Source organism: Pocillopora verrucosa, chromosome 7, assembly GCF_036669915.1.
Source record: "Pocillopora verrucosa isolate sample1 chromosome 7, ASM3666991v2, whole genome shotgun sequence".
Taxonomy (NCBI): domain Eukaryota; kingdom Metazoa; phylum Cnidaria; class Anthozoa; order Scleractinia; family Pocilloporidae; genus Pocillopora; species Pocillopora verrucosa.
The window spans coordinates 10,502,931-10,575,019 of NC_089318.1; the positions used below are offsets into that span (position 1 = coordinate 10,502,931).

At 38.5% G+C, this 72,089-nt stretch overlaps 4 protein-coding genes and 1 pseudogene across 8 annotated transcripts in view; all 5 read left to right on the forward strand.

Moving 5' to 3' along the window:
• The first annotated feature begins 4,257 nt into the window (after positions 1-4,257).
• LOC131770959 (uncharacterized) lies at positions 4,258-12,119 on the forward strand. Of its 4 annotated transcripts, none has more exons than XR_010718328.1 (7): positions 4,258-4,657; positions 5,216-5,342; positions 6,255-6,358; positions 6,701-6,796; positions 8,074-8,203; positions 8,676-8,805; positions 8,972-12,119. XR_010718328.1 is itself a non-coding variant. In XM_066170331.1 (7 exons), the coding sequence occupies exons 1-7, from the start codon at positions 4,430-4,432 to the stop codon at positions 9,170-9,172; spliced, it is 885 nt and encodes a 294-aa protein (XP_066026428.1). In that variant the 5' UTR covers positions 4,258-4,429; the 3' UTR covers positions 9,173-12,119. The 4 variants fall into 4 exon arrangements, 1 of the variants encoding a protein (XP_066026428.1); XR_010718327.1 differs by having other exon boundaries at positions 10,909-12,119; XM_066170331.1 differs by having other exon boundaries at positions 8,074-8,170; positions 8,672-8,809; positions 9,078-12,119.
• Positions 12,120-15,303: 3,184 nt separating this feature from the next.
• LOC131770960 (interferon alpha-inducible protein 27-like protein 2A) lies at positions 15,304-19,636 on the forward strand. Its single transcript, XM_066169425.1, has 2 exons — positions 15,304-15,461; positions 17,583-19,636. The coding sequence occupies exons 1-2, from the start codon at positions 15,395-15,397 to the stop codon at positions 17,888-17,890; spliced, it is 375 nt and encodes a 124-aa protein (XP_066025522.1). The 5' UTR covers positions 15,304-15,394; the 3' UTR covers positions 17,891-19,636.
• Positions 19,637-19,689: 53 nt separating this feature from the next.
• LOC131770989 (uncharacterized) lies at positions 19,690-26,012 on the forward strand (annotated as a pseudogene).
• A 5,779-nt stretch (positions 26,013-31,791) lies between these two features.
• LOC131770958 (tauropine dehydrogenase-like) lies at positions 31,792-41,491 on the forward strand. Its single transcript, XM_059086691.2, has 5 exons — positions 31,792-31,870; positions 36,619-36,691; positions 38,488-38,786; positions 39,109-39,633; positions 41,102-41,491. Exons 1-5 carry the CDS (start codon positions 31,814-31,816, stop codon positions 41,189-41,191), a joined length of 1,044 nt encoding a protein of 347 aa, XP_058942674.2. The 5' UTR covers positions 31,792-31,813; the 3' UTR covers positions 41,192-41,491.
• An 18,734-nt stretch (positions 41,492-60,225) lies between these two features.
• Positions 60,226-72,089, forward strand: part of LOC131770957 (uncharacterized) — a 13,257-nt gene continuing 1,393 nt past the window's right edge. Inside the window, exons 1-14 of one of the 2 annotated variants that reach the window (XM_059086690.2) lie at positions 60,226-61,612; positions 61,894-62,001; positions 63,025-63,168; positions 64,239-64,459; positions 64,787-64,913; positions 65,759-65,914; positions 66,319-66,414; positions 67,677-67,777; positions 68,249-68,378; positions 68,668-68,870; positions 69,487-69,574; positions 70,322-70,447; positions 71,062-71,219; positions 71,821-72,089. The exon at positions 71,821-72,089 is cut by the window's right edge and continues 1,393 nt beyond it. In XM_059086690.2, the coding sequence (XP_058942673.2) occupies positions 61,385-61,612; positions 61,894-62,001; positions 63,025-63,168; positions 64,239-64,459; positions 64,787-64,913; positions 65,759-65,914; positions 66,319-66,414; positions 67,677-67,777; positions 68,249-68,378; positions 68,668-68,870; positions 69,487-69,574; positions 70,322-70,447; positions 71,062-71,219; positions 71,821-71,965 (2,031 nt within the window). In that variant the 5' untranslated portion in view covers positions 60,226-61,384 and the 3' untranslated portion in view covers positions 71,966-72,089. Of the gene's footprint in view, positions 61,703-61,893; positions 62,002-63,024; positions 63,169-64,238; positions 64,460-64,786; positions 64,914-65,758; positions 65,915-66,318; positions 66,415-67,676; positions 67,778-68,248; positions 68,379-68,667; positions 68,871-69,486; positions 69,575-70,321; positions 70,448-71,061; positions 71,220-71,820 lie in introns of both variants that reach the window. The other variant, XM_059086689.2, reaches the window with a different exon arrangement.

The window sequence follows — 72,089 nt, forward strand, 5'->3', positions numbered from 1 at the left end:
AGTTGTTTTTTCATTCTTTGAATCACAGTGTAATGTAAGGTCAGCGTGAAACATACATTCTTCTCTTTCACCAGTTTGTTTCTCATTTAAATCATCTTCATTTGAAATTTATGGTTTGTAATTCTCTGAATTGTCTGGTCCAGTATCTATGCCTGGTTCATCACTTGCATCATCATCAACACATTCCAATGTGTTGACACTACTAAGCATACCATTTTCAGGTAAAGTCTGAAGTGACTGTGAATCTATTTTAACATTTTGATACAGAAAATTATTAGGTTTTCCTCTTTCATGAAAACCAGTAAGCCAATAGAGAGCATCATCAACTTTTTTTCTCACAATAAAATCTTTAGAATCATTTTTCTTTCCAGAAATAATGAAAACAGTTACTGGAAGGTCCTTGGGGAATCTAGGTAGTATGTCTGCAAACTGTTGTACATCCTGAGGTAGAGTAATGACATGCTCTTTACAAGCTTTCTGGCCACCCCTTGGTTTAGTATAGACATGCATAGCTGGGAATGCTCTTGCAATAAACACTTCTTGAAATTGAGTTAACCCTTGTAATTCTCTGGGAACAGGAGATGGTGTCATTGGATTTTCAATCGAAATTTTTTGGGGAATACTTTTGTCTCTTGAACATCTGGAACAAATATACTAATCTGGTTGCTTGGGTTTGTTTTCAAGGGCCATGCCTCATGACACACAGAACATTGGTAGATAGATAATTTTATACTTCTATGAAATTTTTGCATCATTTCAAGTGCCAGTGTTTGTTCATGAAGAGGCTCTTTACTACTTTGAAATGACAGGTCTTGACTGCAGGCTTAATCTGGTTCTTTATCAAAAACATTAAATGATGCTGAAGAACATTCACATCTGAAGAACTTTCACATCTGCATTTGCGTCTGATGTTTGTTTTTTATCTCTGACATCACATTCACTATTAAGACACTGTTTTCATGGACAGTTTTAAATTGAGAATGTGTAACTGCATTATCATATTGTATGGTGTGAAGTTCAAAGCATTCAAGTTTCTACTTGCATGTTATGACACACAGGGTAAGGCGTATTTTGTGTGACATTGTTAAAATGACTGTTACAGTCTTCAGAAATCTGTTCTCTTTCAAATGCTGATGACATTTTGCAATTGTCCTCATTGTAGGAATGTTCATTGGTAAGTTAAAATACTGTTAATAACCATCCATTTGGAAACGTTGCAATGACTTTATATCAGGAAACTCTTAATACAGTTTTACAAAGATCATCAAAATATTGGCACTTGTTGTCCTGATTGTGAAAAGCACAAGTGAAATGTTTATTGGAGCATCGAACCATAGCATTTAAACCATACCAATTACCGTCAACTTCAATATTGTCATAAATTATCAGTCCTCCCATCATTTCAGGAGGAAATGATTTGAAAACGAGATTTGAAAAGAGAAAATCATTTTAGTTAACTGCAGATTTCACTAATGGATCATTTGTTGATGATCCACAGTCAGTACATCTTAACTTTCCAGGTTTCAAATGCATCCTTCAAACATACAATGGCCAGGAAATCTTATCTATTCCAAACGTTTGTGATCCAGACTGTGTTACATACGTCAGAAATATTCTACAATAAGATTCAAATGGTATCTAAGTTGCAAAAAGACTCAATTCCATTGCATTCTATCGGCTTAAAGTGTTTTTCTCAAATAGTTGATTGAAAAATGCATTGCAATCTCTCTGCTGAAATGAAGTGCATTGTTCTATGGGGTACAGCCACACTTGTCACGAATCTCTGCAAGAAGTTCCTTATTTCCATTGCATTGACAGTAATGTGACAGAGCACTAAACAGTAACCCTGGAAATTAACTTCTAACAGTTAGTTTCGACAGAAAAGGAAGAAACAAGTGTGTAGAAATCTCCAAGAAACAATCAACTGCACAAGAATAAGTTCCAGGTTTGATAAAGGCAGAATTCATGAAATGCGATACAACCATACGCCTTTGCTTCATAATAAAAAATCTCACCTATTTCACCTCGAGTGACTCGTTATTGATATTATTTACGTTCGCATTTATTTTACTTTCATTGATTTCATCTAGTAACCTAACCTTTGCCATGAGAACAGTTTTCAGACCTGCCTGCGCCTGTTATTTAAACCATAGCTGACATGATGAGATTCCAGAATTTCACTGAAGTAAACTAGGGGAAACACAAAATTTCAAACTTCGTTCTCCTATCAGATGAAGAGAATCTGGAATTTCGCAAATTAAAATCTCAGAACATCTCTTTGCTTTAATTATATAATTTATGAAACACAAAATATTTAAAGTTAAAATGACTTGCAACTGCGTTGGGATTAATTACTGTTGCCTCATTGTATACGTAGCTAATGATACTAACTACACTGTGCAACACTGCAACTACTTTCATCATAAACACTTACCTGCAGAACTGACTGAAGATCTCAAGTCAGATTTTGTATCTATTAGAGAAGTATTACTTTTTAACCTCCAACCCCTTATTGCTGCGGATACTAACAGCAATTGTTAAGCATTCAAGTCGTCCAATTTTGACGCTGTTTTTCACTTTAAGAAGGTCGAAATTAAAATTCGACAGGTTAATAAGTCGCTCATGACAAATAGACTCTACAATATAAGTCCTAAAGTCGTTTTTAGTTCAGCTTCATATCCGATGCTAAAGGTGGGGGCGGGCCGGGGGAGGTGATGGGGCACTTGTACAGATTATTTTATTGCTCCGGTTTGAAGCACAAATGTCTTAAAAGTAATCGGGTCTATTTGATCCCCTGCACATCAACTACTAAATAAAAGTCTAATAATCAAAAAAGCTTTTGGTGAGAAATCAATACCGGCCAGAAATAGAGTGAAAAACGAAAATAAATCAGTCACTTTAGCTGCAGTACCCGTGGAGGGAACGTTTAGTCCTGCAATTTTTGATAAAATAACGTATTAAAAACCCTCAGTTTCATCCCTGGTCATGACCACAATGATTTCTCGACTATAACAATCGCAAGTCACTTACAGAATAGCATAATGAAAACCCTCTTTCGTTCTTTGCGTTATATAGATATCAAAGGTTGAATTTGAGACAACAAAACAGTAAACAACCAGTGATTTTGAACCATGTGTCATAACAAAAAAGTACCAACCCAACCGTGCTGAGTGACATAATGCTGCTACATTATACCCTAAACTGAGCTAATGCTGTGTGGTGCTGTAAGTTTCAGGCCATGTCCCACACACGAACCAAGATTGTGCTTCTCCTTTATAATCCCTTATGTATACAAGGTGATAGTAATCGTGTGCTTCGAGGCGAAGTTTCTCCATTCCTTTGAGGTAAACACCTGTCTTGTATTGACCGGCGTTATCTGGAAATTATTGGAAAAAATGAACAAACTTAAGAGCCGTGAGCTTCGTACCGTTCTCTGTTTTTGAAGCGCGTTGCTAAGTTTCAACAGATCAAGCAATTTTGTGCTGCAATAGTGACTGTTAACTTAGGATTTGAAGAAGCCGCGAAGAAAATTTTCAAATGATTGTCACATCATTCTAACTTAGAAGGATAGCAAAACAATGCAAAACGATATCATCTTGATAGTTCACTCTCTCCAAAGCCTGCTCACAGAAGTACTTTGTATCATAGGGAACAGTCCTAGGCCCAGTCTAGTTCTGTTCAGATCAATGCCCATTCACACAGCCGTCTATCACCCTGCCGCCCCCGTATGTACGCTTCTTCGTCGGTCATATGGGTGTTAAATTGGTCAAACATATGCAAGATATATAATAATCGTTAGAGCGGGTTAAGTTATAGCCGGCTGTTTTATTTATTGAAAATACAAGCTTTTCCTTGTAACTTGGCTTCCACCGCCTTGTCGTTTAGTGAAGTCAATGCACATGGAGTAAGTAGAAGCCAGATAGTGCGATCTATAGAATTGTACTGATTTTTTTTTCTTTCGATGGTCTTCGATCTATCTTTGAAAAAAATTATATCAAACAAATATATAGCAAGCTAAAACGATTTCATGCATTGAAGATTTCAAACAAGCGTCCATTTCTCCTTTTTTTCTTTCGCAAGGAAACGGCTACGCTTTGCCGAATCCCTATGATGATCTGTTTTCTTGGATGAATCTCTTTCTGTAAGTCCCCGTGACGTATTTCCTAGCGAGTCATGACATTACATACATGTTACAAGACATAGAACTCCTTTTCAGAAGAGCACCGCTATAAGTATAGTGCAGGCTCCATGCCAGAACAACATGGCGTCCAAAATGGCGGCACAACAAATCAATGACAACAGCAACGAGTCAGTGAGACCGCAGTGAGACTGAAAGTTTTTTGCGCCTTAGACGGTAGTCCTTCATGGCCGAAGTGCCAGTTCTTCATCCTCTCTGAAATTTAGTAGTGGAGCGATTTCCTTCGTTGAAATGCTTTCAAAGTATTCATCAAGACGAGTGACACGCTCAGAGATCATAGCACATACAGCTTTCTTTCTGAGCTTCATCGTCACCATAACAGCTCACGACTGTCACCGCAGGCTGGAAACCGTGTGGCAGTCAGATTTTGGATCATCTCCTGTCGTATCAAGCGCTCTTGTGGCGGACTTCAATGGCGATAATGTTAGAGATGTCCTTGCCACTTCCTTGGATGGTCAGGTATCAGTTGTTGATTGACGGTCAGGTCTTAACCTTGCTGGATGGCCAGTAACTCTACCCGGAAAACTCTTATTCGCTGCACCTCTACTGGTATCTAGAACGTTTTATGTGGTTTCTATGAAAGGAAGAGCAACAGTTTTGTCGTAATATATAGAGATTCATGTAATTCCCACTCTGCTAGAACACGAATACAAAGGGTCTGGGGCATTTATTTTGGTGTATACCTTCAGTGTTCATTCCTTTGTGTTTCTTACTTATCCCTGATACTACTGAAGAAATTTGTTGTCATCATGAGTAATGACTGATCTGAATTACATCCAGTGCCAAAATTTTCTGCTTTTACCCATGGTACACTCTTTTAAATTTCTATCCACATAGATTTTAACTGCCAGCTATTTTTGACAATGTAATATTGCTTCTAAAGTACTTCCCAAAATACACTGGCATACATTATGTTGAGCTTTTTAACCTAAATATGTTATCTCCATATCTAAATGAACAAGTTAGTTGTAAACGTAACTCTTTGTTTCTTGTGCCATTTTTTTTCCCTTCTCACAGCCAGTTGGCTGTATCAGAACAAGGATTATCATCAGAGGATCTTCAAAATTATTTGGGAAGTGCCATAATTGTGTTCAATCTTCACACAAAACAGCTTGTGTTCTCATCAATTTTGCATGTGTCCAGGGTAAGTAACTCTTTGTGTTTGTACAGTTTGTGACTGACTTATTATGAAAAATCACAGACTTTTACTTTACTTCTGAATAAGATTGCTATCAGCTATGGTGTTGAGGACTTGTGTTTCAATGGAAATGCATTAATTAGTTTTTGGCTGCAATGTACAGTATTTGGTGGCAAATCTACAGGAAAGATCAGACTGATTTAAAAAACTTTAAACTAGTTTTGGTTTTATATCCATCCAACTTCTTAACCTCTCAAGGAAATTTGTATCTTACCATATATACATGTAGCATTTCAGAAGGTTTAAAAGATTATGCCCCTGTTTCTGATTGGAGGAATTAATCATTTTGTTTCTTTCAATCTGCTTTTATGAGGCCATTATTATGTTTATTATCATCTAGTTTCAATCTTATTGAAAGGTACAATACAGTACATGTAGAACTCCACTAACTCAAACTTTAAAATCAAACATTCAAAGATTAACCATCTTTTTTATAATGTCACAATCTCTATATGGAGTGATGTTTCACTGTTGTTCTGGATGTTGATTTTCTGAATCCTTCTCTGATGTGTAAAGGTTTTACAATGTGTTTGTTTTGTGCTGGACGAAAAAGACTGATTGTTTTGTCATCATTAAGGCACAGCTTACAGCCATTACGTGTAGGAGAGCAATTTGCAGTTTTAGGCTGTCTTCTTAAAATTTGATGTGAACTCAAATTTTTGGAACTTTGCCAACATGGTGTTCTATGTACATTAAGAATTTACTTGAATAAATTCACTAGGCTGGAATATTCAAAATGAGTCATGTACAACAGAGTGAAGAATGCTAATAATGAACATAATTTAAGATTTTTTTTTGTTGTGCAGAAGCATAGTCAGTACCCTTCTTATGCTCTGCTCTCTGGTTCTGCCATTCCAGGAGGTGGGATTGTTGTGGGAACATCCTCAGGAACTGTTTACTTTATAAAAAGCTCCTTAAATGAACCTTTGTCCCTTAGTACCATGGACAGTGTACCTGGCCAAGTAAGTAAATATTTGAATCCCCTTAATCTATGATAAGTACATGTTGAGCTCCAGGCTGGAAACTTCTAGTTTAGTACAAAACCTTTTTGTGAAGTGTTTATTTTGTCTCTTGAATTGGAGACCTATCTTTTGCTGATATTTATTACTTCTGTGTAACTTGTACAAATGACTAGAATTTAAAATGAATTTTGAATTAAAATGTAAATGTCATGAGAATAATTGAAATGATCACCAATTATTAGAAGCCAGTCACTCTAAGGGGTTTTGATACTGATAGCTGCTGATTATATACATCTGGGCAATTGCAATACAGGTATCCTTATTTAAATATATTATTTTCAGGTCATTATATCAGGTGTGAATCAAGATGGCGTATTGGAAATTCTAGCAATAGACAACAGTGGCAATATTGCTTGCAAGGATCTTAATGGGAAAATGGTTTGTGCTGTTATCTTAATTTCCTCTCTGATAAAATGAAATGTCATTGATACGTTACATTCTACAGCAAACATTTATGTTCCCCCATAGAATTCTATTTTAGACCTTCATTTTGAAGCCTTTTGGAGATGCAGTAGACTATTTGAATCTCTGATGGGCCCTTTATTTTAGAGATTTGTTCCAACAAACAAATTGCCATAGATGGCTTTAGATATTTGAGTCTTGGAGTTGGTCCACTTACCTAGATCAAACCTTTTCCTTCTCAAGATCTGACATCAGCATGTTTGAAATTCTCTTGACTGATGATCCAACAGTCCCTTTTCAACACATGTTGATAGGTCATTGTTGTACAGTGTGTATCATGAAAATGTGCTTTGACTGATTAGTTTTTACTTCTCTGCCTACCTGACCATTTGCAAGTGCAAAGAATTTAGCAAAAACTTTAGTTTGGCTATAATTCTTACATGATGATGTTCCTAACAGTTTAACTCCCAAGATCTGATTGGTAATTTCCCCCTCTAGCTGCTACACATTTCCTTTAAAATTAGTAAAGAGAATATGGTGTTAGAATACAAAAAACAACTTCTATGTGATAAGTTTAAGTACTCGCATTAACTTTTTGCTAGATAGTGTATGGATATTATAGGGAGAAGTTACCTCTCAATCACTTCTGGGAGTTAAAGGGTTAATTCTCATTACGTGTTTACAGCATAGTGTTTAGGAATTATAATAAGAATTCACATACTGGTTATTTCTGAGCATGGAATGGTTAGAGCAGTGCAGCCAACTCCCCCTAAGAAAAGAGCAATCAGGAAGGATTCTAATTGTCCATCTTAGACAGGTGCCTTTGTTCCAGAGACTCCTAAGTCTCAGTAACACAGAAGGACATTGAGAGTCATTCATAAAGGAAAAAGTTGTCAAAGAATGAGAAGGGAACTCATTATCTCCTAGGGCTGATTCCTAATGACCATAAAAGGAGGTTTGACCTCCCTACAGAGGTTACCATAAAGAGAGAGTTGTCTGTATTTTTTTATTACATTTAAATTTCAGTGTTTAACCCTTTCTGCTCCCAGAAGTAATTGACATTTTACTTCTCCCAATAATATTAATACATCATCTAGCAAATAGCTACTGAGAATACTCAAACTTATCAAGTAGAAGTTGTTATCTTTGGTAACACCCAATTCTTCATAACTAATTTACAAGAAAATGTTACCAGCGAGAAGGGATAATTAACAATCAGATTTTTGGAGTTCAAGTGTTAACATTTCGTTTAGGTGTGGGAGGCCACAGTTTCCAGTTCAAGTGCTTCAGGAATCCGTGTTGCTGATGTGGATGGAGATGGTTTTATGGAAGCTGTTGTTGCTACGTTTGATCATAGTTAATCGATTAACTATGGTTTGATGGGTGAGTTGGACTGTAAAATTCACCCTCAATACAACAAGCTATTCATATGGTATTTATGATTGAGAAAAATACATCGCTATCAAATCTGTTCTATTACATGTAAATTTTGTTTTTTCCTCGGTGAGTCTTTGTGAAACGTGAAGATTACGATGCACTGGTACATGTAGGAAGAACTCACTTGATAGGAAAGTGCGACATATTAGAACCTCCGTCCCTTCACTAGGTCTGGATGAAAAATAGGTCTAAGAAATTGCACAATGAACAAATCAGAAGGGAAAAAAGATAAACAAAAACCTTTTTTGTGAAATTGTGATGTACCTCTGACGAACACCAGCTGGAAAAATAAACGGCTTTATTTCTTAAATTGGCTTGTGTCAATCGCATGCGAAATCATTATTTAGCATGTTTACAATAGGGACACGTAATTCAATTTATCAAGCTATAACTATAACACGTGATGTACTTAAAACAGGTATCTATGGGTTCTAGAAGGAGACAGTGGTAAGGTACTGGACGGATGGCCTGTCAAATTACCAAGTGAAGTACGAGCCACAGTTCTGGTTACTAAAATAGTTCCTGGAGAAAGTAGTGCCGCAGATATGGTAAGTAACCTTTTAATCGCGAAGATTTTGCCACATTACGAAGATCGTCTGCTACCCAAGTGAAGTGCGAGACACAGTTCTGGTCACTAAACTAGTTCCTGGAGAAAGTCATAGCTTCTCTCCGTGTCTAAAAACGTGTTTTTTATGTGAATTTCTATGAATAAAGGTAACCATGAAACATGGATTAGAGCCATGCATCTTAAGGAGAAGCAGGTCAAGTTGCCCCGTGTTATCACTATGTGACAAGTTGATCCACATCCTTCCTTAGCTAGTTCCCCTGGTTAATGGCCAGATGGCGATCATACGGGGTATTGATCGCTGCACAGAACTGATCAATGTTGGTAAGACTGAGCTGAGTCGTGTTTAGGAAATGCGCCCAATGCACCGACAGATAATGGAATTTCCGGCGTTTGAGTGGATACGAATTAACCGGAAATGAAATATTTCTGGACTGGGGCAATTGAGGTGCAGCATGGGTAGAATGGGGTGCTATAAAAGGGATGGTTATCACGTGGAGAAGCATTCTAGGCCGACACCTCGTCTTGCTCACTTTATTTTTTAGTACATGTTTGATTTACTAGTGACAGTTCGAGTTTCGCAGGGGTTTCTTAGCTTGTTTGCGTTTCCTGACACGCCATCTGTCAAATTGTACTATGTTCGACCTTTTCCGGGACTTCTTTTTAGCTTTTTTCTGATAATTGAAAGTGAAATTTCGGAACAAGCGAGCCGGCAAGTAGTAACAGAAGAACCAAAGAAAGGTTTGTAAACATACCAGGCGCCGTTATTTACGTTATTAAAACGTGGGCAGATACGAAAATCCTCAAAGGAAAAACAAAATAGACATTTCAAGTTTTAAAGATTTTCACGCTCAGTTAGATTGCAAGCTTACGTACGGTAATGAAAATCAAACACAGCTAACACTCGTATAGTATATAAAGTTCAGTGTTCAAATACAAAACTGAAAAAAAAGGAATGATGAAAAATATAATCAAACTGGCATAACTGTTAAAATTCATTCTAATCATGACGGTGTCTGCGCGAATATGATCATGCTGAAGTCCATCGCGGCTCGCTTATCATGGCGATCTCCGGTCATCACAGTAAAGCAAGCCTCAGAAACTACATCGGCCGCCCTTCGAGTAAAAAAATAAGAGCTTGCTCTGATATCCTTTCCGATTTATTGAATGGAAAGTCACATCAGTCACTGCAGCCGAGTTTTGCCGTGCTGTCATCCCGAGCGATCTTCATGTTCCGGTGAATTCGGCTGTCGTTCAGGTTGCATGCAAATTGGTTACAAAAATTTTGCTCTGGCAAAGAAAGTTTACGGACTTCATTTAAAAAACAACTTATCACACAAAACACAAGTTTGGAGAATTAAGCATACACGTGTACGACTGGAACTTAATTCGACGACTTGATACAAAAATTTCCTTTGAAACACATAGCAGTTTTGAGTATTGCAAAGTCGCTTGTAGTGAATATTTGAGGAGTTACAAACAGGTTACGGACGGCATTTAGTCTAAATTAATGAGAAGATTCAAAATGAAGACAAACATTTCATTTTACCAACACAAAATCGATCCTCACTGGGAAAAACTAAGCGCTATGTGACCCTCAGCCTTTGGCCTCGGGCTGTTCTCGAGACCAAGAATCACAATGTTTTCCCAATATAGCCCTTTCGCCCACTTAATAACAAACAGATGTACCTTGCATGTAGAGAGCTTTGAAAGCACTGTCTATGTTCGGTGAAAAGTTGTACTGATACAATAGCCCTACACCTCTATTATCTGCTAAAACTTTGGACAAAAAGATGTAAAACTCTTCACAACGGCCATTTGCAGACAATTGAAGCATCAAAATATTAATGATATTGGTTTCAATATATTTGTAAACTATATACTGGGAATTATATTAAAATCACCTGAACGTACCTCACCTCTTCACAACATTTCTACCCAAATGAATTACTTCGGTCCTTTATCACATCGAATACGAGGCGTTTCAAACTTGTTTTATTTTGTCCTAATAATTTCGCTGTTATTTTTGTAAACTAACCCGTTGCCACCTTGTTATGTTTTAAATCTCTTTCTTTTTCTGGGACAGTTTTAATGGCCACTTCAAAGATGACATAGCACAACTGAATGTCTTCTGTTGATTCTTCGTGCGGTTGGACACAAGTGAATGCAGATGTACTGCCAACGATGATGACGGGGAAAAAGCGTTCGCAGTAAATGAAAATAAAGACGACAGAGTACTTAAACTATGTGTTTAGTTTTGTACCAGCTGCGCCCCACGTTCTCGGTCTCGTTTTGAAACCAGAGTAACATTCAGTGCATAAATAACGATATTGTCTTTGTTACGAGACACTTTTTTGTTATCAATCCTACAGTTTTCATTTGCAATCTATTATTTCCTACGCAGATGCTGGGATAGCCAATAAACATACTGAACAAGTTATTTAATCGCTAAAAAATGCGACAATCACTTTAATTCTTACACGAGAGTTCTTTCACTGCAAGTCTCCCTTCAAAGTCTCTCTGATTATTCAGTATTGCTAGTACAGCCAATCTATCAAACAAAAACTAGTAACAAGAGAATATAAACCGTCCCTAAACAATAGAAAAGCAGTTTCTGGCTCCCTAAACAGTCCATTTTGTTTCTTTAGCTGAAAGCTTTATCGCATGATTCTCAAAACTTTTTAAATCCTTTTCTTGGATGAAAACAGAACACAGAACAGCTTTCCGGGCCCGTTAAATTACAGGGTTTTTTGAGAAATGGGCCACCGGTGTCAAATGTGGGTTGAGTTTGTCGCTGGTTTTCGTCCTTGCTCCAAGGGTTGTTCTCCAGGTCCTCAAGTTTTCCCTTCCTCCACAATATTCTATATTTCAATTCGACCTAGAAACCGAGGACAAGAATAGCCACCTTACGGAATGTCCACTGCCAATTGACAAATCGTCATTGGTTTAGCGTGGTCTGTATTCTTATCCAACATTTTTTATCACAGTAGTCAAAATGTTGTGGATTCACGAGGCGCTCACTCTTAAGCTATCGAGTTCAGCACCCGAAGCTACCCGCGCCTGTGTGCTATTATTCTGAAGAAGCTTGTTCGGCAAGGATGGCTGGATATTACCCTTGTTCTTTTTTTGTGCTTTTGTGGACCTTGATTTCGCCTCAGTCCTTAAAAACACGAAAAAAAACTCGGGGAATATTCAGCCATCTTGACCTTACCATTGATCAGTAATGCTGTGTAAAAGAGGTTGTAGTTATTCATCGTGGAAAATAACAATAAAAGCTAAATTTTTCGTTTGTCTCTATCCTGGCGTCATTTTCCTAACAATAGGAAGCGATTGGATGACAAAGGGCTAACGCTCTTCACGGTGGCCAATTCACGTTCTCAACTCAGTTGTTAACACTAAATTACCAGCCAACAGTGATTTGGTCACTCGTGTTTTCACGTGATTATTTCATTGTTTGGAATTCTTCTGGTATTTCTGTGATATTTTTTTTTGATCTGATCAAGTAACTACTTGGTTTGTGGTTTCAGGACATGTTATCGCCAAAATTATTGGGTGTTTATTTTGACATTATTCATTTTTTCGCCTTTGTCGCTTTTTCAATTTTTTGACAGAGCAAGTTTCTCTTTGTTTGGGTCATTCGTAGAAGTTCTTTACCGTAAATTTTATTCATTCGGCTCTATCGTTTAACTTGCACTGTGCCATCGTTTTCTTCATCGTTTTATGTTATCTTTAACCAGCCAGCATCTCGTACAACTTTTGTAAGTGTCTTTAGATGTCATTCATTTTGTTTCCTGTTTGTCGATTTCTTTACGGATTATTATAGGTAACTTGTTACTTGTTATTTTATTTTAGCCTGCTTCAAATGTTCATTTCGCTCCAATTGTTACCTTCCCTTCCATACTTCAGTTTGTTTCGTTTGTTGAAGAATGTTTAAGAGAGTGTGTTGGACAAGTACAAGTGATTTTGGCCTCAATAGGACTCTTACTCGAAAAGTTCTTGTGACTCGACCAAGTCGATCCTCCTTTTCTCGCACTGTTGCTACTGCGGCGTCGTTCATTAACGCGCTCTGGCTGAGCTGAATGGAAAAAGGCTGGCAAATCGAATAAAAAGGAAATCCCCCGTCTCTATTCTCCTCCCCTTTCCCCATCCTACCTCCAGGGTAATTTTTAGAACAAGTTTTGTTGTCTGTCACTCGCACAAGCCCGCGATCAGCACGGCAACGGCCTCGAATTTGGTTGTTCGTTCCCACTCTCTTTTCGTTTGAAAAAGTAGGTGCGTAAGAGGGGTATGTGACCATTGGAAAAAGATATGTCGACCCTCATACGTTTTTGAGAGAAAAGGCTCATTTCGTTGTGGAGAAATTTGAAATCGAAGGCTGCTGGGGAACTAAAGCCCCTCTATCGCTTAATCTCTCTAACATTATTTATTGAAAGAAATCTCAGTATTTAGAGAGAAATAATTCACGTCCTTGGCAGCGGGTTGAAAATAAAGAAGCTACAATTGGTACCGAACTTTGCGGCAGAAATTTATGCAAATTTCTTAAATGTTTCACAGAAAAACGCTAAAACGACGTAAAAAATGACTTTGCGTAAACGGAAATGGATGGTTAAAAGCCGCCGTGGAGCCCATTCTCAGAGTCCCATACCCAGTTCACTACCGCAACATTCTTACTTCACTATCTAGATCGATGAGGGCGCCTTCGCACTTAGCCTCGTCCTCGCGCCGTAATTTCGGCACCAGATCACTGAACCGCGTGAACATTGAATGTTTGCAGTGAATGTTCGAATTGGATATTCGCATTGAATGTTTGGATTGAATGTTTGAGTTGAATGTTTACACTGGATGTTGGAATGCTGGAGTTGCGTGTTTGCACCGAATGTTCGAATTGAATGTTTACATAACATAACTGTTCGATTTCTGCTAGAAAGCTGCAGCGCAAAAATTATTTGAGGATAAATTACAAACAACTAAGCAAATTTCCAGTACCAAAAATTTAGAGTGCTTGCAAGCACAACTTCTTCGACATTTAAGAGCTCTCGTTCGGCGTCCGCATGCAGCCTTGCCTCAGTTGTTTTGATGTCACCATTTAATCATTGTTTCACATCTTGTTGATTCGTAGCAAGGGCTTACTGTGGTTTGCGAAACGAAACGAAACGAAACGAAATTGAAATCCTAAATTTGTGGGATGAACTCAAAATTTGTAATTTTTGAAATGAAAATATGTAATTTGCGAAATGGAAAATCTGTAGTTTGCAAAATGGAAATCTGTGGTTGCAGAAAATTTATGGCTACCAGCCGGGAGGGTGAATTGATCACACTACCAGTGTGGATTACATACGTAATCTAACAAATGATAACAACCACGGAAAGTGCGTAAGGAAAATCTTCGTGGTGTACTTTGCGAATTATTCACTTGAACGTTTACGATGAAAAATTCGAATGCGTGACATAGCACTTTATTTGAATTGCAAGCATCACGCATTCATCCTCAGCAGGAAAACACAACAGTAATCTCATGCCATTGCCTTTTTCTACCACAAAAACCTTCAAAGATGGAATGAAATCAGAAAAAAAGGTGAGATTGGGGTTCCAATGTTAATAAAAGATAATATTATGTGGAATGAGTACCCAAATTGAATGTTCGCATGGAATGTTTGAATTGAATGTTTACATTGAATGTTCGACATGCATATTTACATTGAATGTCGGAATTGAATGTTTGAATCGAATGCAAGTTTGATTTATACATTTGAATACTCAAGGGGAAAGTTTCGATAAAGGATGTCAAGTTTAAATCAAACAACCGCTTAGTCGAGGATAACATTCAAATGTTACATGAAGGGTTTGAGGATTATCATCAAATGTTTAATCTAATTGACTGACTATTTGTATTTTGGGAGCGCATAATTAAATGTTTGAATCACAAGTTGAAAGTTAACAGCAAATATTGCACAGCACAAGTTAATGTTTGTATGTTTGAATTAACATTGATCAATTGAATTTTGGCGATGTTGGAACGCCATGTTTGTCTTTGCAAAGATCCTTTACAGGGGAAAGCGTACTCCGACATCCGTCAGAGGGAGGTCATCTCGGGTAGATTTCCGATTACGAAATCCGAGCTCGCCCGATGTTGTCTTCGTGATGAAGGCCCTATTTAGCATATTAGACCCGCAAAACAGAACAGAAACGAACACGTGCTTCGTTTTCGCTCATGACTTCGTATTAGCGTCAAGATATTTGTATTTTTTTCCGTTGCTTACCTATATTACAGACTCCAAAAAATTTTTGCGATGCCTCCTTTTCACGGATGGCCGATTACAACTACAACATAGTGACACCTCCACGAAACTTTACAGGACATGTCCGGAAATTTGATATGCGCGTGGCTTATTGTCTTGTCTGCTGGGTCACCAATCAACGCAGTCACGGAAAAATTTATCATGCAATCCAAGCGTGCCACGTCAACAGTCTAATATGCAAATTACAGCATTTTCGGTTTTTGCCGACGAGAAGGAAAGGGAAGTTATTCTTGTAATCGGGAAGGAATAAGAGGATCTTATCCATCACATATCATGAAAAACTCTACCAAGTGTTGTATTAACCGTATCATAACATGCTTGTCGCCAGTAAGGGCGGAAGGTAAGTTCAACCAATTGAAATTTGCCAAACTTTCGGTTTTGTATCCACCGCTGAGTTGGAACACGCCTCAGATTAAATGAGATTTCCCAAGCCTATTTGACATAAACGCTGTAACTAACTGCTTAAAATGCATGGTTAAAGTAAGATTTTAGCATTCGACTTCCCCACTGCTTTTCCTAAATTTGTTTGTTGCCTCAAAAGGGGAAAACATTTTCAGCGACTTTGTGCACCGTGCAACAGCTTCCAGTGTCATGTCTGCCCGTAACTCACTTTATCTCGATTACACTATTTCGTCGTTAACCGACGCTCCTGCATCTTAGAGAGTTGTTATGTGTAAATCTGCAAGAAAAGATTACATGTCGCCGATAATCGTGATGTATCGATAGTGTGGTTACCTTAACTCTAAACATTTCCGAATTTCTTAATGATTCCGATCCCGACTACTGACTATTGCTTGACTATTGGCCTTATAGAAACGTGATTTTTATTTCATTTTACAGTTGTGAATGACTTGCGTCCTTCAATATCAGCTGTTTAACTTTTACATAGTAAAGAAGGTTATTTCGAATATAATTAAGTCAACGGACATGTTTAGGCACGAAGTAGTTCAATTAATGGCGACCTTGAGCAGTCAGGACGGCAACGCCAAGGAAGACTTCGATTAAAAAATGAATTTCTGCCTTTAATTAGAATTTTGAAAATGGCTGCATGTGTTTACTGTCTCGTGCGGCGCCACACCTCAACTTCAGCATAACGTTTGAAAGAAGCGTTGAGTTCCAAATGGAAATTAAAATAATTTGCCGTCGCGGTTTCGGTTCGCAGAAGGCACAAATTGTGGTGATTTCACGTTGTTATTTTGCGTAGGACGGCTAAGAAATGTACAAAGTTTTAAAACGCATGTGTTGAGCCATTATTCTTCCAATAAGATCTTTTGTTTTTCCATGTCCTCGTTGCCGTCGCCGTCGTGGTTTTCTTAAGGTCCCTAATGGTTATGTTTGAACAACCACTGCAAATGCCGTGAAAGCGACACATGTTGCACCCAGTCCCTTTCGCAATAATGAGTTAAAGTAGGTGACATTACTAGTTAAAAAGTGCGCTCTTTGCTTCTTAAACCTCAGCTTTGAACAGCGGTTAAAGCTAATATGAGTGGAAATTGTGTCAGAATAATGGAAGCCATTCGCCGACGTAATATTTGTTTCATTGTTTAAAATACTGCGAGCGAAAGGCAGCCCGACTGTCTAGAGTGAAGCGTCACGAGAGCGAAATCTGGACAACCACTTCAACGTTTGCCGCTAGTAAGCGGAAACACTCGCTATACTTTTGAGATTCGAGTTTGTTCCTGTGGTGAAAAATCTACTCAAATTTTTCAAAATCCATAACATTATTGCGTGTTGATTGCGTTAAAAATATTGACGCGAAATCACTCTTGTGTTTCGTAAGTTTTTCTTCGTTTAGTGAGTTTGTAATGGTAGCGCGAAAAATTGTGAATCGTACATGATAAGCCATTAACCGCGATAAGTTTTTTTTGTTACTCGTGTCAATTTTCAATTTATAACCGATACAAAGGCCGCTAAAGTGAGACGGTAGGACCGTGAAATACTTTCGTCTTTCTCCTCAGAGAGATTGGGAAGATTGCAATTCCAGTGAAACAAAACAAAAAAACAAAACAAAAAAAGGCAAAGATCTTGAAGCAATACCAAAGAAATAATGTCATTTCAACTTTAGCACTTCAAATGTAAGCATTTCGTTTTTCATGTGGGATATCCAAAGACCCAGTTTTAGTTGGGCAATTTATTACAGCTGTTGCTTCGCAATAATTCATCTTGGTATGCTGAGACTTTTAATATTACCAGTAAGTACTTTTAACCCATAGAAGAGGTAAATTGTTTTATTTCTTATACCCCTTTAAGGAAACATCATTCTATTTAAATCACAGGACTCTCCCCTACTTAAAACCCCTGAGTCTAAATTTAATTTGAAATTGAAGGCCTTCCCTGTTTTTACTACATACAATTTCAACAATCTCGAACTTGACACAGAAACAGATTCTGCAAAATCTTGCACCCTTTTTCCCATAACCAGATGTGCCTTTCTGTTTAACAAACACCCTTTTTTTTTTAGATGATTCAAACAAAGGTGGATGGTGCTGGAAAGAGTACACCACTGCTGGCTTAGTAGGAGGTGTAGCAGCAGTAGTTGGAGCCCCTATTGTTCTTTCTGTCACAGGATTTACAGCTAAAGGTGTTGCTGCCGGTTCCATTGCCGCTGGCATCCAGTCTGCAGTGTACGGGGGAGCTGTGGCTTCAGGCAGCATATTTGCAGGACTTCAAAGTGCTGGTGCAGCCGGCATGGGAGCCAAGGCAACTATGGCTCTCTTTTCTTCGGGAGCTGCGGTGACCACCTATATCAAGAATAAGGTTGCTCCATGAGCAGAGGGATCAAAATGTTCTTCAGACCCCCCCCCCCCCCATGAGTAATTTGTACAATTGAATGACTTTCATGTATTAGGAACATTTGTAATTGATTGCACATAGCTATAGGTGCATAAAATTACATCAGTGTTTTTTAGGAAATCAAATACTGTGTACATAAGTATGTAATAATAACATGTTTCTTTTTTGGGCTGGTTTTTCTGCGGTCAGAAATATCTTAAAACATCAGCAGGGCTATTCAAAACCAAAATGTAATTTGAGGCATCACAATTTCAAAAAGTATGTAAAAGTAAACACATTCCATGCAGTCTGCTAAAGCTGAATGAAGGAAATTGAAGATATAATTCAGTTTTTCACAAACAGTTCTCCAGTTTCCTACTGTGTTATAGAGAGGACTCCTTGAGAATATATGTGGATGAAATACTTCACAGAGCAGATGTTTTCATAAAAAGGATGCCAATTTTCTTGATGAGGAGAGAAAATTAATAAAACAGTTTTTGAGCTAAGATAGACAGGGTTTGTTTTACTTAGTCTGAGGTTAATTTGGTGATCATTACATTGATTAACTTTTTTGTTTGCATACCATTAGTTTAAGTTCCAAGACAATAAAGTTAGGGTCCTTAAAAAAACTATTGAAAAAATAAATGCAAAAATGAGATGTGTCCACATATACAGTGGACTGGCACGATTCTTTCATTACAAAACCAAAAATTGAAACATGGCAATTATCCTACCAAGTAAGCTTGACCAAGAAGGGCTCCATTGCATGGTAAAAATTTTACACTAATGATTTGCAAATTAAGTTCACAAATCATCACAGTTTTCTTTCTTTTGACTTTCTCTTTCTGGTCCTGGCTTTGTCTTGTCATTTTTTCTCCTTTTGAATGTTTTACAATGAGAAGTTAACCCTTTCATCACAGAGTTGGGTTGAAATGGGGTTTGGTTGTTCAGCATGTAAAATACAGTTGTGTGCTTGGTTGCCAAGCCTTTTAACAGGAGTGAGGCTTAGGGTGACCATGTTATGTTACAAACCTTGCTGCTTTCCAAATGTAAATTGTCCTGTTATTATACTAACTAGATATTGGTCTCTATCACAACAAGCTCACTTTCAGCCTCACTCCAAATCAAAGGCTTTGCAACTAAGTACACGACTGTGAAGTGGCCCATTGAGCACCATGCCGAAAACAATAAGACGAACAAATTATGATTGATTTGGCAATCGGAGTCAAGTGGTTACACAATATTTGCCACACAAGATACGTCAACGTCGAACTGCATCAGCCTTCTGTTTCAATTTTTAGCAATCATCAAGTGTTACTTTTGAATAAAAAAAAATAGACTGCGAGAGGAATATCAATGTATCCAGTGATTGTGTGCGAGAATTGAGTAAAGAGGGAGAATTTAAGTCAGTTTTACGTGACATGCATGTATGAGTTTTCTGAGTGTACCGAATAGGGTGCGCCAAACAAGTCAACATTCCCACTGTATTTCTGTGACCCAGTTTACTCTATATATGGTCAACTCGACTATTTATATGATTAACTTTTTACTTCTTATTTGGTCAGTTAAACTTTTTATATGGTCAGCTCGACTTTTCATATGATAAACTTTTTACTTTTTGTATGGTCAGTCGAACTTTATTCATGGCTAACTCGACCTTAGATATGATTAACTTTTTACTTTTTATTTGGTCAGTTAAACTTTTTGTATGGTCAACTTGACTTTTCATATGATAAACTTTTTACTTTTTTAATGGTCAACTCGACTTTTTGTTTCGTCAACTTGTAACTTTTTACATGGTTAGCTTTGTGACCTCCATATTGCATAGCGCTTGCATCTCCTTGGTGTGTGCTATAGCTAAGCGGGCTCTCGAAGCCATCGAAAATCTTTAAAATAATGATATTAGAAATTTGGCAGCGTTGACGGTGTCATATTACGTCATACCACGCGCTCCCATCGGACCTGTGGGAAAAAACGTGGTATCGGACCCGCCATTTTGATTTCGCCCATGTTGTCATGTAGTAGCTGTTGCGTTATTGAATAAAGAGTTTAAATGGAAAAATTGTGACATGGATGTCGGAAGTGGGATAGATTTACACCAATAGAGGAATTCTCACCGCTAGAACAACCAAGAAAACCGGTACGTACGATTTTACAGTGTTTACTACAAAGTCCTGTCTTATCGTGCAATTTAGCCAAAAATGAGCGACTTGGTTGGGTTTGAAGTACCAAAAATGGACTGGACCCCTGGCCCAGATTTATTAACTAGATTCAAGAGATTCCGCCAAAAGTGTGAACTGCTACTTGATGGACCGTTAAAAGCTCGAGACGGCACTCAAAAATGCAAATATGTGCTGCTATGGTCAGGCGATTACGGAATAGACTTATTTAACACTTGGTCGCTAACCGAAGACCAACAAAAAGACCTGAAAGAATACTGGAAAAGATTCGAAGACCATGTTAAACCACAAGCAAACCATATCTTGAACAGATATTATCTACGAGGTCTGAAACAGAATAATCGTCCCCTAGCCACCTTCCTGACTGAAGCAAGGCTACTCATACAGAGCTCAGGTTACCCACCTGACTTACATGACGAACTCATGCGTGACACATTAGTTTTCGGCACCGATTCGGAAGAGGTCAGACGAAAATGCATTGCCCGCGGTAATGAATTAACCTTTGCAAGGGCAAAAGAAATTGCACGAACTGATGAGGCTACCCAGATGCAATTAAAAGCAATGAGTGACACTACAAACCCAAAGCAAGAAGAAGGGGAAGTCAATGCAATCAGCAGAGGAAACAAGCCCAGAAACCAGCCCCACCAAAGGTACACCAGTGGTAGAGGAAACAGACGACGTGACAACAACCTAAGACAGTGCTACAGATGTGGAGACACACCACACACCAAAGACCAGCAGTGCCCAGCCACTGGAGTAGAATGCTTCAACTGCAACAAACGCGGTCATTTTAGCAAAGTTTGCAAGTCTAAAACAAGGTCAGATGTGATGACCCTACAAAAAGAACAACCTGATGGTGTAACAAGTGAATGCACAAGCTACGACAAAGTCTTCCTGGGAACAATAGAAGCCCGAGACAGCCCCAGTACCTCAATGATCGCAAGCATTGAACAAAAAGAAAAACAACGCACCAAAGTCATGACTGAAATACAAGTCACGGTAGACCCCCATGATACACACCTGATACCTATTATCTGCAAGGTCGACACTGGTGCAGAAGTTAATGTCATCTCCAAAGACGACTATGACAGACTCAACCGCAGTCCCCAGCAGATACCCCTTGGCCCAACACACCACAGGATTACTGCGTATGGAGGCCACGCCATCAAGACCCTTGGAACCTGTCCACTATACGTCCATCAAAATGGCAGCATTAAAGAAGTCGTTTTCAATGTTACTGACGTACCAGGACCTACAATGCTTGGCTGTAAAACCTGCGAGGAACTTGAGCTGGTAAAATTTAATTGCAGCCTAGAAACCTCCAAAGAAGACAAAGAGACCCGCCTTAAAGAACACAGACCATGCAAACCGCACCAAAGGACCAGCAGATACCCTAGCCGTCTAGACACTGAAACATACCCCCCACTGGACAGGATAACCTTCTTCAACAACTTCGGAGACTGCTTTGAAGGCCTGGGAACCTTCAATATGAAACCTTATCACATCACCCTAGACTCCAATGCTGAACCTGTCATCCACGCACCACGTACCGTACCAGTACACCTTCGAGACATGTTTAGAAAGGAAATCAACACCATGGTAGAACTTGGAGTGCTCATACCCGTAAGCGAACCCACAGACTGGGTTAATAGCATCGTCCTCTCTGAAACAACCAACGGCAAAGGAGAAGTCACCAAAATCAGAGTCTGCCTCGATCCACGTGACCTAAATAAGGCAATAAAACGCGAACACTACTACACCAAAACAATTGATGAGGTAGTCACACAGCTTAGTGGTGCCAAATTCTTTAGTGTAGTTGATGCCAAAAAGGGCTACTGGCATGTACCATTAGACGAAGCCAGCTCCTACCTGACTACTTTCAACACCCCGTTCGGGAGATACCGTTTCACCCGGCTCCCCTTTGGCCTTATTGTATCACAAGATGTGTTCCAGAAACACTTAGATTCAGCACTGGAGGGCCTGAAAGGAGTCACCGGCATTGCAGACGATACATTCATATACGGAGCTACAGAGGAAGAGCACGATGCGAACATGGTAAACCTCATGATCAGATCCAGGGAAAGGGGAATCAAATTCAACAAAGACAAAGTACAGCTCAAATGTCAGGAAGTCAGCTTTTTCGGCCACAAATGGACCCAGGATGGAATCAAACCAGATGACAGTAAGATATCTGCAATCCAGAAGATGACCCCACCTGAGAACCGCAAAGACCTCCAAAGCTTCTTAGGCCTCGTAAACTACCTTACAAGATACTCAGGGCGATTGGCTAGCCTCACAGCACCACTGCGAGAACTTACCAAGAAGGACACCGCATATGTATGGGGACCTGAACACGACGACTCCTTCAACCAAGTCAAACAGGAAATCACATCAATGGGAGTCCTCAGATACTTTGACCCAAACATCGAGTCTGTCATTCAAACTGACGCTTCCCAGAAAGGAGTAGGCGCCGTCCTTTTGCAGCAGGGGCAACCTGTATGCTATGCCTCCAAAGCACTTACAGACACAGAAAAAAACTACAGCAACATTGAGAGAGAAACACTTGGTGTAGTATGGGGCCTAGAGAGATTTAACTACTACATTTTTGGGAAGCACTGTACAGTAAACACTGACCATAAACCTCTTGAGGCGATTTTCAAGAAGCGACTGTCCAGTTGCCCACCTAGATTACAGAGGTTCTTGATGAGAGCCCTGAAATACGACGTTACGGTCAACTACGTAAAAGGTCCTGATGTACCAATAGCCGACGCTCTCTCAAGAGTCAGCCCCCAGCCTACCCCTAGCAGCAGTCAACTTTCAGAGATATATGTCCACCACGTCACACAACATCTCCCTGCAACTCCAACAAAGCTACAACAGATCCGTGACGAAACAGGGAGGGATCCTGTATTGTCTCTGTTAAAAGAAATGGTCTTTGAAGGATGGCCACAGAAAAGAGAAGAGTGCCCCCAACTGCTACATGGCTATTGGAATTTCAGAGAAGAGCTGACCATCGAGGACGGCTTAGTACTAAAAGGAGACCGCATCGTGATACCTCCTACTCTCAGACCTGAAATCCTGAACATCATACACCAAGGCCACCTAGGGCAAGAGAAATGCCTTTTACGAGCACGTACATCCGTTTTCTGGCCTGGAATTACAAAGGAAATCATCAACCAAGTTAACCAGTGCGAACCCTGCCAGAAATACCAAAATAAAGCAAGGAAAGAGCCAATACTACAGCCAGAACCGCCACACCGACCATGGGAAAGACTCAGTTCGGACTTGTTCGAATTTAGAGGGCAGCAATACCTCCTGTTGACAGATCAATACAGCAGATTTCCTGTCATCAGGAGACTAACAAGCACCACGTCATCTGCAGTTATCAACCATCTGAAGAGCATCTTTGCAGAACACGGCATCCCTACGCAGTTGACGACCGACAACGGACCGCAGTACAGTTCGGCAGAATTCAAGCATTTTATGAACGTCTACGGGGTAGAACACATTACTAGCTCCCCCCTATACCCCCAATCCAACGGGTTTGCTGAGCGAATGGTCCAGACCGTGGAAAACATTCTCCAAAAGTGCGATGAAAATAAAGAGGACCCGTACCTTGCTCTCCTATCATACCGGGCCACTCCCTTGGATCACCAGCTGAAATCCCCAGCAGAACTGCTCACCAACAGAAAATTTAAAACTAGATTACCAGCATGCCATAGAGTCCTCCTCAACCACTCTCACCATGAGGTCATGAAAAGTAAGCTCATAGCCCGTCAGGAGAAACAAGCCCACTATTACAACCAGCATTCAGGACCACCCAAAAAGCCATTCGAAGCTGACCAACCCATCCGCACGTACAACCACCACTCACAAACCTGGGAACCTGGCATTATTGTAAAACCCGCCAAACAGCCAAGATCTTACATCATCAGATCCAGCAGTACAGGTACCACCTATCGAAGAACACGGGCCCAACTGAAACCAGACACAACTGCAGTGAGGGGAACACAATGCCAGCGGGTGGAAACCCCAGTATACCAAGGTTCTGAGATACCTCAGCAGACAACTAGTCTTGCCCCAGTCAGTCACACACAGACATCGCACAAAAACGGTGCAGCCCCCAGACCAGGATCTGGCGAAACAGTGCCACTGAACAACATCCCCCAGGGACCCTCAGACATAGCTGGAGGATATGTGACCAGATCTGGGAGGACTGTGACACCTGCACAAAGGCTGGATCTATAACAGTAGAGACACTAAAGAATAGACTTATAAGTATAAGCACAGGAGGGATATCCTTTCAACCAGTATTGTAATGTTCTGGAGATATGATAAGTTCCATTTTTTTTTTGTCGTTATTATTATTATTACATCGGTAGAAAGGGGGATGTCATATTACGTCATACCACGCGCTCCCATCGGACCTGTGGGAAAAAACGTGGTATCGGACCCGCCATTTTGATTTCGCCCATGTTGTCATGTAGTAGCTGTTGCGTTATTGAATAAAGAGTTTAAATGGAAAAATTGTGACAGACGGCTATCAACAGAGCTTCGACTTCCTCAGTCGCATCATCAAGCCCTTCGATTGCAACAGAGCTCTCACGCCGATTTCCAACTTTTAACGCTTGTGGGGCGACCGCAACTAGAAAACGAACTTCGACGGGTACTTTTACAAGTTTCATTTCCCGAGGAAACAAGAATAGTTATCCCAGTAAAACAATCTTCCAGAAAGACTTGTTGATAATTCCAAACCTTAATACAAAGAAAGTACTAAGTCACGTCAACAAAGTGAAGCTCGAAGAGACTAGGGCCTGATTATCTACCAGTTTCCTTTCAGTAAAGACTGGACATACCTAGACATCGAGAGTCAACCTCCAAGAGAGGATAATATGTTTGAATACCACAAGGTAACTTATTTTTGGCTCCTGCTCGATAAGACAAGTAACGAAGGGTAAAGTTCATGTACATTTATTCTAAGGCAAAAATTCAACAAGAACAAATAGATAGGATCTAGATTTTTAGCGGCTAACTAAGTCGTGCATTCTCTGGGAGGTGTTGATGAGACCTGCTTCATTTTTATTATTGTAACTCTATCATTTGTAGGCTTGTTATGAAACCTTACTAACTCCTTAACTAGCAAAGAGAGTTAGAATGGATGGTTAAAGAATAATGAAGCTCTCAGGTCAAGGGAGTGTGTACACCAGATGTCTGGAGCCCTTTGAAGAGGAAGATAGGGATGAAGATGACGAACAGCCTATCATACCATCCTTTAGTCAATGTGCTGGTGACCTCTCAGAGACCCCTGTTAATGCAAGTTCCTCGTCATTGCAGCATCAAAACAGTGAAGCTGAATCCACACCCCCAGGGAAACTACTTATCTTTGGAGATACAATGCTCTTCTCGTCAGAGATGGAGAACAATCAGTCGGTTAATAATTATGAAGCTGTAGTTAATGTTAATGAAATATCTCCACCACCTTCACCATCAAATAATGGTGAGGTGCCTTCTAAAGTCATAAGAATTCACAGGTCACTTGTGAGGGCTGATATGCTTAAGATTCTTTCGGATCCTTCCATTTTTCCGCATGCGACAATGATGAGATGCTTGACTTTTTGTCAGCATTTGACTGTAAGAGAAAAGTTACACACAGCAATTTAGTAGAAATCATGAGAGAGATTGCTCACAAGGAGATAGTGCAAAAACCCCAATATGTGAGTGACTGCTGGCAGCCAATTCTTGCTCACCTTAAGATTTGTTTCCCAGATGTAAAATCATTACATCAGTTGTATTCTTCCATCACACCAAGTAATGTCAAAGTTATTGGCCTACTTGAAGCTAGCCTGGCTACAGCAGCTGAGACAGAAACACTGGCCCACCTGAAGAGACTCATTAGGGGGTTAGACGAAGCTAAGCTTACCAAATTTTTAGATTTATAACTGCATATCCATAATCATGCCTATTACAAGCATCAAACACACTTTCAACTGCGGCATATCTAGAGTGTTCATTTTCAAGCACTCCAGCTGTATATAATTGAATAGGAAAAAATATTTTTTTTCAGAAGACAGTGGATGATTTTCCCGCTGGCTCTTAAATTCCTATAAGCACTTATTGATTATGGGGACGAATGTGTAATGTAATGCAAATAAATGCAACTCATTAAGTGGATCCAGTAGCTCACTGTCCTCCGAGCAAGAAAATGTTCTTTTCCTAACCTTAATCAGAGACAGGTTTAGGATTGATGCCACATCAGTGAAATCTTCATTGTTCCCAAAATCTGTGGTGAGTAACTGAATGGTCTCTGCAGCAGTTCACAATCGATCAGCTGCCTGATCAACATCCTAAAAGGACAAGTTATTGCATCTTTCTGCCTCTTCGAATGAGGGTACTGTCGAAAGCAGTATCTTTAAATTGTCAAAAAGTAAAAACAGCCCGTAATCGTTGTGTTCTCCGGAGGGAGCATAAGCAGCTATCTTTGTTAGTGATCGGGCACAATACATTCCGGAACGATTCGAAATCGACCATAAAAAGTAAAAAGTTGACCATATAAGAAGTCGAGTTGGCCACATAAAAAACTCGAGTTAACCATATAAAAAGTAAAAAGTTGACCGTATGAAACGTCGAATTTACCATATAAAAAGTAAACTGGATCACAGAAATGCAGAGGGAATATTGACTGGTTTGGCGCCCCATACATATCTTACTTGACATGTTCGTTATCTTCGATTTCCGAGATGATCACCATGTTGTGACGTCACGTGGTTATCAAATCTGATAACTATCCCGGACTGATCACGAACAAATTAAGAGGGTAATCAGGACTCAACCGAAACTTGCCTTATTTTCAGTACTACTTAAGTCCTGTTCATATTTTTTCGTATTCACTTTGAGGACTACAATAGATTAACACGAAGAACGTGAAAACGTTGACACAAAGTAAGTAAATTAATTTATCCTACTGAGACATTAGTGGTGGCAAAATTTCTGGAACATAACTTTGAACATAACTCATTGATGGGTGGTTGGAATTTATTTTCAACAATTATTTCGTGCAGAGCAGCGCTAGAGAGAGTTTCTTCACTGTCGCACTAGCTCTGCTTCCATGTCCACCTCTGTCTATCAGTAGGCAAAAATTTCCATTTATTTCTAATTGCACTGAGCATATCATAGTTTGTAGTGAAACTGTACTTTACTTTAACAAGGTTAACAACTTATTGATTCGTTAGGAATTTTCCACTATAAGGTTTGCGAGGTCTTTAACTTTTGCAATATCTGCCTTATACCAGGACATAAAATATTGGCTCAGTTGCGATTTTTATTTCATGGTTGCTCCATCTTATGGCGTCAGTTTTGTCTTCACCTATTTAAGTTTTGTGATGCTGTTTAACTTGAGTTCTTTGGCTCTATAACTGTATGATAGTAAGAACTTAAACTGCCTGGGGATGATATTCCACGGTGCTTTTCCCACTGTATTGAATCTTTTTTCCCACGCAGCTTTTCAAGGCTTTATTCATAGAATCGAACTTAATTATTTCTAATCCAGCTTCTTTCCTGTCTCCGATTCACGTATTCTTCTAAAATATTTTATGTGGTTTATTGTTCTATGTAAAATCCAATGAGGTGTTATCGACCCTTTTGGTGAAATTTTCAGGTATTGATAAAACTGAAGCATTGTCTGTTAGTTTATACAACCCTTAGCGTCTTGGCAATGCCGATTTTCTCAAGCAGAGTCAATTTCCTCCTTTCCCGGGAGTAATTTATTTTTTCCATGTCTTTTAGTGTCTTATCAAAACGAAGACTTTCACATTTGCTTCTATCGTTGGGGAAGTGGTTGTCTGAAGCACAAACAGAATTTTCTAGCCAGCGAATGGATGGAAAACATATATTTTCCAATGGAATCTATCGTGTGTATTGGACAATCTCCGAGGCAGATTGTAAAAACAATGCTTTATCTTTGCGGGATCTTACCACCACTTGTCATGCGCTTTGTCATGTGCTACGACAGTGTGGTAAAACATCATGCGCACTGATACTCGGAGCTCAGAAAATTATGGCGGCCAAACAATCGACATAACGCGACCAATCTCAGGAAATTTAAGTATTTTAGATAGCTGTTAGAGTAGAAAACTAAATTTCTGTTTTACGGCAGGTTAAAGCCATATTTCAGTGTGATATTGAATATCTCACGGGCATTTATAATTAAAAAATAGCTAGCTATTAATGTCGAATAAGTTTTTATTTTCAGTATTGTGTGTGCGTTTTTTTCTTCTGTTTAAAAGAAGTGGCTCGAGATGATTGAAATTTTTGATGGGAATGAATTTTGCAATTCTCAACTCAAGCAAAAGAACATTATTGATATAAACGACACTTTTAAATGTCCTACCTTTTGACTTTTGGTTGATGGGTAGATCAATCTTCTAAGGGTTTTGGAATACGAAGAAAACATATTGATATTTCATTCATTTGGAATGGTGAAGTTTTCATTTGGCTAAGGGTAGCATATTTTCACGCCTTTGTATTTTGCGGTGTTCTTAAATTATGAGAAAATCTATTTTTCCTGATCGAGAATACTTCACAAACTCCACCAAAAATTTAAACCCACAAAATTTCATGCCATAAAGTATTTAAAAGTAGGTAGTCTGATATCGATAGCGAAATGGTGCAAGATTGAACATCGCATTTTTCAATCATATTCAACGAGCACCATCAAATTCAAGGAAGTAACTTCTTCAAAACCAAAAAGTGTGATCACAATCAACCTAAAAAATGTAACCAACTTGAACAAATGGTAAAAACTTGATCGGATTTAACATTTTGCGACCATAATCAAGTAGCAAATCTAATCAAATTACACCTTTTGCTGTTCATTACCAGAAAATATACTTTCATTTATGCCAAAAGTTATATCAATAACGTAAATAAGTTTTTCATTAACTCTAGAATACATTTCATTAGTGTTGATCGAATTTCAATTAGGATATTTGAATATGTATCGATATTCAATAACGTTAACTGACAAACAAATGCGCGCTCAGACATTTTGAGCGGGAACTTTATAGTCATTTACATCAAAATATACTTCAATAACACCAACCAACAAACAATTGCATTTATTGACAAGCATTCATAAAGAATAGAAAATTCATTTGCGCAATTATCATAAACATTTACAATCTATATACTAAAACACACTTGTGATTTCAAATCAGACTCGGGCTGCGCGCTCGTTCAGTTTTGAAATCACTCATATGATTTCATACCTAATAATATACATGAAAAAATTACGCGCGTTTGATTGGCTGAAATCGAATGCATTTTTCATGTAATAATGTACATGAAAAAATAACGCGTGTCTGATTGGCTGAAAAATTGCAGTCACCCTGCGGACTCGTGCAATTTTGTTGTCTTTGAAAAATTTACTCGTGCTTATTAACACCAAAGCTCACTCGAAATCATGTCATTATCTATACAAATTGTACTCCACTCGGTTCAATTATTATTATTTATCACTAAGAGGGAGATTTTATTCTACCAATTTTCAATACGTGGAAGACACGAGGATAAAAGCTGTTGGATGACTTTTGTTTTCAATCCTGAACACATGACTTTTTTGAGTTTTAAAACTTTCAAATTTTCCCATTTTAAAGAACTTTTTTATTTTTTCTAATTAATGAAAAAAAAAATTAACTCTATTTCAGCATATAATGTGGTATGTTGCTTGCATCGATAAGATCACGGCATTGGGGTAAAACAAATATTTACAGTAAATATCTGGTACAAATAAGATCATAGCATCGTCCTAAAAAGATATTTGCAGTATGTTGCTCATACCAGTGAGATCACGACATTGTCTTAAAACAATATTTGCTGTATGTGGCTTGCACCAAAAAGACAGTGCTGTCACGCTAAAACATTTCAAGATCATCGTTTCCAATGGTTACTATGTTGAGAGTTTCTTTGGTTTGCAGTTGAGACATTAAACATGAATATTTGAAATTTTTAGAGAGAGTTACTGCCCGCAATTATCCTTCGAGTGGACAATATAATAAGTACAGGATTTTTTTCCTATAACACAGCAATTATCTTTGTCACTTCTTGGCGCTTTTATCTTCAACGGTCAAACATGTTCAATATTCACATTCATGAATTATTTCAGAAGATCCAAATAGAGCTCTCCCGAAAGGTACATTTTTAAATCATTCGGCAAAAAGTGAAGTTTTCACCGGACAATATACGAGCAGGCTCTGTGAGTAGGAATTATGACGCATATCGTGGCAAAATCCTGCAAAGTGACAATGGTGATTTCAGCGCGGGCTTCTTGGTAACAAGCTTCTAAGGCTCGTCACGCACTCGTTCTAGTCCCACAAACGTTCATGGGAAATGATTGCATGACGAGGCTAGGAACGCCTCAAGGACAAGTTGTTTGCAAGAGAAGATATCAATGAAGAAGGATCAAACATAGGCAAAGCCACATGAATAAATATGGAATATGTCAACCAGGCGACAGAATTGACATTTGACAAGTAAACGACTTTAAACCACGCAAATTTTCTCCCTCAATCCTAAAGCCTTCTTTAAACGATCAAACATTTCCGTCCAACATTGGATTTTTCGTGCAAACATTTCGGTGGGCAAACGAGCGAACAACGTTTGATCAAACACCTGATATAGTGAGCTTTTAATGTGACACATAATGGTTTTGTGTGTCACAACTGAACATTTGCGTCGAAGTCACACATTGACCATCTACAGGTTGAAAATTCCTTGAAGAAAACTGGGGTCGGTATCAAGCTAAGAGACTAACCAACCCACGAAAACCAAAGGTTGAGGCTGGATGGTTAAAAGTAGTTCTTTTTCGGTCATTTTAAACACATGGTATCTGGTCTCTCCTAAATGTAATGCTCCATGAACTTCGCTTAATCGTTGCATGTTTTGGTAAATGATAAAAAGACGCTAACCTATAGAACAACCTCATCCTTTGGCGTTTTTCGATTGAGCAGACGCAGGCGCACGGAAAGCGGGCAGACCGAGTTATACGCGGAAGAGGAGGAGAGGTAAAGTTTTTTCCCCGCTCGTCCTCTTATGTGTGATTTACCCTTCCGGAGCGCTCACCTCGCTCAAGCGTCCGCTTGCTTGAAAATATCCAAAAAATAGCGGCAGTTTTCCACGCTAAACGGACACTGCCTGGAACGTCCACGAAGGCACAATTTGCCACTTAGAATTGGTTATTCCCCAATTCCCTACGTCTCGTGTTTCTCCCTACACTTCTTTCGTGCTCTAGCCGCTTCCTACGTGCTTTACAACAGAACAGAGAACAGTTACGGCTTCTCTATTTGTTAAATTTCATTCAAACTGAGATTTACTCTGAGAAGTACAGTCGTTCGTGTCTCTGATTGGTCGAACGATTTTTAACTCCTATTGAATTACTTTAAGTCGTTCATCACCAATCTCTGGAATGTATCGGTCAGTAAGGAAAAATCTCAGTATGTATGAAATAAAAACATCATACCATGGAAAGTGCTTCAAAGATTTTTATTCACTTGTTTCACTCACTCGTTCGCTGCGCTCGCTCCTTGGTTTTTACGTTGCATCGCAACTCTCGAACAAAATTCGATATCTCTCGTGTCTGCACGGTAGGACAGACGCAACTTCCGGATAAATTCCAAGTATTTTACCGGAAGTGAGATAACCGTCAATCAGGTTTAGGTTGGATTGCATCATTTGAAGTCAAGAAATTATGGCGGACGAAAGAGAGAACGATACAAACGACAGAAAGAAGCAAATCTCAGGACGTGTAAGTGATTCGAATAGCTTTAAGACGAGAAAACTGCCGGTAAATTTCTGGTGAACAGTCACTTAAAGCTATTTTCGGAGAGATATTGAAGGTCTCACGGGCATTAGGAAATTTCCAAAGTCAGTTCTATTTTCCGGACTCTGTATTTCTGTTTTCTGCCCAAAAAAATTTAAATTTGCAGCTCGAGATGACCAGGATTTACGTTAGGAACTAGTTCTTGCGATTTCTGCACAAGCAACCGAACATTTCGAGATCAAAGGAAATTTCATAATTGAATTATTAATACCAATTTCAGTTCACGTAATGGGGAAGTTTTCATTTGATGAAGGGCAGCATATTGTCATATCTTTCTATTCTGAGGAGTTCTCTTATTATTATTTTGGTTACAATCCACAAGTAAAGTTATCAGCTAGAAGTTGGCTCTATAAGGGACTTACCTAATTGTCAATCATGAAAAATGACAAAAATAGCGGACAATCAGACTTGCCATTACATCATGACATTGTCTTGATCTTCCTATTCAGTTTTCAATATGGGACTAGAACAGTATGTGCACATAAACTTAAACAATAAAATTAGAGATGAATCAAACCAATTTTGATTGACAACCTAAAAGTTGTCAAGGCATTGCAGACAATTATAAGGTCATTGTGATAGATACCTCAATCATCACTACCAGATCTCCATGAAAGATGTAAGAAATGAAATGAATTGCAGAAACATCATGTTTATTGATAACTGTAACCAATGAAATTGAAAGATATATATTTCATTTAAGTATATTTTAGCATACAGTGTAATTTTACAGTAAACTTGATTATTAATTCATGATGTTCCTCTCCTAGCTTTTTGTGCTGAAAGCATTTAAACATTCAGTGAGAAATTTTTAGGCATGATATGACTGTCAATTTGTTCATTTATTCATTTGTTTATTTGTTGCTTGATAATCGGACTTGGCTAAGTATTGAGACCAATGTTGTTTATGGAAGCCATAATGGTGCAAAATTCAACAAATTAAATTGCTGCCAACATCAACATCTACTATTAAGGTCATGGATTAAATTTTTCCAACTTCAACAGCTAATATCACTATCAACACTCTTAACACACTAAATCCAACAACCAAAGTAACTCAAAATCAGCACAAATTCTCCTAGTCTGCAGCCCTTACAAATCACATCAAATCCAACACGGTATAAAACTTCAAGTTCAACAACAAAACACATTCAACAATTTGGGTATGAGCGACTGGAAATGGTCAAGAGATCTTGGGAACAAAACAAGTTATTACGTTTGTACAATATACAACATCTATGAGAGTGAAGCAGAGGAGAGGGGCATTTTGATGCACATGTTCTCTAAATTTTAGTTTGATGCGATAAACCACTGGTATACGCTGGCGTCAGTTTTCCTCTCTAGAATCGCGAAAGAAAAGAAGTAGGAAAATATGTCGGAAAACAGCAATGGATCGAGTATTTAAGACAACTTTTCTTGTCATTTTTCTCTCTGTAACTTAGATGGAAGCGGCAAAGTCTTAAAATTGTTGTGTTGTGTGTGGAAGGAAGTTATTTTTAAAAAGCAAAAGATTGTACAAACGACTTTGAGTCTTGTCTTGCAATTGTTTGGGCAATTGATGTAGATGATGTTATTTGTGAAGGATGCAAGAGGCCTGTCGAAGAGCACTAATAAATTAGATGGTATCCTTTTATTGTGTCCTTGCTGTCTCAAGTTATCATTGATCTTTTGAAGTACTCACTTTCCTGTGAGATCCAATTGTACAGCTATTGCAATGTACTTCAATTTGAGTGAAAAATTAAAGTTTACAAAAGATTGTTTTGTTTCACAAGTTTTTTTTTTGACATGATTCACAACTGGCGGGGCTGGTTACCAAAACCAAAAAAGTCAATTTTGAGTAAAGAAAAGTAAGACAATGTTAGTAGTAGAGATACTGTAACCTTAGATCAAAGAGCTTGTAAGAAATGGATGAATATTTGTGGATTTTAATGGAGTAAGGAAAAGTCTTTTCAATCATTAGTCTCAGAAATATCATCAGATATGATCAATGATGTGGAGAAATTGTGAATTAAAACAAGTACTAGTTTGGGCTTCCAGTCTGTATGAATAGTTAAATAAATCAATTTTTCCCCAATAAAAATCATATTCACTTATCATTTCAACTGCACAACAAAATCTTATACTCTCTTTCCTTATCTTTTATCTCTCTTATATTCTTTTCCAATAAAATTAGGACAAAAGTTTCAAAAACTTTATTTGTAATTTGACAGTTGCGAATAAGATTTAGACACAAGTTGCATATAGCATAAGCTAGTTGAGGCAAATTGCAAGGAGAGAACAAAAGATTGATCAGAAGATCCTCGCAGCTAAGAACACTACTGAAACTAGTAGTTGTAAGTAGGACCTGAAAAAAATTTCAGGCCCGTACGGGATTTGAACCCATGACCTCTGCGATACCGGTGCAGCGCTCTACCAATTGAGCTAACAAGCCAACTGGGAGCTGGTCAATGAATTGGGTACAAATAAACATCCGAGTGAATGAAGATTTAGATATATGAAAATTCACATATTTGCACTGCGGTGGAAAGATGAAATTAGAAGATCCTCGCAGCTAAGAACATTCACTCGGATGTTTATTTGTACCCAATTCATTGACCAGCTCCCAGTTGGCTTGTTAGCTCAATTGGTAGCTCAATTGGTAGATTGATTGGTCATGGGTTCAAATCCCGTACGGGCCTGAAATTTTTTTCAGGTCCTACTTACAACTACTAGTTTCAGTAGTGTTCTTAGCTGCGAGGATCTTCTAATTTCATCTTTCCACCGCAGTGCAAATATGTGAATTTTCATATATCTAAATCTTCATTCACTCGGATGTTTATTTGTACCCAATTCATTGACCAGCTCCCAGTTGGCTTGTTAGCTCAATTGGTAGAGCGCTGCACCGGTATCGCAGAGGTCATGGGTTCAAATCCCGTACGGGCCTGAAATTTTTTTCAGGTCCTACTTACAACTACTAGTTTCAGTAGTGTTCTTAGCTGCGAGGATCTTCTAATTTCATCTTTCCACCGCAGTGCAAATATGTGAATTTTCATATATCTAAATCTTCAAAAGATTGATCATTTATACCAGTAGTAAGCTTCTGGTACTAATTATATTCTCTTGAATACCAGCTAGGCTCAGTAAATGTCACACCTATCCATTCTGTCATTAGTACCAACTATATATAGTGGGGTCACACCACATCTCCCTAAACAGCAGAGCAAATAAAAGTTAGTTACTATCATCAGTCTCAATTAAGAAATAAAATTTGAAGGATCATGACATTTCTGGCAAAGTGAAATGCAAATCAAACTGGTTTGAAGACATTTTAACGTGAAATTCATTTTTAAATATGACAGAAATACTGTAGTTAACATTCTAAAGAAACAACGGTAAATATTTCGAAATTTCGAAGAAATATTTCGAAAATTAATTTATGAACGCGTCACGCGTTGTGTGACTCGGTGTTAAGTTACGAGAGGAACCGTTGAAAATTTGAACAAGTTATAAGGAATAGTATGGGGAACGAAAAATGGTTGATTTACAACGGTAAATATTTCGAAATATGAATATTTTACACGTAAATTCAATAACACTTACTCTCATCCTGTGTGTCCGTTATAGTTTCTGGCGATTTCTTACGATCGTCTCCACATACAACATCTTAAGACTAACCTTCAAGGTTTGTTGTCTCATGTGCACATCTTGATCGTTAGTAAATAAATGCATACGCAGATGAAATGCTCCTCTGCTCGAAAGTGGTATCTTCGCTAAATATGGCGACTGCTAGAAGCAGGATAAAAATATAAGTCCCAAAATCCCTCGGCCATTTCCAGTCGCTCGTACCCAAATTGTTGAATGTGTTGTTGAACTATTTTTTACATAGTTGAAAGAAAAGGTTATTTTGGGACAAGATTTGGGCAGTTAAACACAGTTTTGTTCACAACTGATGCTAAATCCTAGTAACAGAAAACAGCTTAATTGATTTGTCAAGATAGAACGAATGAACCTGTGAAATAACTCCTTATTTCTTATTATGATCAGGAGGATGGTGTTTTTAAATCAAAATGGCATCATCATTATTAAAAAAAGAAAAAAAAACAAACAAATGGGAATTTTTTAGCAAATCTTATTTGACTCATAAATTCTGTGTTTGTGTGCAGAAATGCTGTCCAAGTATGCAGAAACACATGTAGAAGTCTAACTTTTATAATCTGGCTTTGAATAGTTTTGCTCATCTATAATCAAATATGCTTCAGCTAAAACTTGGGAATATCTGAGGATACACCTTAAGAGATATTCTCCCAGTTTTCAACCTTACACCTGCGTCGATAAAATTATAATTTGTTAAAAAGATGAGAGAGTGTTAAGCAGTTGTTACATAGGAAGGAATGTGTTTCTTTGTTGCTTCAGTCATACCAGTGAGCACCAAGAAGTAAACATCCCACAAAGCAAACACTAAGGTGTTCTTTAGGATTTTTGAAGGATAAAAAACATAATAGCCTCAATTTGGCACTAAAACATCCTTGTTTATCTCTTCATGGACATTACCTGTTTCTTGAAGGTCTCAGTTTTCCTCAAGCTTTGCTCTCAGAAAACTGTTTGTATCTCGAACAGGTGATGTCCACAGCTTGGTTTATACTTTGCTTGGTTTTAGCAAAAAGTTAAAAGTATTGTCCCCCTTGTTTTGCAAGGACCGAGCTTCCCAGACCACCTCGTCAACCAGTCAAGGGGATCCAGCAGGAAACCCTCCTCCAACCAATGGGGGTAAGTTAAAGCAGTCAATGGTTTTGTTCCTGTACAATATCAATGATCTGCTTTCTACAGCTTAAAGCAACTAAGGATACTGTTACTCCTCGAAACTGGGGATCCTGGTCTACCGTGCTTGTTTCCGTATAATTTCTTCTGTGTTTTTGTGTCTACTGCTTTAGTGCAGAGCGCGTAATTAAGTCACTTGGTAATCAATCGATCAGATGAGTGCACGATCAAAATTATAGATAGCCGATTTCGAGAATTTTCGCTTGCATTCGGTGTTCATCCGACCGATCTTCGTTCCCGTGGTGTTCAATAAATGATGAAGAAATATGGTCCGCGCGGCCGACTCTCAAATTTTCAAGTTTGATTTTCCGTTCTTTTCCGATCGAGTTTGACCTTCTTGAGATCAAAATTTAAGGGAACCATGCCACAGAATACTTTATTAGGAAATGATGAATATCTAAGTCTTAGACGCGACAGAACACGCTTATCAAGTCAAAGTCACTTCGATTCACTAGAGCGATGCGAACCATGGCCGTAAAGTGAAAACCGAATTGTTAGATGTTAAGTGAGGCCTAGCAACAATTTGAAGACCCCAAGGCCCAGTTAATGTTATTTCCGAAGAGAAGTGTTTAATATTGCAGAAGATTTTCTGTCAAATGTACACGTTTCCGATTTTTTCCAATATGACGGTCCTCAAATGATATTTTGGCCTTGAATTCAAGTAAACCACGATCTGAGCGTGGTGAATTCAGGTGCACGGGTATCGTCCTCACAGAAGTTCGTGTATTTTTCGCTTCTAATAGCAATTCAAGAACTGCTTTGAGTACATTTTTTGTATTGAAATATTTCAGGGTCATTTATGATATTTACAGATTCCAGGAACCATGAGAACTCTTCATGCACAGGTTCTTTGTAAAATCCTATCCGTTAGCATGTTTGCACAACTGCAACAAAAGATCAGCGATTTTCATCTTTCATAAAACATAAACTTATACATTTATCGTTTCTCTTCTTTGAAAATGAAATGGTCTACTTTCGTGGAAACGCTTTTTTTTGGAAAAGGTAATTTATTGAAATTTACTGCGTATTTGGTGTACTCCCTCGGATAAACGCCTGGGCTAAAAGGTGGGAAACTTATTATTGGGGAAACTATTATTCTCCTTTGCTGATCCGCTTTTATTGAAGCTTAAAAAGTATGAATGAAGTGGAAACAGGGACGCATTTGCTGGTACCTGACTATTTAAGAAGGTGAGGGAGGAGTGGGGGCTGGGGGCTCTAATGTTTAATCTTATGGCCTTGGGTGTGGCGGTTGTTCGGAGGAGGGGTGTTTAATGAGCATGGGTACTTATTTGAGGAAACACAGTATGCATAGGCGTGTGAAACACTCAGGTGCGGAAGTGAAACTCAAAGTTTGTCAGGCACTAAAGGAAGAAGAATAATTTAAAACAGATTAAACCACGAGAAAATTAGCATTTTAAGGGAAAAGGAATTAAAAACATTAGGAACTATTGTGAATGTAACAGCATATCTGGTAAATCCTATTTCACCAATACTTAGGCTACCTACTAATACAGCTACTATTAAAATAAACTAAAAACGGAATTTTCAGTACAAGAGTTCTGCTTTATCTGTGTGAGACCTTTGAAAGTGGTGGAAGCAGCACGCTCTACTGGAACAAAGGAATTACCTTTGATTTTCCTATTACAACTAGCTTACATATGCAGGGTTTTTCTTTATGTCCTAATGCGTTTCCACTCTTCTGTTCCATATCTAGCCTTGCAGTGCAGTTGGTCTATTTTTTTCAGGTGGTGTGAACTGGGGCTATGTAGGTGCAGTCGGAGGTGGTGCGGTAGCAACTGGTGTTGCAGCAGTGGTAGCTGCTCCAGTGGTCCTTGGTGCTGCTGGTTTCACCGCTGGAGGTGTTGCTGCTGGCTCCATGGCGGCAGTTGCACAGTCCGCAATTTACGGAGGATTTACAGGGGGTGCTTTTTCGGTTCTGCAAAGTGCAGGGGCTGCTGGCATAGGATTGGCAGGAAATGCTGCCGTTGGCGCAACCGGTGCAACTGTTGGTGGAGTTTTATCAGGTTTAGGAGCAAGATTATACGTGGGTTTTGATAAAACGTTGTTTGATGTTTTAATGAATTGAAGCAATTTGTGTGCCTACAAATCAAACATTCAAATTCAATCTAAAGCCTTTTGGGGTAATTTTAAACTCTTTCACGCTTATTTTCTAATTTCAATAGCTGTCCACAAAGGAACGTAGAAAACCGATGAGCGCTTTTCGACACTTGTAAGATTCAATAGCTGGTGTCTTTTTCCCCCGAAATTTAACAAATATTTCTGCCTTTTGTTTCTCTTTTATCTGTAAGAATTTCGTAAGCGACGAATTGTCAATAAGCTTACATCATTTGCAATTCTATTATCAGGGCAGTCGTGTGAAGACCATTAATTTGTTGATATGTGGTGGAGGGAGTGATGCGCACGCATTTGCTGGCATAGCGTCCTCTCGGGAGGGAATTGAAGTTCGTGTGCTGAGTTTATATCAAGATGAAGCAGAGCGCTGGAGCTCTGCATTGCAGACCACAAGTGTTGAAGTTGAGTTACAGCGCAGGGGACATGAGCCGATGTCTATCAAATCCAAACCAGCATTAATAACAAAGAATCCAGATGAAGCCATGCGAGATATCGATTTGGTAGTCTTTGTCTCTCCTGCGTCTGCCCATGAAGATTATCTGGATGCCCTTAAACCTCACATTAAACCTGGAATGACCGTAGTTGGTCTACCTGGTGGACCTGGGTTCGAGTTCCAAGTTCGTCGTGCACTGGACGAGACTGCGCAGCCGTGTACAATCCTAAAGTTTGCGTCGTCACCTTGGAGATGCCGTATGGTAGAGTTTGGTGTGAAATATGAAGTTCTTATCACAATGGAAACTCTTTTGGGGACCATGGAGGTTAGTTCTGATACTTATCAGTGATGTTCTGCGGGGGAATCGTTCATCAAACATAATTTGGTCAATATTTTTAAAATGATAATCTTGCGAAATAAGAGTCATGGCGAAATTATAAGAGTGTGTATGGAAATGTTTACGACCGCTCTCAGGATTAAAACAAATGCAGTCAAATTCTCAATTGAAATACCTCACCTTACTTTCACAGTGCATTGCTTGTTATTTGACCGCTTATTATGTTGAAAAAAAGCCATTTTTCGACATTTTATATTAGCGAGTTATCCATTTCTGGGTTTACTACTCATACGAGAAGGAGTAGTAGTAAATCTATAAATGGATAACTCGCTAAAATGGCCTAGGATGTTGCCATTCATCGCTTGGTGCGGTATGAAAACTGTAAATTTCTCAGGAGGCCGAAAACTCGAGGTTTGTTTTTACGTGAGTTACTTCTGCTGTAACGAATTAAAAGGGTATGTAGACACATTTCTTAAATTTTCATGAAAATTGACAGATTGTTTGTCAGGCTCCAAAGTGTGTGACGCCTTTAGGAAATTCGAAATATTTATCTCGTGTCGTCCCGAAGGGTGACAACAACCGAAATATTTATTATGGTCCAACTTCAAAATAGATTTTCTCAGGAACCAATGGGAATATCAAATAAGCCTCACATACATGGTTAGCCCATCATCTGCTAAGTGATACTGTCCAGTTTGTATTGACGTCCGCAGTAACGCGTAGACTAGTAACCATGGTTTCATTAAAAGTAACGCGCCCAGGAAATCTTCCTAGGTGGGCTTGCTGTTACGTTGACAGTAACCAACTTGAGGACCCAGCTGATTTCGACGTAAAACGGGAATTGACTTTTTAAGCTAGGGAAACCTCATGCTGTTCACAAAATTAGTTGGGTTGATGAATTCAACGTTTTAAAACGATATTCTTCGAAGTCATTCTCTCTTCCGATTCAATGATCTTTGATGATTCCCTTAAAACAACATTATCTGGTACTGGTAGACAGTTGAAAAGTTATTTAAAATAACCTTAACACGCTCCAGTTGCCCTCTAGGCATGGACAGTGTCCAGAGAAAGTAATGTTTTGTTTTCTGTCACAATCAACGTAGTCTTGTCGGGTCATGTACACCTAAGGCATCCGTCGGACGAGTATCAGTCGATACGATCGGTCGATATGTCGGCCAAGTGTTGGTCGATGTATTGGTTAATACTCAACTGAGATATCGACCGAGTATGTTGACATGTCGACTGACATCGGTCGCCGCACGATCGACACGCATGTCTGACGATACTCGTTTGGCATTTAGCTGACACTATATTGACACTTTTCAGTCAACTACTACTTCACGCTACTGTCACTTGGCGGCTCCTTTTACTGAGTTGCATCTTCTCTACTCGAATGTTAACTTATTTTCTCTAGCCCTTCGAAACTTTTTAGTTCACATTTTGTCTTTCAACACAGAGAGGGAGTGTGGAGCCAAGGGAGGATCCAGTTTGCATTCTACAGAACCTCCTGGGACCTCTCCCTGAATTGAATGTCTCAGTCATTTGACTGAGTTGACTGATGTTGTTTTGAGATTGAATTTCGTTATGTGGCCTTCGACATTCAGTAAAGACTCGTTGCAAATTAATTTAAATTATTTAAGGTTTTGGGTCGATTGATCATAAGAGATTGTATTGAATTCGTCAGGTAATCAGTAAAGTTAATCTCCTCGAAAATCAAAATTATGTTGTCGAAGACGAAAAGTATTTCTCTTCTTGGTATTTACTGCGATAGAATATGGTTAAGGATAAAATGTTTAGTTGATGCCGTTCAGTAATGACAATAAAATTTGTTTTGAAACCATCTCAAGATGTCTGCTCTCTAGTATGACCAGTTGAGTTTGCAATACACAAACCAGAAGTGCCAGAAATGGAAGAAAACTTAATTTCATTTTCTATTATGAGTGTAATTCCCCTAGTGGATTTCTTCACTTATTAAATTTGTTATTTCCCCCATTGGAAACATATCACCCGTTGACCTCTTTTGTATTGAGCACTGCTCGCAGTCTGCACAAAAGAAACTTTAAGGTAGATATTCGCCCAGTACTTCCCACACTCTTGGATAAGGAGAGATAAACTACTTTGTGTTAGAGATCATAACTTTAATACTCGCTCCCAGTGCGAAGTAATTAATCGTCAACCGTCAAATGAATTATCTTCCATGAATAAGATGAAAATTGCTTTTCAACTATATTTATCTCCGCAACAGTATCGTTAAAGGTACTAGTAAGCATTTGTAACCGAGCAATTTTGAGAGCCAATTTTTCTAGAACTCATGAGTAGTGGATATAACTCCTCTTCTATCGATAACGAAAATCCTTTAAGTTTAGGCCTCGCGGAAATTGCTCTCAATCTCCCCACATACGTCTCCTTGTCCGATGACAGAATCCCACTCCGTTCACTTTGCTTAGTTGGGTTTTAGACACAAAGATGCTAAGGTTCCCTTTTAGGCGGTCTTTAAAGATCGTAGAATATAAGCAGAGCACATTGGGGCGGATCCGGAAATTTTAATAGAGGGAGGGGTTGGAGGTTCCAAACTTTCAGAAACTGGTTTTTTTTTTCTTTCAATAGACCCTACATAAGCCAAGGACTATTTTAAGTTGAGTAAATTTTACATCATTCGAGCTGAATGGTAATGTCCAACCCTGTCATTGCAAGAACAAACTTAAGTTTCAGACGTATTAAAACCCTCTGCTTTGTCTTGGTTTGCCCTTCGTACGCTTTTTTAAGCAGATTTCTCGTACGAGCTCGACTCTTTAATGCTTTTTCGTTTACACTGGCTACAATTACCTGCATCTAAGGGGCAATGTTTATATTAAAACGCCTTTTTCTAACAGCCATAGCAGGAGGTGAAAATAAAGACGTCTGACCAATTTCCCGGTTAACTCAGCATGGATGATTGCGATGCTTGTAAAACTATTGTTATTTTTAGTATTTAGTGTTCACAACTGAGTTAAAAACGTAAATTGGCCACCTTAACGAGTTTGAAGGCTAATGTTTCGAGCGTTAGCCCTTCGTCAGAGCGATTGGAGGAATTTTGGGTTGTATATGGGTTTATATGCAGAAAATGGAGCTAGCTATTGGTGGGAATATGGAGACTACAAAACAAGAATAAATTAGTTGAATGAAAAGTGCTCGCTGATACCTTGAGGATTTAGAGTGCCGATTTAGAAGATAATTTTTGTTCCAGTGTTTTGCGGCTCTCCAAACTGCCTAGATGTAAGGAAAGGCCGCAAACTGTCATGCGCTGGTTAGAATGATTAGGGAGATTTAAGTGTCTAGCGACTGGTTTGGATGTGTCCTTGTCATTTCTTTCTACGTCGCGAAGGTGTTCTCGGAATCAGTCACCTAGTCGTCTCCCTGTTTCACCAATGTTTAACTTTTTGCAACAAGTGCAAGTTATGCAGTGAATGCAGTGGCGGAGGTGCTCGTAAAATTATCCGTGATCTTAATGGATCTCTTGGGTCCCGATATTTCCTGGCTCTACCTTATGAATGAAAGGACAAGTTTTGCATCATAAGCGAGCACATTTGAAAGTTCCAGGTTAGTCATTGGTTTGAAATTAAGTTCTGACCAAAAAGTTGCCTCTGTTTTTGCCACATTTGAATGAAATTCGTGGAGGTTGCGAAAAGATAATACCAGTCTCTGAATCGTTTTGGAGTAATTTAAAGTATCTTCAACCAAAACTGTCAAAATACGATTAACAATCTCCCGGCCACTGCAAAAAATCTCACCATCACCACTCCTCGAACTTCGCGTATTTACTTTTTACCTAAAAACCTCAAACTCAGCTCGACCCATCGTTTCTTCTCTATATGGGACTTTTCATTCGCTGTCGATGAATGACGACAAAGCTGTTGCGAATAGTAGTTTGTAATGAACTTCTTAACCAAATAGTTGCCTATGTTCCTGTTGCATTTGAATCGTTGAATCGCGTTTCTTTCAAACTTGACCAAAACATAGGCAACTTTTTGGTCAGAAGTTTATCACAAACTAATGACCAATCCGGGACTTATCAAATGTACCCGCGGACGATGTAAAACTTGTCCTCATAGCGTTGAGAAAATATCGGGACCCAAGCGATCCATTAAGATTACTGAACACTTCACGTGCTTCTCCGCCAATGTCAACTATTTCATAACTTGCACTGAATATAATAAGATTTTCATTTTAACTCACTGCGTTCGCACACATGAAAATTATTTTCTAAACCGTTATAGGAACTTGCACAACACGACAACCACAGTCAAATGGGTTGGTAACTCACGGAGAGCCAATATAAGCTTTATTACTGTATTCGAGCACTATGTGTATAAACGGTCACATTGCTTTTTGTCCCACAGAAATACGATACGCGAAGCTATATCCTCATTAAGCTAGCACATTGCACAATACATATGATACGGTTAAATTATAGTGAAAGCACTGATTATAATCATACAAAACTAGGCTGTAACTAAAAGATAGCAAAAACGTTCGCGTGTCCCATCACGCGTGGAAACTTAATGATAGCAATTAAATACCTAGGCTAGATGAAACTGAAAGCCGTGCAGATATATCTTCTTGAATATACAAGTCTTTGGCGTGATCGGATTTCCACCGCCCGTGTAATTTTAATAACCTGTCTGATACAGGGCCGCTAGGTGAATTTACGGCAGCGGTTGCCCCACCAGACCTACGACTGTGTAACCCAAAAAGTTTGGAGTCGTAACCTAGAGCCTTGAGAGCTTCCAAAAAGATTTCTCGACACCTAGAATACGAAATTCCTTTGTTCCCTAAAACATAAGTATTATAATTTTTCTGAAATACTAACTGCCTGATTAGGAGACCGTCTGCATTATGGTCCATTCTTGCAGCAGACATATACCTAAGGACCATATGAACTGGACAAGTGGCATTGTCCGTTCTAGCAATAATAGCTTTATTACCTTCCCTGTAGACATCTGTTTTACTACTTGGTATAACAATGGACATATGGTCACCTGCGAAAGTCATATGCGAAGCTTTGATATTTGCTAACTCATTGAATCTGAAGAAACCTGCAAAACCTAAGAGGACTATGACTGAAATTCGCAGATCTTTTAGATTAGCGTCTACCTTGCCATGTTTAGCAACTATTCTCTTGACCATATCAATAGAGAGAGGGAGCTTCCTATTCTTCCGTTGTGTGCCATTACGTTTCGCGGCTTCAACAACATTTCTACACACTCCGGTTTTCAAAGGATTATTACTACAAGTTACGTCTACTACATCGTGTAGCCAAACTAATGCAGCATAAGCCATACTAACAGTGCTGGGAGAACCAGTCTTCCTGTGAAGTTGAGACAAATAGGCCGCTACAACAACAGGCTCTTGTGGCAAAACGAATTGAGCCTTAACATCATTGCACCAACGCATAAATTTTTGACACTCAAGTAAATATCTATTCATCGTCGAAGGTTGTCTGGCCTTAAACTGATCAGTAATGAGGCGCAGCTTGAAGGGAGCTAAAGATCCATAGAGACTTGCCCAACAGGACTGAGCGGAGATGGCCTGTTGAGGAAAACACAAGGAAAAAACACATAACAGAGGGGTGTAGGGGTGGAACAATCTTACTCACTGATTCATGGCTAAAAGGGAATAAGTACTACAACCCGTGTGCTATTAGTTCTCAACACCACTACATTCATTAAATGAAGATCAAAAAAAGGGCAATAAATAACACAGCACTATTGGAGTGCTATTCGTTGTCGACACAACTTCTGCACATTGACACTGGCCGAAAAGAAATAAATACCTCAACACTGCCAAGGTGCTATTCGTAGTCAGCACAAATTCCACTCGCTAGATTGTGGCCGAAAGGCCAACCTTTCAGATTCTTACCCCGAAGGAACGAAATTCAATCTTAAAGCCACTACATATCCCGGAGTAGTTGTTGAACCCAGAATAGAATTGTGATTTCGCCCGTGCGTCAAAGCTTGAGGCATAGACAAAACTCTTAAATCCTGGATGAAACTGCAATAAATATTGGTTAACAGGGGCCAAAACACGGCTGACTTCCACAGTGGAACAATAAGGGTGCCCTTGGCTCCTTGACTATATATATAGGCAAGCGTTCTGGGAATAAGATAAACTGGCGGAACTAACCAGCAGTTCTCAACTTCCCACGACTGCATAAATGCGTCAATGCCCGACGTTTCCGGGTTCCAAAATCTAGAAAAATATCTGGTGATTTTTCTGTTGTAATACGTGGCAAAACAATCCACCGTGTGGGGACCCCAAAGACTATCCAAGTCTTTGAAGACGTCCTCAGTGACCTGCCAATCGTCAAAATCCACCAGTTTGCTAATAAAATCTGCCCTGGTATTGCGATCTCTAGGAACCCATTCAATATCCAAATGAATGCTGTGTTCGTAACATATCTTGAATATTCTTAAGGCAATCGTGTGTAACTCGAGTTTCATGCTACCGACCTCAACGATTTTGGCAGTGGCCTGGTTATCGGTATACCACTTAATATGTGATGAACTTAAAATCGGAAGGCAAGACAGAAGTGAGAATTCAATTGCACTTAATTCTCGCCACGTAGAACTTCTACTCCTTTCGTCCTGCGTCCACATTTTGTGGCAAACATGCTCGCCGTCATTGATATAAGAAACAGCTCCGCAGGCAATATTACTAGCATCTGAAAAAGTTACTTTCTGAGGTTTGCGGAAAACAAAGCAATTTTTAAAATTGCGTAGATGGATATTGTTCTTCCAGAAAACGATTTCATCCTTACAATACTCGTCTAAAATCATAGGTGTATCCCAATGCTCAGCAATAGCAATTGTCATCTGATAGTGTCTGGTAGTAATTCTGGGTAAATTTCCAGTAACCGGACATGTAGACATAACTTTCCCGACAAATGATGACAATTGTCTAGCCGCAATTGTGCATTTTTGAGCTTCAATAAAAGCCACACAATCAACGATACCTTGGACCCTCCTGGGTGTAATACTAATAGTACCAAGAGTGGAGTTCCAGACCAATCCTAACCAAGTAATAATTTGCGTTGGTTCCCAAATTGACTTTTCGCTATTTGTTATAAATCCGGCTAAACGTATGTCGGAACGAACCCTACTAGCTATAATATTTGCCGAATTATAGTCGTCAGCTATGGACCAACCATCATCTAAAAATACCGCGATGTAAATACCGTTAGCCCTCCACCATCCAACCAAAGGGCGGAGTATCTTTGTAAAGATATAAGGAGCTACAGAAAGGCCAAAAGGAAGAACTGTGAAAACGTAAAACCGCGTCTCCCCTTGAAAATCCCATGAAAAACCTAAGAATGTTTGATGTGGTTGGAAGATCTCGACGTGATGATAGCCACTCTTAAGATCAAAAGAAAACATAACCATTCTTGCGAAACATAAGAGAAGCAATTTTCCAATCATCGTACTTAATCCTCAGTTTCTTAATGAAATGATTAACATATCTTAAATCAAGAATTAACCTTTTCTTTCCATTAGGCTGAACGGAAACCGACAATGGATTGACGACATGGGGTTTGTAAGACAATTGCTTTATGCGTTCGGACTCCAGTAGCTCAGTGATAGAATTCTCTACGAAATCAATATTTTTCAGGGCAGAAGCGTTGTTCTTTGAATAATATGCAGGCGGCACATCCCAGAAAGGCAAACGATAACCAAATTTAATTACGTTTAATATGAAGGATGAAGCACCTAAAAATACCCAAAATTCTAAATTTTTCTTTAAATTGCCCTTTACATTGTAATTCCGTCCTAGATCTTCGTCAATTTCAAAACGATTCAGTACCTGAAGTACATCCGTAAACTTGTCGAATTCCTCATGAATGTCCGATTCCCTTAAGTCCGGTTCCTGAAGCGTTTGTGGTGGTGGAGGCTGGGGCAAAGGCGGTTGGCTTGTACTGGCCGAAAGGGCGGGGATAGAAGCTGGAGGCCCTGCAATCTTTGGCCCAGTGACCTGGCCTTCCGCACCTGAAGCAGTCCCCATGTGCGTAAGAGCTTGGACGGCCTGCGGGTGTCAAGATGGGACGAAAATATGAATAGTTAAGTAAAGACAAATAACAACCAAAGAGCAAAACTTGGTCATTAACACAAAAGAAAAGGAGGGGCGGGTGGGCGGGAAAGCAGAATACAGCAAAGCTATATTGGTGACGCGAGAAGTGAAATAAGCATACGGCTACTGGACTATATAGCAGTACATGCTATGACACCTTACTCCCATGTGGTACAGAAATCATGCATACTTGACAGGTATTACGTAACAGTAATGCACACGAAGGTGAGATAGAAAAACAAAGTGTGAGCACTGACGTTCCGTAATAAACTCCTATAGAAAATACATTTTCATTTTAACTCACTGCGTTCGCACACATGAAAATTATTTTCTAAACCGTATTTCTTTCATTTCCTAACATTAACAAGTCGGCCATTTGGTTGCTAAGAATTCTTAGACTCTCTCCCTAGACGACCTGCCAACCGTCAAAGTTTGAAACTGGGGTCAACGAAACTTCAACTCAATGGAAGAGATCTGAAGGTAAAATAATAAAGTCTATTTTAAGACAGAAATGATTACACACAACTGTTTTAATCGACCTAAATGATCTAACTTACAAAATATGTCATACAATAACTTGAAAACCCAGTTCCAGCAGGGAAATCTAAGATTATAGCAAGTTTGTCAAAAAATAAAGAAAAAAGGTTTTAAAATGTGGCACTTTTCCAGTTTCTAATTACTGCACGATTCATTAGGGCAAACCTCCTGATGCCTTTCCTATTCCTTAGGCAGGAATCAATCATAACCCAACAGTCATGCCTTAATCCTTCCTGATCAACAGAAATTATCTCAACACAATTTCCCAAATTCTAAGCATTTTTTCTTTGTGAAGTGTAAGTTTGTTCTCAACTCTTATGACATTCCACCCTTCCAGTTTGGAAGAGGGAAAAAAATTGTTGTACCAGGTGCACTGCAAAATTCTTCTCTGAAGTGGACTTAGATTGAAGTGTGAAAATTGTGGAATCGTTTTTAATGGTGAATTCCTGGGTGACTGGCTGCTCTCAGGCGGTGTGCGCACTCTGATTGCGTTGCATCATGGTCGTAAAACGAAAAGCGAGTCATTTGCATCCTGTCGCGGTCGAGTGAACATCTCTTGCGGCAGCGAGATAGCGTGAATAAACGTGGAATGTAATGGGGATTCACTGTCTGTTACCGTTCCTTCGAAAGTTAAAAAGTGTTATTCCTCTGTGACAAATTCGTTATTAGGAGGTAACTGAAGAAATTCACAAAGAATCAAAACTGCAGCCTTGCCCAAGAATCTATTCATTTGGTAGCAGTTACACTCACAGCAGATGGCTGTGTGAATTATATCAAATTCGCGAGTTATTTGACGGGAAATCGACCCTTGACATGCAAACGCATTATATTACAAAGTGACAGCGACCCCTTAATACACGAACTACTTTTCATGTCATACACTTAAAGGCGTCCTCCGGAGCAGTCTTAAATCCCTCGCAGCTCATGTGTAACCATTCCTCGCACAACTCGCACTGTACCATGTCGTCCCAACACTCGGGCATTGAATCATGACAAAATAAATTAGTGTCATTCTCTTATTGAATCCAGTGGTGTTCGGCTGTCGCGGAAAAGGTTCAGAAACGACCTTTCTCCAGACATTAAACTAAATTCTTGCCCATTTTCCCTTGGTCAAAAGAAACATCCGACGAGATGCCAGTTTGTATGCATTAACGATACGCATGTATTGAATTAAAACATACTTTAGTACGCACTGGAACGTAAAGTATCATCCATTTTTACTAGAACGTTAAGGATGATGTTTTCAATCAGTTTTGTTGGGGGCTCCATATCCGCTAGCGGATTTTGATTGGGGGGTCCAAAACTAGGGGGGCCCAAATCCGCTGGGACACCGGCTTACCCGGCGTGTCGCCGTGTGCATTGTAGAGTTATTTACTGGTCAAGTGACTCCTTTCGTTGCTCTAATTCACCTCTCCTTAATTCAGTGATCAAGATAGTAGATTTACCATACAACACTCGCCATTAGTAAATTTCCTCTTACTGAGGAAAGTAGATTTACAACACAATTGAGTATACGATAGTAACGCTGTGTAACGCAACAGTAGGCCTCTTCTTAGCTATAATCGGTCTCAAACACTATCGCTTTAAGTGCGGGAAACACATGTACCGTTTGAGAGCGTTTGGTCAGAGCAGTTGAAGAAGGATCAAAGCGGCCATCCAAATCTTTGAAAAGCTCCAAACTACGACGTATATCAACTTTGACCTTCTCGAAAACCGGTCTCAAATTACTTACTGAAAAACAGTTATTGCATACGAGACAAATACGACCAAAACAATACTTTTACACATTCAGAATAAATCAAATTATATTTACCTATGGTGAAAGGAAAAAGGAACGGCCTTATTTTTACTAAATGTTCAGTCAAAATCTGCCGATTTCTGCTGCTTTCACCGCCATATTGAAAATGAAGCTACCACAATGCAACGCAATCGGAGTGCGCACACCGCCTGGGCTGCTCTTGTATGGTCAACTCTGTGCATAAAGGCAACACTGTTTCCCCAGAGACAGCAAGGTAGAAATGACTCAGATAGGTTCTTAGGACTCCAATTAGAGTGTCAACATGTTCCAATGTTTCTCTTTACGGCTCAGAAATATTATTTAAATATTCCAGTTCTACGTGTGTCTTATTGGTGACAGTAATAGGGTGTTAAGGACATTAGCCAGAAGGCTCATTTTTATTGAATTGATTATTGATTAGTTCAATAATTTCAGAATGATCTTAGATACGTACATAGTTACAATGTTTATCTTTTTTTCTGCATTTCTTTTGGTTTTGTAATCGGACCTTTCGGTGTCACCACGCGCATATAAAAGACGAGTTTAGCGTCCCTTTAATCAGTTCTTCTTGAGTTTTGAGTTGCCTTGGCAAATTTTCGTTTTCTTAACCTTGGGCACAAACGGGACCGATATGTGAGTACTTTTGTAACTTTGTTTTTTCTAGTCTACCTTTTCAGTGTTGGACGATGATATACGAACAGATATTCCGTTGTATTGCAGTATTCGCGATTGATTTAATATTTAAAGGCCAAAATTGTACCAAATACAAGTGAACGTCCACCATCTAGATAAGAACAATGGGCTGTTATCCAGCCACCTAAAATTCTTGTAATTTGTATCGAAACTTTTGTACTTTGTACTATTTTATTTGCATTGCTCTTTGTCACTTTTAATCTCTTTATCGACGTTTAGGCCCAGTTCTTTACGCGCAGTTCTTTGATTATGCATTCCGCGACATGTCATTATATTGATAGAGCTTCGTTGCATTGTTGTTTCAGTTTACGATCGATAGATTGATTGATTGTGCAATTGATCGTGATTTTTCATCGTCGATTGTGGTTCGTGGTTGATTGCTTTTCAAGAATAAAGATTTGTGCAAACAATCAGCTTTGGTTTGTTATCTCGATCTGTAAAATAGTCCCTACCACCTCGTTAACCTGGTGCTCCAGGTGGATTGCTTGAAGAACTTGGCTTCTCATAAAAGCTGATACGACAATTCTGTCGTCTTTTAGAACTTGGTCATCCTCAATGTGAGGTCGCATCAAAAGTTCCAAAACTCCCATAGCTCTTGTGGGCATTACTATCATGGTGTGGTTCTGTGCTCTAGAGAACTTCACTGTTGTTAGGTCAATGGGGGTGGGTAAGAAGTGGATGTTAGGCCGTGATGCTGAGTCCTCTGTCGTGTACTCAGGCTTGTATCCTGCTTTCCTGACACACTCGTGACAGGGCATCCGCAACCAGAATGGATCTCCCTTACTTGTACCTCACATGGACATCAAATCGCATTCATCTCAGGAATAGCTCCTGCAACCGCCTTGGAGCCTTGTTTATGTTTTTCTTGAAAATTCGTTCCATAGTGGAGTGGTCGGTTTGAACTATCACGTATCGACCGAGAAGGTTGTTCTCAAACTTCTCTAAGCCATATGTGACAGCTGAGCACTCATGCTCAATATTTGAATATCTAGATTCAGCTTGGGTGAGTTACCGAGATGCCATGGCGACATTGTGTTCATTTTAATTCTTGAGAGTTATTGTTGTGTTTCCCGCAAAAGGTTCAGTTAGTGTGAAAAGCATCTCATCACAGAGCCATATACCACAATGTCATCAGCGATACCCATTGCACTGGGGATGTCTGTATACCTCGTCAAGTTTGCATTGGAAGATAATAATAATAAACCAGTAATAGTGACACTAATAGTGCCCCCGGTCTTTTGATCTGATCTGATTTGAATACAAAGGAAACTTGTTAAGTACAAATTATGGTAACGTGGAATAGGGTATGTCGAATCATAAGAACCTAATACTAAAACTTGGCGTTGTAATACGTGCTTTATGCACGAGATAGGTTTGAGAAACGATATAACTAGCTGTTATACAAGATTTGAAAAGGTGGCTGCATAAAAAATACGATGTGACTGCATAGTTATTTGTCAGTATGCTGTATTGTTGATTAGAATGTAGCAGTCTTCATGCCTATATAAAAATGATTTTTACGATTACCGCACTTGTAACACGAGAGATATCAATGGGAATACAAGATCATAAGTTGAGTTGTAAAAACTGTAACAGATAAAACAGTCTTTTTTTTCTTTGCTATTAATTAAATATAATAACGGTAATTTAAAAAGAAGTGTAAATCACGCCGTTTTAAAGCGATGTACAATATATTATAAAAGAAATTGAGCTACTGAGCTTCTCCTTTTGAATTTTAAATTTCAGTTTGATGGCAGCTTAATTTTATTGTAAAAAAATATTTCTTTCAATATAAAAATAGTTAACTGTAACAATTTTTTAAACATGAAACTATTTATATTCTTGTGAGGAAATGTTTCCTACTATATTGAAAAAAAATTTTAATTGCAGCATTGCTTCTAAAAAATTGTTATTTAATCAGTTGTTGCAATGTAAAAATGGCAACGAAATGATACAAAACATTTGTAATGTTAAAAAAATACTGACAAATGTTACATTTTGTGTGACTAAACTTTAGTTAAGTAGCTGGAAAAAGGAGATATCTTATTAACTGAGACATTCTAAGTTTTATAATTTGGTACATGAAACTGTTATAATATTCTTTGCTGTGGAACAATTTCCCACAATATGTAAAAAACACTGAACTGTAACATTCTTACTGACATTATTAATTGATTGTGCATAAAATGCCATCATAATTTTCTTTTGTTGCTATGTGAATGCAACAGAGTCATAAATATTAATGTTCATCTCATCGTGCTTTGAAGTGAGAGACAAATTGATTTGACCCTTTTTGGAATATTGGATAAATGTTATGATAGATATCAATGTTGCAATTGTACCCTGATATTGAAATCACTGTAATTATCATGCTTTCCACGCTTTTGTAATACAGTATTGTTATAGTCATGCAAATAAAGCTCACTGTTGTTGTTGATTCACCTACTTGATGCTCGAAGTTGGAGTTAGTCTATTTGATTCGTACTTGGTGTGGTGAATTCAAACCACAAATGTCAACCGTCGCATCTGAGTTCAGTCGCCTTCATACGCATAAAATCAAGCCTACGATGACATAAGATTATGAACTACGGTTGTTTACGTGAAAATTATTATTGAAGTATTGAAGTAAAAACATCTCTAGCAACTGATGACATTTTCTCACCCTTAGAGGCATATTTGGTTGAGAATTCTTTTTCTATACAGTATATTAAAGGCACAGTATGTAAATATAGGGTGTGCAGCAAATCTACATTTCATCCATTTCCATCTATTTTTTCACCAAACTTAATTAAGTGTTTCAGTTTGTTTGCAAATGCCTCTGTGACTCAGTCACTGGTGTCAACTGGAATTGTTTGTGGGATCACCCTTTCCATTTGGGAAAAGTGTAGGAGAGGACATTGATGCTAAGTAATGTACATTGAATTAATTCAATGGCTCACTGCCTACTTCCCAACTATACCGGTTGGATTCAGTTGTAAACTCATTGATAATATATTTTCTTATGAAGATTAGTTGGTAGGAAACTACTCATGTCACTTTCATCATGGTACACTTTTTCGTAATTCTCTGAATTATCTAGTCCAGTATCTATGCCTAGTTCATCACTTGCATCATCGTCAACACATTCCAATCTGTTGACACCAGTAAGCATACTATTTTCAGGTAAAGTCTGAAGTGACTGTGAATCTATTTTAACATTTTGATATAGCACATTATTGGGTTTTCCTCTTTCGTGAAAACCAGTAAGCCAATAGAGAGCATCATAAACTTTTTTTCTCACAATAAAATCTTTAGAATCATTGTTCTTTCCAGAAATAATGAAAACAATTACTGGAAGGTCCTTGGGGAATCTAGGTAGTATGCAAGCTGTTGTACATTCTGAGGTAGAGTAATGACATGCCCTTTACAAGCTTTCTGACCACCCCTTGGTTTAGTATAGACATGCATAGCTGGGAATGCTCTTGCAATAAACATTTCTTGAAATTGAGTTAACCCTTGTAATTCTCTGGGAACAGGAGATGGTGTCATTGGATTTTCAATCGAAATTTTTTGGGGGATACTTTTGTCTCTTGAACATCTGGAACAAATATACTAATCCGGTTGCTTGGGTTTGTTTTCAAGGACCATGCCTCGTGACACACAGAACATTGGTAGATAGATAATTTTATACTTCTATGAAATTTTTGCATCATTTCAAGTGCCAGTGTTTATTCATGAAGAGGCTCTTTACTAGTTTGAAATGACGGGTCTTGACTGCACGCTTAATCTGGTTCTTTATCAAAAACATTAAATGATGCTGAAGAACATTCACATCTGAAGAACTTTCACATCTGCATTTGCGTCTGATGTTTGTTTTTTATCTCTGACATCACATTCACTATTAAGACACTGTTTTCATGGACAGTTTTAAGTTGAGAATGTGTGACTGCATTATCATATTGTATGGTTTGAAGTTCAATGTTGTTTTCTACTTGCATGTTATGACACACAGGGTAAGGCGTATTTTGTGTGACATTGTTAAAATGACTGTTACAGTCTTCAGAAATCTGTGCTCTTTCAAATGCTGATGACATTTTGCAATTGTCCTCATTGCAGGGATGTTCACTGGTAAGTTAAAATACTATTAATAACCATCCATTTGGAAAAACGTTGCAATGACTTTATATCAGGAAACTCTTAATACAGTTTTACAAAGATCATCAAAATATTGGCACTTGTTGTCCTGATTGTGAAAAGCACAAGTGAAATGTTTATTGGAGCATCGAACCATAGCATTTAAACCATACCAACTACCGTCAACTTCAATATTGTCATAAATTATCGGTCCTCCCATCATTTCAGGAGGAAATGATTTGAAAAAGAGATTTTAAAAGAGAAAATCATTTGAGTTAACTGTAGATTTCACTAATGGATCATTTGTTGATGATCCACAGTCAGTACATCTTAACTTTCCAGGTTCCAAATGCATCCTTGAAACATACAATGGCCAGGAAATCTTATCTATTCCAAACTTTTGTGATCCAGACTGTGTTACATACGTCAGAAATATTCTACAATAAGATTCAAATAGTGTCTAAGTTGCAAAAAGACTCAATTCCATTGCATTCAATCGGCTTAAAGTGTTTTTCTCAAATAGTTGATTAAAAAATGCATTGCAATCTCTCTGCTGAAATGAAGTGCATTGTTCTATGGGGTACAGCCACACTGGGTCACGAATCTCTGCACGAAGTTCCTTATTTCCACTGCATTGACAGTAATGTGACAGAGCACTAAACAGTAACCCTGGAAATTCACTTCTAACAGTTAGTTTCGACAGAAAAGGAAGAAACAAGTGTGTAAAAATCTCCAAGAAACAATCAACTGCACAAGAATAAGTTCCAGGTTTGATAAAGGCAGAATTCATGAAATGCGATACAACCATACGCCTTTGCTTCATAATAAAAAATCTCACCTATTTCACCTCTAAAATCGAGTGACTCGTTATTGATGTTGTTTACGTTTCCATTTATTTTACTTTCATTGATTTCATCTAGTAACGTAACCTTTGCCATGAGAACAGTTTTCAGACTTGCTTCTCAGTGTTATTTAAACAATAGCTGATACCTTAAGCAGGTACTACCACTCTGGGTCAGAGGGGCAACTCCACATTCCCCACTACCTCAGTCATCCCTGACTGTGGTCTTGCCACTGAATGAAGTTTAACGTCTTACCAAGGACAGTAACCCTTAATGTTCTCGCCTTGCACAGTTCTCCCGAGTTCTTTACTGGGTCATGAGGCTTCAATATGTTTTCGTTCATTTTTTCTATTGACAGAACAACAAATGCTGAGAAGGACACACATGTAAATAAATGTCAAAACCACTTATTACCCGTACCGCACAGTTTCTGACTTTTTACTTAATTTCACCTTTCTCAGTGTTTTCTTCACTTGGTTTTCGACCGAGTCTTTCTGTCGCTCTTGTGTGTGATTTGTGTCTGACAAATCACAGAGGTTGGACTGACTCTTTCAATCCAGCAATCCAGCAATCGAACTTACGAACTTCCTATAAGTACTTCGGACGCTCTATCACTGGGCTCTTTCAGACTCGTGGCAAGTTTGGTGACAAAGTTCCGGCATGTTGCGAGAATAGGAATGTCGATATGCGATTCCTATGCCCGATGATCATGTAAATGAAGATGGTTAATATTAAGCCTGGTGATTTAAAGTTAAGGAAGATGTTATTCACTGAATTACACAAGCATTAAAAGAAAAAAAACTCCAAGTGTTCGCAATAGGACTCGCTCATGCGACCTTCCAATTAGTACTTCAGACTTTCCACCACCTAAAGGAAACCCATGACAAGCTAAAGCCGTGGTGACAAACTACGAGGATAAGAATGACTATATGTGATGCCTATGCGCAGTGATGATTTAAAGTGAACATGGTAAATAGTTATATAAACCAAAAATTAATGATCAGCCCACTTTAGGGTCTAGTAGGACGGTGTGTGTGTTTAGTATTGTGCAGTATATATCTTGTTGGACGTTTTGATGTGTAGTATCACTGAGTAATTTTAAGAGTTGTGCTGTATTTGGACGAGCCCTTCGCAGTCGAGTCAAAACACATACAACGAGTTAAAATACTAGCAGTATAAAACATGAAATGTCTTGTTATTTATTTCATTTTTTTCGCATTTCTTTAAGGGCAGGAAAAGCAATGCAAATAGAGAGCGTAGCCCGCGCAATCCACCGGTTAAACAGGTTTTTACAGTTTTGTGACGAACTTTTAAGGTTACTGTCAACAAAGTATGGTACCTCCCGGAAAAAAACGTCCTACGTGCGCACCTTAAAAGAAACCATGGAAAGCTATATATCAATATAAAGCTTATAAAGTATAGACTCTGATAATGAAAAAATTTTGAACATAAAACTACTGAATTACAAGCCTCCGCGTTACTGCCGACCTCAAAACAAACTGGACATGCGGTCATGCCGCCAAGCAGTAAAACGCGACATCGAACCCCCTGGAAAGTCTCGTGATAAAGAACTCCTTTGAAATTCCCAGGAGAGGTCATTTCGCGAAAGAGGGAAAACGAATCTACCTTGAATTAAACGAAATCCAAAAACTCATCGGGAAAAATAGAAGGAAAAGTGGGCAGAGCAAGCTAAGGGAAAAAAATTTTACTTTGATTTCTAATTTTTGGACTCTTCTTTCTCGACGTTTTCCGAGAGGTGCCAGCCATCCCCTTTAGTTGTGCAGTGCAAGGAAGCAAACTATGCAAATCGAGATCCTGGACGAAAGCCCGCGGAAAACGTCAATTCTCTGCTAGAGGCCTTTCCGATTATGACACCATCCGCTTTTTACTACAGGTTACTTTCAGCCATATCTAGTTTTTTACGATATTACATTTTTCTCCGACAAATTAAACTCAACTGCTTTCTCTCACTAAAGAACAAAGATAAACGAAATTTTGGAAATCTTGACCCGATTTGTTGACAGTAACCTTAAACTGTCAGCCAGCTAATTTGAAGTCTCACAGGTTCTTTAATGATGGGGTACCAGGAAACATTTTCTAATGACGTTTCAAAAGGGGCCTAGCAAATTGATCCACCTGGAAAGATGATAGGCCCTTTTTACCTCAATTTCGTTTACGTAAGGAATCGAGTTTTTTCAACCCAGCAATATCTTGACTACAGCTGTCTCTGTGTGATTCCTCTTCTGATAAATTTAATGAGCGCCTCCCTCGTACAAGATGCTTTATACAATTTCTTTCTTCAAATGAATGTTTTTCTATGGATATCCCTAATTGGCTCATATTCACAATGTCCCCTCATCATCAATTGTTGACATGATGAAATTCCAGAATTTCACTGAAGTAAACTAGGGGAAACTTCAAACTTCGTTCTCCTATCAGATGAAGAGAATCTGGAATTTCGCAAATCAAAATCTCAGAACATCTCTTTGCTTCAATTATATGATTTATTAAACACAAACTATTTAAAGTTAAAATGACTTGCAACTGCGTTGGGATTAACTACCGTTGCCTCATTGTATACGTTGCTAATGATACTAACTACACTGTGCAACGCTGCAACTACTTTCATCATAAACACTTACCTGCAGAACTGACTGAAGATCTCAAGACAGATTTTGTATCTATTAGAGAAGTATTACTTTTTAACCTCCAACCCCTTATTGCTGCGGATACTAACAGCAATTGTTAAGCATTCAAGTCGTCAAATTTTGACGCTGTTTTTCACTTTAAGAAGGTCGAAATTAAAATTCGACAGGTTAATAAGTCGCTCATGACAAATAGACTCTATCAATATAAGTCCTAAAGTCGTTTTTAGTTCAGCTTCATATCCGATGCTAAAGGTGGGGGTGAGCGGGGGGGGGGGGGGAGGTGATGGGGCACTTTTACAGATTATTGCTCCGGTTTGAAGCACAAATGTCTTAAAAGTAATCGGGTCTATTTGATCCCCTGCACATCAACTATTAAATAAAAGTATAATTATCAAAAAAGCTTTTGGTGAGAAATCAATACCGGCCAGAAATAGACTGAAAAACGAAAATAAATCAGTCACTTTAGCTGCAGTACCCGTGGAGGGAACGTTTAGTCCTGCAAATTTTGATAAAATAACGTATTAGAAAATCCCTCAGTTTCATCCTTGGTCATGACCACAATGATTTCTCGACTATAACAATCGCAAGTCACGTACAGAATAGCATAATGAAAACACTCTTTCGTTCTTTGCGTTATATACGTATGTACGCTTCTTCGTCGGTCATATGGGTGTTAAATTGGTCAAACATATGCAAGATAATAATCGATAGAGCGGTTAAGTTATAGCCGGCTGTTTTATTTATTGAAGATACAAGCTTTTCCTTGAAACTTGGCTTCCACCGCCTTGTCGTTTAGTGAAGTCAATGCACATGGAGTACGTAGAGGCCAGATAGTGCGATCTATAGAATTGTACTGATTTTTTTTTTCTTTCGATGGTCTTCGACCTATCTTTGAAAAAAATTGTACCAAACAAATATATAGCAAGCTAAAACGATTTCATGCATTGAAGATTTCAAACAAGCGTTCATTTCTCCTTTTTTTCTTTCGCAAGGAAACGGCTACGCTTTGCCGAATCCCTATGATGATCTTTTTCCTTGGATGAATCTCTTTCTGTAAGTCCCCGTGACGTAGTTTCCTGGCGAGTCATGACATTACATACATGTTACAAGACATAAGACTCCTTTTCAGAAGAGCACCGCTGTCACAGTGATATGTGTACCCCCGTGATATGTGTACCCCCGCACACATATCACTAGTGATATGTGTACCCCTGGTAGGGATACACAAAACACTGAAGCTTTGCACCCGGGCCTTTTAGAGCTTCAAAGAAAACATGGTGGCTACGAGGAACAAATTTTGTGGTTTTATATTTTAAAGTTTCCGATCCAAAATATAAACGGAAGAAGATCACAATGCAACTGAATAACATTCATCACTACTGAATCACCGTCCAGTGATATATATCAATAAACATCAGGGGATACACGTATCACAGAAAAGCGATCGCAGTGATTTTAGATCACACTTCTGTTAATTTTGACTCAATAATACACTTACAAGCCATACTTAGCCAGTATTTTGCTGGACAGATAAAAACGCTTGCTTTAGTAAGGGGATACAAATACTAACTACGATTGCCGTGATATGTGTATCCAAAGTGTATCCACAAGATATAATGGGGATACACATATCACTGAACGGCGATCGCAGTGATATGTCTATCCCCCGAGTAACTCGCTGTCGTCTGTCAATTTGGAATCAATAATACACTTACTAGCCATATATAAGCTTAGGTAGTAATTTGCTGGACAGACAAAAGCGCTTGCTTTACCAAGGGATACACATATTGACAGCGATTGCCGCGATATGCGTATCCACATTGTATCCCCAAGATGTATTGGGGATACACATATCACTGAACGGCGATCGCAGTGATATGTGTATCCCCTGACTAACTCGCTGTCGTCTGTCAATTTGGAATCAATAATACACTTACTAGCCATATATAAGCTTAGCTAGTAATTTGCTGGACAGACAAAAGCGCTTGCTTTACCAAGGGATACACATATTGACTGCGATTGCCGCGATATGCGTATCCACATTGTATCCCCAAGATGTATTGGGGATACACATATCACTGAACGGCGATCGCAGTGATATGTGTATCCCCTGACTCGCTGTCGTCTGTCAATTTGGAATCAATGATACACTTACTAGCCATATATAAGTTAGCTAGTAATTTGCTAGAAAGACAACAGCGCTTGCTTTACCAAGGGATACACATATCACTTACTACGATTTCCGCGATATGCGTAACCCCGAGATATGTTGAGGATACACATATCACTGAACGAGAGATCTCAGTGATATACGTATCCCCTGGCTAGTACGATGTCGTCTGTGTACTTTTTAAATTTGTCAATGACACATATGATTGGGAATCAATAAAAATTGCTGTCAGTTGGTGAAATATTTCATGCACTTACGTACTAGCCAGTAAAGGAGCTAGTAGCAAGTAATTTCAGTGCTAGACAGGCGACAAAGCCGATACGATTGTAGTCACCAGTGATATGTGAATCCCTAAGATATATTTTTGTTTAAATGACAATTTCGATTCCTTTATATTTCCAATAGATTGTTTGATGTTTGCTACTGGCCCATAAGAACTGTCGGACTCGCGAGTCGTGTCTTTACAGTTCTGATTGTGGAAGATGGTTCAGTGAACGATTTGCGTCCATTAACACAAGTTAGCCGTAATTATTTATTTTTTGGAGGGGAGGGGGGTGGGGGATACACATATCACTGGCCGCCATCTTGGAGGGGGTACACATATCACTAGTGATATGTGTGCGGGGGTACACATATCACGGGGGTACACATATCACTGTGACACCGCTATAGGTATGGTGCAGGCTCCATGCAAGAACAACATGGCGTCCAAAATGGCGGCACAACAGATCAATAACAACAGCAACGAGTCGGTGAGACTGAAAGTTTTTCTGCGCCTTAGACGGTAGTCCTTCATGGCCGAAGTGCCAGTTCTTCATCCTCTCTGAAATTTAGTAGTGGAGCGATTTCCTTTGTTGAAATGCTTTCAAAGTATTCATCAAAACGAGTGACACGCTCAGAGATCATAGCACATACAGCTTTCTTTCTGAGCTTTATCGTCACCATAACAGCTCACGACTGTCACCGCAGGCTGGAAACCGTGTGGCAGTCAGATGTTGGATCATCTCCTGTCGTATCAAGCGCTCTTGTGGCGGACTTCAATGGCGATAATGTTAGAGATGTCCTTGCCACTTCCTTGGATGGTCAGGTATCAGTTGTTGATGGACGGTCAGGTCTTAACCTTGCTGGATGGCCAGTAACTCTACCCGGAAAACTCTTATTCGCTGCACCTCTACTGGTATCTAGAACGTTTTATGTGGTTTCTATGAAAGGAAGAGCAACAGTTTTGTCGTAATATATAGAGATTCATGTAATTCCCACTCTGCTAGAACACGAATACAAAGGGTCTGTTTCTTACTTATCCCTGATGCTGCTGAAGAAATTTGTTGTCATCATGAGTAATGACTGATCATGTTGTTCTTGTTTCAGTTTGATTATGACAGTGATGGGATGAATGAGTTAGTTTTGGTTACAGCAGATGGTGTTGTATCCTTTGTAAAGAATGATGGTTCCTTTCTAGAGGGAGAGACATTTAAGGTATTAAAAGTTGCTTTCTTTGGATAATTCTATTCCCAAAAATTAAAGTTTTGCCTTTTTAAAGAATCACAACATGCCTTATTAGGTTATCAGTTAAACATCCTGGTAATTGTCATGTGTCACATCTTCTTGGTGTCATGAATGGGTATTGAACTACATTTGTAGGGAAGGTTATTAACCTTTTAACTCCCAGAGGTGATTAACATGTAACTTCTCCAAATAAAATCATTATCCAGAAAGCAGGTAATGAGAATACTCAAATTTATCAGGTAAAGTTGTTCAAGTTGTTCTATTAAAGCAAGGCAAAGTAACATATCTGCTATTGGTTTGTGGAAATGCAAACTGGAGATAAATTAATCAGAAGAGTAATGCTTGCACATGCAGATGAATTCTTTGCCTCTAACTTCCACCCAATTTTTAAAGTTAACATATCAATTACCTACAAAGAAATAAGACAACTTTACAGCCAGTGGGTTCAGGTGTGACTTAAATAAACAATAGTCTCTATTTGGCACAAAAATATGGGCAGATATATTTGTCCACGGAAATTATCTGCTCTAAGACGTGAACAGGTTTCTGAGAGTGAAGCTTGAGGAAAACTGTTAGTTTCAAGAAACAGATCGTGTCCAAGGACAAATATTCTAGTATTTTGCCAAACAGAGGCTATTGTACTTCTTGTATCCTTCAATTCTTTTTTTGCAACAAGTAGAAAAATGTTTACAAAAAACTTACTTTTCAGTGTTCTCTGGTATGACTTTATGAACAAATGAATGTTTCCCTTCTTCTGTAAGAATGGCTAAATTAAATTCATCTTGAATTAAATTGAAAACAAATGCTTTTATTGTAGTAGATGTAAGGTTTGAAAATATGGCAATATTACTTAGGATATATCTTCACATATTCCTTAGTTTTAACTGGAACATACTGCATCACATGACATGTTGAGAGCAAATGTGCACAAGCACAAGATGTATTTGATGGATTATAATCACTCTTATCTTGATATTCTTTATTTCTTTTTAGGTTCCACCATTGGTGATGAAGCGAGATTGGTTTCTGGTGGATCCTAAACAGATTTCCAACAGAGACTACATCAGTTCTGTTTCAAATCCTGCAAAGTCAGCCAGACTTGCTTTCATATCAGAATTTATCTATGATAATCTGAAGGTACCCAGTAGTTAGGAATAAACAAATTTTTTTGCATAGCTAAGACTTCTATGAACTCACAAGTAACATGAACATGTAGCTTGTTTAGTTTAGTTAGCCTATGGTTGCAATGTACATTACTTATAGCAAATACACTTGTCTTTTTAATATTTTAACAGTTACTTGGCAAAGTAGAATTGAATATTGCAGAATTACCTCCAGTATCCACTGATTGTGAGACTAATAATTATTCTTTTGTATGAGTGGTTATTATCAGAGGAAAATCATCAATTTTTTCTGTTATTGAAGCCATTCAGGGGTAAAAATGGAAAGCATAGGGAACACAAATGTATTTGTTACAATTGTTTTGGTTACTCATATCACAATAAGCAACCAGTTACCAAGAGCAGATTCCAGATTCTTGTGTTTTGTGGAATGGAATTTTCTTATATCACTTTTTATCTCTTCTTTGGTAACATTGACAAAATGCAAGACAGCCATTTTGAAATTTGACACCCCTACTGTATTCACCTTGTGTGATTGTGGCAAGATAACAGTCAATCCTTGACCAATCATAGTGTGAGAATCTCTATAATCATGTGAGCAATTATACTAAGTTGAATTAAAATGAGAAAGAGGTCCTGTAATCTGAGTGCTTAACACTGCCTGTGTTTATTCTGATCTCTGTAGTCTAGAGTAACTAGGAGTACTGCCACACCTCTTGTGCTCGGATACTGTTTTCTTTTTGAGAATGAGACAAGACATTGTAACCCAGTGCAATTCCTCCTTCAGGGGTTGAACATAGATCTCTTATTATGTAGTTCACTGCTCTGACTACCAGTCAATGTTGACTATTAAATGATGCTTTTGATCAGCAAACAATATCTGAGGCAGGAAATAGTCATACAGGTGGGTTGCAATTAACAAAAAGAAGCCTGAAAAATTCAGGCATTGTAGCCCACCTGTGAGAATCATTTCTTTCAAAGAATTTTAAGAAAAGAGTAGTTTGCTTGCATTCCCCTTACTGAGAGAGTACAGTGTACTTCCAAATAAAATCCCAATTCCCAGAATTAATTTTCTTTTTTACCAAGGGTAAACAGCAGTATTCAAACTCAAGCATTGACCATGGTCCAGGAGACAGTTTTTGGTCCAAATATCATCCAGGCAGACGCCCATCTGGTTTATCATCGGATGGCATCAGTGTCTTTGTAGACCCTCACATTCTGTCCACTCCACTCATCACAGACTTCAATGGTGATGGAACTGAAGACGAACTTGTCATAGTGACCAACTTCTATTTTGAAGAGGAAAGGTATGAAGTGAAACTTTTTGTCACCAGACCTCTGCTCCTTTTTTAAATTTAAAGGAGCTATGCTGTTGATCTGCATCTGAATTATATCCAGTGCCAAAATTTTCTGCTTTTACCCATGGTACATTCTTTTAAATTTCTATCCACATAGATATTAAGTGCCAGCTATTTTTGACAATGTAATATTGTGTCTAAAGTACTTCCCAAAATATACTGGCATGCATTATGTTGAGCTTTTTAACTTAAATATGTTATCTCCATATCTAAATGAAAAAGTTAGTTGTAAACGTAACTCTTTGTTTCTTGTGCCATTTTTTTCCCTTCTCACAGCCAGTTGGCTGTATCAGAACAAGGATTATCATCAGAGGATCTTCAAAATTATTTGGGAAGTGCCATAATTGTGTTCAATCTTCACACAAAACAGCTTGTGTTCTCATCAATTTTGCATGTGTCCAGGGTAAGTAACTCTTTGTGTTTGTACAGTTTGTGACTGACTTATTATGAAAAATCACAGACTTTTACTTTACTTCTGAATAAGATTGCTATCAGCTATGGTGTTGAGGACTTGTGTTTCAATGGAAATGCATTAATTAGTTTTTGGTTACAATGTACAGTATTTGGTGGTAAATCTACAGGAAAGATCAGACTGATTTAAAAAACTTTAAACTAGTTTAGGTTTTATATCCATCCAACTTCTTAACCTCTCAAGGAAATTTGTACCTTACCATATATACATGTAGCATTTCAGAAGGTTTAAAAGGTTACGCCCCTGTTTCTGATTGGAGGAATTAATCATTTTGTTTCTTTCAATCTGCTTTTATAGGCCATTATTATAAAAATTGGCAGCTGCATATTTCTGTGAAATAAGATCTCTAGTTTTATTCTTCACTCCTCTAGTTTCAATCTTATTGAAAGGCACAATACAGTACATTTAGAACTCCACTAACTCAAACTTTAAAATCAAACATTCAAACATTAACCATCTGGATGTTGATTTTCTGAATACTTCTCTAATGCGTAGAGGTTTTACAATGTGTTTGTTTTGTGCTGGATGAAAAAGACTCTAATTAAGGCCCAGCTTACAGCCATTATGTGTAGGAGAGCAATTTGCATTTTTTAGGCTGTCTTCTTAAAATTTGATGTGAACTCAAATTTTTGGAACTTTGCCAACATGGTGTTCTATGTACATTAAGAATTAACTTGAATAAATTCACTAGGCTGGAATATTCAAAATGAGTCATGTACAACAGAGTGAAGAATGCTAATAATGAACATAATTTAAGATTTTTTTTTGTTCTGCAGAAGCCTAGTCAGTACCCTGCTTATGCTCTGTCCTCTGGTTCTGCCATTCCAGGAGGTGGGATTGTTGTGGGAACATCCTCAGGAACTGTTTACTTTATAAAAAGCTCCTTAAATGAACCTTTGTCCCTTAGTACCATGGACAGTGTACCTGGCCAAGTAAGTAAATATTTGAATCCCCTTAATTTATGATAAGTACATGTTGAGCTCCGGGCTGGAAACTTCTAGTTTAGTACAAAACCTTTTTGTGAAGTGTTTATTTTGTCTCCTGAATTGGAGACCTATTTTTTGCTGATATTTATTACTTCTGTGTAACTTGTACGAATGACTAGAATTTAAAATGAATCTTGAATCAAAATGTTAATGTCATGAGAATAATTGAAATGATCACCAATTTAAGAAGCTCCTGATTGTCAAACATTTTCTCCTCGTTAGTACCTTTGGAAATGTAAGGGGAAATTAGAAGTCAGTTACTCTAAGGGGTTTTGATACCGATAGCTGCTGATTATATACATCTGGGCAATTGCAATACAGGTATCCTTATCTAAATATATCATTTTCAGGTCATTATATCAGATGTGAATCAAGATGGCTTATTGGAAATTCTAGCTATAGACAACAGTGGCAATATTGCTTGCAAGGATCTTAATGGGAAAATGGTTTGTGCTGTTATCTTAATTTCCTCTCTGATAAAATGAAATGTCATTGATACGTTACATTCTACAACAAACATTTATGTTCCCCCATAGAATTCTATTTTAGACCTTCACTTTGAAGCCTTTTGGAGATGCAGTAGACTATTTGAATCTCTGATGGGCCATTTATTTTAGAGATTTGTTCCAACAAACAAATTGCTGTAGATGGCATTAGATATTTGAGTCTTGGAGCTGGTCCACGTGCCTACATCAAACCTTTTCCTTCTCAAGATCTGACATCAACATGTTTGAAATTCTCTTAACTGATGATCCAACTGTCCCTTTTCAACACATGTTGATAGCTCATTGTTGTACAGTGTGTATCATGAAAATGTGCTTTGACTGATTAGTTTTTACTTCTCTGCCTACCTGACCATTTGCAAGTGCAAAGAATTTAGCAAAAACTTTAGTTTGGCTATAATTCTTACATGATGATGTTCCTAACAGTTTAACTCCCAAGATCTGATTGGTAATTTCCCCCTCTAGCTGCTACACATTTCCTCTAAAATTAGTAAAGAGAATATGGTGTTAGAATATGAAAAACAACTTCTATGTGATAAGTTTAAGTACTCGCATTAACTTTTTGCTAGATAGTATATGGATATTATAGGGAGAAGTTACCTCTCAATCACTTCTGGGAGTTAAAGGGTTAATTCTCATTACATATTTACAGCGTAGTGTTTAGGAATTATAATAAGAATTCACATACTGGTTATTTCTGAGCATGGAATGGTTAGAGCAGTGCAGCCAACTCCCCCTAAGAAAAGAGCAATCAGGAAGGATTCTAATTGTCCATCTTAGCCGGACAGGTCTCAGTAACACATAAGGACATTGGGAGTCATTCATAAAGGAAAAAGTTGTCAAAGAATGAGAAGGGAACTCATTATCTCCTAGGGCTGATTCCTAATGACCATAAAAGGAGGTTTGACCTCCCTACAGAGGTTACCATAAAGAGAGAGTTGTCTGTATTTTTTGATTACATTTAAATTTCAGTTTTTATCCCTTTCTGCTCCCAGAAGTAATTGACATGTTACTTCTCCCCCTAATATTAATACATCATCTAGCAAATAGCTACTGAGAACACTCAAACTTATCAAGTAGAAGTTGTTATCTTGACCTAACACCCAATTCTTCATAGCTAATTTACTGATAAGAAAATGTGTACCAGCGAGAGGGGATAATTAACAATTAGATTTTTGGAGTTCAAGTGTTAACATTTCGTTTAGGTGTGGGAGGCCACAGTTTCCAGTTCAAGTGCTTCAGGAATCCGTGTTGCTGATGTGGATGGAGATGGTTTTATGGAAGCTGTTGTTGCTACGTTTGATGGGTGAGTTGGACTGTAAAAGTTACTTCAATACAGCAAGTCATTCATTTGGTAATTATGGTTGAGAAAAATACATCGCTATCAAATCTGTTCTATTGCATGTAAATTTTGTTTTTTCCTCGGTGAGTCTTTGTGAAACGTGAAGATTACGATGCACTGGTACGTGTAGGAAGAACTCACTTGATAGGAAAGTGCGAACTATTAGAACCTCCGTCCCTTTACTAGGTCTGGATGAAAAATAGGTCTAAGAAATTGCACAATGAACAAATCAGAAGGGAAAAAAGATAAACAAAAACCTTTTTCGTGAAATTGTGATGTACCTCTGACGAACACCAGCTGGAAAAATAAACGGCTTTATTTCTTAAATTGGCTTGTGTTAATCGTGTGTGAAATCATTATTTAGCATGTTTACAGTAAGGACACGTAATTCAATTTATCGAGCTATAACCGTAACACGTGATGTACTTAAAACAGGTATCTATGGGTTCTAGAAGGAGACAGTGGTAAGGTACTGGACGGATGGCCTGTCAAATTACCGAGTGAAGTACGAGCCACAGTTCTGGTTACTAAAATAGTTCCTGGAGAAAGTAGTGCTGCAGATATGGTAAGTAACCTTTGAATCACGAAGATTTTGCCACATTAGAAGATCGCCCGCTACCCAAGTGAAGTGCGAAACACAGTTCTGGTTACTAAACTAGTTTCTGGAGAAAGTCATAGCTTCTGTCTGTGTCTAAAAACGTGAGGTTTTTTTGTTTGTTTGTTTTTTTTTATGTGAATTTCTATGAATGAAGGTAACCATGAAACATGGACTAGAGCCATGCATCTTAAGTAGAAGCAGGTCAAGTTGCCCCGTGTTATCACTATGTGACAAGTTGATCCACATCCTTCCTTAGGTAGTTCCCCTGGTTAATGGCCAGATAGCGATCATACGGGGTATTGATCGCTGCACAGAACTGATCAATGTTGGTAAGACTGTGCTGGGGAGTATAGTTAGTGCTGACATAGTTCCAGGGAGGCCAGGTTTGGAGCTGGTGCTAGGGGCTGATGATGGGACCCTGTTGTGTTTAGGAAATGCGCCGAATGCACCGACAGATAGGTATGAACTTACTGATAATTTTGTTTTTGTTTGTTTTTGTATTTATTCAATCAAATGCGATTTTTAAAATGTTGGGCTAAATGCAATAGCGAACTTGATCAAAGTCTGATTATATCAGTGAAGTATTTACCCCACAACATCACGTTCAACAACACTCGTGCAACACGCCATGTAACCTTGCACATGAATTGAATCGCTTCATCTATTTAAATTACCAGGAAGTAAGTTGTATTCTTACGGGTGTTTCATATCAAGGATCCATAGAAATCATATTAAATTGCTGAAAGATCAGTTTTCTATGACTTATAACTAACACAAAGCATTCTATTCTATGCTGAAGAAAGGGAGATAAATAATAAATGTGTGGCACTGTATAGTACCATGCTGGTTACCCAGCACACAAAAGTTTTTCACTGTATCGCAGATATCAAGGATGCAAATGTAAGAAAATTCTTTCGTAGATTCATTCATCTAATTTGGACGTACGTAACAGAATATTCCAGTTACTTCTTTGGACTCGGCCTGAAGATCAAGATCATACTTATTACTGATTAAGAAATCAAGGTTCTATTACCTTTTACTTTCATTCTATAATTATGGAATATATGTTTGTCAGTCTTGCCCTCCCTGTAGACAGGAACGAACTGTTTTCATGGCCGGCAGAAACTTTGCCATGCAGTGGAACAACGTTTTACTCTGGGAAGGTAAACTCCCTTATCTTGACTTCAAATAATAATCTGAATTAGGACAGATTCCTAATTCAGTTCGATGACTCACCTTTGTAGCCGTAAGAAGTTGTTTCTACATGGATTTTACTAGAATTTGAAATGGAAAGAAGGCATAGTGTAGCTATGGCTCTCTTTTGTAATTTAATGTAACTTGGGCTATGTTCTGTAACAATACAAACAAAAAATTCCTGTTTTGATTTGTGGATAACGCATAGAGTGAATCATACATCCTTAATCACGCAGGAGAACTTCAATTAACGCCATTGCGGTAGACGTCTAGAAAATCTCGCACGCTATAACTGAAGCAAATTTTAGCGGTTTTTGTTCTCCCTTAAGGTATCTGATCACAATATTTAAGTAGGAGATAAATCTGATTTTCACATGTGGATAAGACATAAATTGATTCTGTGATCTTCACCGGTCAACTGTAATTAAAGTCATTGCAGAGAAAAAAGCTTGAAAAGAAATTAAAAAAAAAAAGAAATAAATAAAGATTCATGCCTTTAGGGGATTGTGCAGCGTCTCCATCCCCTTTGAGTGCCCAGTGATTTTAAATACCCGTCGAAGCCTGAATCTTTTTTCCAAACTTTCCACTACAGTAACTGAAATTAACCTGTGAAGATCAATTGCTCACCGGTTAGAGTGATATTCACGTAGACTGTTCACTGAAGTTTTCCTTGACCCTCGTGTATTTCTTTGTATCTTGTTTCTTTTACAATCCAGGTTGGAGTACGGTTCACAACTAAATGCCTGGAAAATACACAGATTACGGGGAAATATTTTCCCATTGAGTTTGAAATCAGAGATGATCAGCCAATGGACGTGAAAGGAAAATTATACAAGTTAAAGGTTTGTTCATGAAGGGAACATTACTACCATTGACTGACTGACTAAATGACTGGCTGGCATACTAAATTACATGCTAACCGACTGCGTGACTGACTGGCAGACTGATCGGCTGGCTGGCTGGCTGGCTGACTGACTAACTAACAAACAGACTGACTGAATGGCTGGCTGACTGACTGAGTGGCTGATTGATTGATTGACGAACGGACTGACGTTCTGAGTGACTGACTGATCGACTGAAGAACGAACCAACGGTCTTACTGTCTGTGTGACTGACTGGCAAACTGACTGGATGGCTGACTGACTGAATAACTAATCGAATGACTGACTGACGAACGAACTAACGGTCTTTCTGTCTGTGTGACTGACTGGTAGACAGACTGGATGAACGAACTATCGGTCTTACAGTCTGAGTGACTGACTGGCAGACTGACTGAATAACTAATAGACTGACTGACGAACGAACTGACGGTCTAACTGTCTGAGTGACTGATTGGTGGACTGACTGGATGGTTGATTGTCTGAATAACTAATAGACTGACTGACTGACTGACTGATCGTATGACTGAATCTCAGGTTCATTGTTATTACTGTAACTTAAGAATGTTTTTTTGTAGATTATCATTGGTAGGCGACTCATAATCAAGAAGAGTTACAAGTCTCCAGGATTATACACCGAACAAGTTGAAGTTCCATCAAAACCGTGCAGGGCTGTTGTATCAGTACAACTTTTCACCGAACACGGACAGTGCTTTCAAAGCTCTCTACATGCAAGGTACATCTGTTTGTTATTAAGTGGGCGAAAGGGCTATATTGGGAAAACATTGTGATTCTTGGTCTCGAGAACAGCCCGAGGCCACAGGCTGAGGGTCACATAGCGCTTAGTTTTTCCCAGTGAGGATCGATTTTGTGTTGGTAATATGAAATGTTTGTCTTCATTTTTCATTTTCTCATTTAATGAGACTAAGTGCCGTCCATAAACCGTTTGTAACTCCTCATATATTCACAACAAGCGACTTGGCAATACTCAAAACTGCTATGTGTTTTAAAGGAAATTTTTGTGTCAAGTCGTCGAATTCAGTTCCAGTCGTATACATGTATGCTAAATTCTTGTGTTTTGTGTCAGAAGTTGGTTTCTTAATGAAGTCTGTAAACTTTCTTCCTTCGAGCAAAAATTGTTTTAATCAATTTTGCAACCTGTACCTGTACCTGTACCGTTTTTATCCAAATGAATTACTTCGCCCCTTTATCACATCGAATACGAGGCGTTTCAAACTTACTTTATTTTGTCCTAATAATTTCGCTGGTATTTGTGTATACTAACCCGTTGCCACCATGTTATGTTTTAAATCTCTTTTTCTTTTTTTTTTTGACAGTTTTAATGGCCACTTTAAAGATGACATGGCGTGGCTGCTACTGGTACCGTTCATAACAACTGGATGTCTTCTGTTGATTCTTCATGGTTGGACACAAGTGAATGCAGATGTTCTGCCAACGATAATGACGGGGAAAAAGCGATAGCAGTAAATGCTGAAGAAACAAAGAAGGACACTCAAAAACTACAGATATGCTCAGTTTCCATGGTGTAACAGGACAACCAGAGTGTAAACAGGGATATGTGTAATGGACAAAGAAACGGCGTTCT

Coding starts and splice junctions, on each gene's coding strand:
- LOC131770959 (XM_066170331.1), top strand. CDS start 4,430: ATGCTTTCAAAGTATTCATCAAGACGAGTGACACGCTCAGAGATCATA. Junction 6,359..6,700: donor TGGACAGTGTACCTGGCCAA/GTAAGTAAATAT, acceptor TATTATTTTCAG/GTCATTATATCAGGTGTGAA. Junction 8,171..8,671: donor AGCTGTTGTTGCTACGTTTG/ATCATAGTTAAT, acceptor GATGTACTTAAA/ACAGGTATCTATGGGTTCTA.
- LOC131770960 (XM_066169425.1), top strand. CDS start 15,395: ATGAAAAACTCTACCAAGTGTTGTATTAACCGTATCATAACATGCTTG. Junction 15,462..17,582: donor GTCGCCAGTAAGGGCGGAAG/GTAAGTTCAACC, acceptor TTTTTTTTTTAG/ATGATTCAAACAAAGGTGGA.
- LOC131770958 (XM_059086691.2), top strand. CDS start 31,814: ATGGCGGACGAAAGAGAGAACGATACAAACGACAGAAAGAAGCAAATC. Junction 38,787..39,108: donor GTTTAGGAGCAAGATTATAC/GTGGGTTTTGAT, acceptor TTCTATTATCAG/GGCAGTCGTGTGAAGACCAT. Junction 39,634..41,101: donor CTCTTTTGGGGACCATGGAG/GTTAGTTCTGAT, acceptor CTTTCAACACAG/AGAGGGAGTGTGGAGCCAAG.